Here is a 72,089-nt window from a genome sequence, read left to right on the forward strand (position 1 = left end):
CACCTTATCATAGTCAGCCTTCAGCTTACCAATCAATACCTCAACAGTCATTTTAGCCTCTGTGGCATTCTGGTACTTTTCTTGCAGGTCTTTCAATGTTTGTTTTTCTTGAACTACCTTATAGTCAAATCTGTACTTCATATTAAAATGTACTTGCCAATGACATTTACCTGGACACTCAGTACAGTATCCATTTGTTATTGCCACACAGCCTGCTTTATCTGCATCGTTTGGTATCCCACAGGGAAAGTGGCAGGTGACACTGCACTGCTGACAGTTGGTGATGAAGTTTCCACTTCCAGAAATATCTATTGTAAAGGCCTTTTTGATGGGGACATAAAACTCAAACTTCTCATTTCTGCTGATTTCTCCCTCATGCTCTTTTAGTTTTGCAGTTGTCTCTTTTATCTCCTCCAGCTTGGCTAACCCAAGTTTAACCTGCTTCTGCACATTTTCAACTGAATTCTCGAGCTGCTTTCTTTCTCTGAGGACCTCTTTCGTCATTTTTAAGCTTTTGGTTTCTATGATATTTAAAGCAGCAAAGAACTTTTTCATGCTTTTAATTCCCATGTTCCAAAACATCTTATCAAAGCCTCCTTCATCATCATCATCCCCACTCATACTGTCTGCTGCGGATGATTTGTTGTCTGCAAACAAAGCTGAATTATTGAATTTGAAGTGAACTGGCAGCCCACCTTTTGTTTTAGGACACGGGACACCTGAAGCATTGATTGCCTCTAGAACTGGTGGTTGCTGGCCGTCTGCGAACGTCACCAGAACTAGGATGTTTTCTGCCACATCTTTGCCAAAGATTGAGAGCACAGAATCAAACACATATCTCTGTGTTGGTGTGAGTCGTGCTAAAGCAGCCTGAGCTACAAAACACACAGCGTCAATTTCACTGACACCACAATCAGCAGAGAAGAGTTTACGTAGCTGTTCTGTGATCATCTGGTCTCTTTTTATGCCTCTTGTATCTCCAAAGCCTGGAGTGTCAACAATGGTCAGTGAGCAATCTATTTCAAAGCCTTCCTGGTGGTTGAGTTTGTACACAGTGACTTCAGAAGTCTGACTTTCAGCTTGTGATTTCAACTGACCCTCATCAACTAACTTAAACCGATATGAATCCTCCCATTTGACACCTAGAATGTAATTGATCATCCCATTGATGAGAGTTGACTTCCCAGCCCCAGTTGCTCCGAGAACCATTACGGTGCGATTAGTTTTAGGTTTTGACTCTTTACCTAAACTGAGTAAACTGAATCGCTTGCACCCATCAAAATTGATTTGTTCTTCTTTCAGGGGAACTATATAAACAGGGAGAGCCCCTGTATTGGATTTTAGCAATGTGCTTTTTTCTTTATAAGCATCAGCAAACCGTTTTGGGCTTCTGAAAAAACTCATTTTGAAGTCCTAAATTTACAATCAAGATGACCAAGACCAACCCTCTGAGGAGGTAGTAACTAGTTCTAATCAGAAAACAGTAAGACTCCAAGTCTGTGCAGTACAAGTGTAGGTCTATGTCTTCTGCTCTGGAAGTGCACTCAGGTCCAAATCTGCAAAAGATGAAATGTACAAAAATAAAAATGCACAGAATTCAACCCTCAGTTGTAGCACCACTGTGTGTTCCCTATTGCTACTAGGGCAACCTTAAAACTAACACAGGCCAGATCTCCCACTAATAGTGAATTACCTAAGGCACAGATACAGTGTACTACTGTCAAGAAGTAATATTAATGTAAAACTATTGTTAAAATCTTTGTGTGGAATATTTTCCATTATAGCACGTTATGGGACCATATCTCTTGGGTCAACTGACAAATTCAAATCAGCAGTTAGCAAACAGAGCTACATATCAAGATTACGATTAACTTAATTAAAGGGAGTGGTTTGAGGTGGATAATTTTTCTCAACTACATGACAAATATTAAGTACTGTACTGCATTTGTAGGATATCTCTTCATAAAAAAGTCATTGTTTTTAAACACATGGGGAGGTAAATATTGTTAACATCTACGGTTATAAGGGGAAGTAAACTGAAGAAAACCTGTTAGACCGTTAGTACGTTGCCATAGGAACAGACTCAGAGTTGTGGCTGAACTGTCTTTGTGAAACCCAAAACCCAGAGAGTCAACCAACACTGAGTTTTCACTAAACCTGCTTTCTGAAATGGAGTTCACAGTTTCACCTAGAAACATCATAAAAATAGCAGAAGGTATTGTCAGGACTCCTGAAATAACATACATTTTTAAAGTTTTAAGAAAATGTTGCTGCATGTTTGTTGGGAATGGATACCATTATCTTTATTATGTTTCTTTCTTTCTCTTCTTTTAATCCTTATGTAAAACAAATCAAGTGGGTATTAAAAATGTGCTACATAAATACTGCTTGCTCTACTGCCTTGGATTTGTTTTGTTTTTTGTTTTGTGATGTGTACGGAATATATGGAATATATTTAATTTTAATATACAAGAAAATGAGCATCAACTCAGACCTTTTTCCTAACAGAAATTTTGACTTAAAGCAAGCACAGGTGTAAAAACTAACATTAATAATGACTCTGTTGCTCAGTTGTTACGGGGCATTTAGATCAAAAGAGCGATCTAGTGATTTGCAGCAGGGTTGTGCGGTGTTTAGTTGTTTTGGTAGCGATAAAGGCAGTGATATTTCCTGTTTACTGTACAGGACTCTCACGCCATAGCCAGGGTTTCCGTGGGGTCTTAAAAAGTCTAAAATTTCAACATTTTACATTTTTTACATTTTTTTAAAAGTTCAGTCAGTCTCAAATTTTCACCACAGGCCTGCTGCCTTCTTTTGAGTGTTCCCCCTAGGGCTGTTGGAATAAATACCGAAAGTTGAATATAATTCGAATAGTAAAATAAATCAATACTATTCGAATGCTGAAATTACTATTCGAGTGTGACTTTTTTTTATAAATATGTTGGCTAACGTTAGCTAATCTCCCTCTACTCGCCTTGGCCTACCCGAATGTGTCACTCATGTCACGTCTTATGAACAATAACTTAGCGGGAGTGAGAAACACAAGACATTGTGAGGTCTAAGCTAACGTTACGTACTGAGTAACGTTAGTATAGAGGGGAGTGACAGGATGCGGCTGGAAATCGTAAGGACAGGAAATAGTTTTAACATGACTTTAAAATCGACATCCACCGAGCCAAAATGCTTATGTTAACATTAGGTAGCTCGTTCTTGTTTTCTAACTGCGTCGCGAGATATAGTAACGTTAGCTTAGCTGGGAGCTTCATGGAGACAGCTAAAGTTAATGTTAGCTGCCCTTCAGATGTCAAAGTTGTCCCTACGCCGTGGTACAACGAGCACACTCGGGCCCTTAAGAGAGCAGCCAGAAAAATGGAGCGCAACTGGAAGAAAACAAAACTAGAGGTATTTCGCATTTCATGGAAGGAGAGCTCGATTGCTTACAGGGAGGCTTTAAAAGCTGCTAGATCTGCTTATTTTACAACCCTATTAGAAGAAAATAAACATAATCCTAGGTATTTATTTGAAACGGTGGCTAAACTAACGAAAAATAAAGCTTCAAGCACCGAAGTTTCCAAGCAACACAGCAGTAATGACTTTATGAACTTCTTCACTTATAAGATTGATAATATCAGGGACAAAATTATAACTATGCAACCGTCTACTACAGTATCGCATCAGGCAGTGCATTGTAGTCTCCCTGAGGAAAAATTTGATTCATTCGTTGCTATAGGAGAGGAAGAATTTACTAAACTCGTTAAATCATCTAAATCTACAACATGTATGTTAGACCCTATACCGACTAAGCTACTGAAAGAGATGCTTCCAGAGGTCATAGATCCTCTTCTTAATATCATTAATTCATCTTTGTCTCTAGGATACGTACCAAAAAACTTTAAGCTGGCTATGATTAAACCGCTTGTTAAAAAAACGCAACTTGATCCTACAGAATTAGTCAATTACAGGCCGATCTCGAATCTACCTTTTCTGTCAAAGATATTAGAAAAGGCAGTATCCTCACAACTGTGTTCCTTTCTTGAAAGAAATGATATCTGCGAGAATTTCCAGTCCGGATTCAGACCGTACCATAGTACCGAGACAGCTCTCGTTAGAGTCACAAATTATTTGCTCTTATCATCCGATCGTGGTTGTATCTCGCTATTAGTGTTACTCGATCTTAGTGCTGCATTTGACACCATTGACCACAACGTTCTTTTAAATAGATTAGAACATTATGTTGGCATTACGGGAAATGCACTAGCATGGTTTAAATCATACTTATCTGACCGTTATCAGTTTGTAGCAGTAAATGATGAGATGTCTCATCGATCACAAGTTCAGTATGGCGTACCACAAGGCTCAGTACTAGGACCGCTGCTGTTCACTCTGTACATGTTACCATTAGGAGATATCATTAGGAAACATGAAATTAGCTTTCACTGTTATGCTGACGATACTCAGCTGTATATTTCTTCAAAACCTAACGAAACTTATCAATTCACAAAATTAACGTAATGCATAGCGGATATAAAAAATTGGATGACTCGTAATTTCCTACTTCTTAACTCTGAAAAAACAGAGTTTCTAATTATTGGACAAAAAACGTCCTCACGTAATAACCTAGAATACTGTCTAACACTCGATGGCTGCTCTGTTAAGTCTTCGTTGTCGGTTAGGAACCTGGGTGTGCTCTTTGATACCAATCTTTCATTTGAAAGTCACGTGTCTAGTATCTGTAAAACTGCATTTTTCCATCTTAAAAATATATCTAAATTACGCCATATGCTCTCATTGACAAATGCGGAACAATTAGTTCATGTGTTCATGACCTCAAGGCTAGATTATTGTAATGCTCTACTGGGTGGTTGCCCTGCACGCTTAATAAACAAACTACAGCTGGTTCAAAACGCAGCAGCTCGAGTTCTTACCAGAACCAGGAAGTATGACCATATTAGCCCAGTTCTGTCAAAACTGCATTGGCTCCCTATTAAACATCGCATCAATTTTAAAATATTGCTGATTACTTACAAAGCACTAAATGGTTTAGCTCCGCAGTACTTGAGTGAGCTCTTAACGCATTATAGTCCTTCACGTCTATTGCGATCTCAAAATTCCGGCCAGTTACTAATACCTAGAATATCAAAATCGACTGCTGGCGGTAGATCCTTTTCCTATTTAGCACCAAAACTCTGGAACAGTCTTCCTACCATTGTCCGGGAAGCAGACACACTCTGTCAGTTCAAAGCTAGACTAAAAACACATCTCTTTGACCTAGCATTCACATAATACATTATAGACTTCTATAATTCAATGTTAGGCTGCATAGATTAGGTCAGCCGGAACCGGGAACACTTCCCATAAATCCTGATGTACTCGTTACATCATGAGAAGAATGGCATCTACGCTAATTTTAGTGTCTGTGTTTATCCCAAGGTTTTCCTGCAGCCTGCCGGATCCAGGCCGTATCCAGATCTGACGAAGGACCTTCGCCTGGACCGATGACAACGCAGTGCTGAAGTGCCAACTAGTCTCTCCCTATGGAGGATCCCTCTACCACTATACAGATAAGGCGTTGTCGGGAAAATTTGTTTCGCGTTCCTACCCCAAAGCAACAAAATAAAATAAAATTCTTTATCAAAATTTATAAGGAAAGACAAGTACTTTGTTTAGGCTTGGCTTGTAGGGAATTCCAAACCTGCACACATATATTCAAACGCACATAACTATAGAACCCATTCTAAATGCGCATGTGAACGCCATCAGCGTTTCTCACAGGTTCGCGTTTAAAGTCTGTGTAGAGGGAATGGTGTCGTCTTAGCGGCCCCTAATTTAATAACAAATGATCGTTGCGACGGAAGCAAATCAATCAAAACTAACTTTAGATGGAAAATAACTTAACTCTGCTATAAAGCCAAAACAATCTCTGTTACCTTAAATTATACGCTTATCTCTGTGAAGCTGCTTTGAAACAATCTACGTTGTTAAAAGCGCTATATAAATGAAGATGACTTGACTTGACTTGACAAAGTTAGCTTCAACTTCATATATTACCTTCTAACAGCTGTATACTCAGTAATGTGACAATCAGCAAGAAACAGGTTGCTTATAAATCACTGAAATAGTACTGACAACACCGTTTGGCTTAGTTATTAATGTTGTTAGCATCGTTGCTAACACTATTGTTAGTGTTACTTACCTAGACAAATCGTTTCGGCTGTGCTTTCTAACATGATGTCCTTGTGCTAACCGAGCAACGTTAGCCTTTACAACAATGCCGCTTCCCTACAATTGTAAGATGTTTCATTACAGAGTTCTCTGTTGATTTGTTTGTCGCTGTGTGCTCGTGGTGGAAAATTAATGCAAACAAAGTTGCGTGCAGGTCCCCTCAAGGCCAGGCTAATGTTAGAAGTCCCTCTAGTGGACAGAACGTGTAACAACAACCACATGCTTGTAGTAGCATTGACGATGCATAAGCCTGAGCAGTGTAGTACATATTATTTAACAGGCTGCAATTGAGCATTAAATATTTGAATATTATTCGAATATTTAAAAAAAATATCAAATGGAATTCGAATGATATTACAGAGGAAGACTGACAGCTCTAGTTCCCCCTGTGCCCCCCCGCAGCAGCCTAATTGCATTACCCCCATTCGAAATATAGAACCACAGGTAATTATTTTATCAGTTTTTTTAACTGAAGCTATGCGTCAGATTTTTCCCATCCTCACCGACCTTGTCATAAAACTCGTTTAAATGATCATACTACGCCTCCTTGCTGCTTTTTGTTTTGATGTGTAACGTAAGTGATGAGTCGTTCATGAACGATCCATTCATTGCGTCTGTCACGTGACAAATGAACGAAAGACTTTTATGAATTATTTATGTTCCCTCTAAATGATTTTTGACTGCATTATAATGATTTCTTAATTCAGAATATGATCAAGATTGCGTAGGTGGATGTGTTCTGGGAATTTGCCAGTTAATAGAATAACATTTAAAGCCACTTAAATGAACGAAATGACTCGAAAAAAAGATTTGTTCATTTTGATGAACGAGATCGAACAAGAGAGTCAGTAGACACCGGTGGCTGGTGTTGCCAGATTGGGTGTTTTTTCCGCTACATATTAAGGCCGGTTTACGGTGTGTTTTAGCCGGGTTTTCGCCTGGAAGGCTCTATAGAAATCTGGCACTCTATTGAACGAAGTTAAACAGAGAGCGTGCCGTTCACAGACACCAGAATGAACGAGTTCACAGTAACGTTCATCAGGCAGTAATACAGTAGGCTACGTTCAGTTCACGTTCACCCAAAATATGAACGAGTTCAGGCACAACACTGCTTATCAATCAAAAGGAGTCGATCTCCGAGTGCGAATGAACGGACTCGATAGGAGGAACTGTCATTCTTACATGAGGCTCCTTTTCAACTACAAGGTCAATGTTGTTTTTCACTAACGACAAAACAACAAATTATCTGTGCATTTATATGGAACTAAGCTTTAGGAGCTTTCCATCTTTACTCTCCATCCTCAAATACTTTTGACTTGCTAGATGGAAGGCGAGCGGAAAAACCAATAGCTACAGTGAGTTGTTAAAACCTTTCTTTTTAGTAAACTCTGTGTACACAAACAATGTTCTCAATGCTTGCGTTCATGTGTAGAGCCCCTGGTGATGCTTTGAGGAGAGTTTCATGTTGTGACGAGCCTTCTTAGTGTTTTACAAATAGAGATTTTGATGCTATCATAGTAGTGCACTCCCATTCAAAAGGCCATTTGACCGAAAACGAGAATACGGTAAATCTTAAAGTGGCTCTTCCGTCCTAATTATGCTTTTAAACTAACGTTTGCCCCGGGTACATTCACAAAAAGACCCTAGGTTGCATTTTGGCGAGAGTTACGCTTTAAGACTTTTTAAGCCACTAGGGATTATATAGGGATCCTGTACCTATTCTTAACACCTGCACATTTCCTTTAACATGACAGCATATATTTAGTGTAATGGCTGTGGCTGCCTACCTGCCTGGGGAAACCAAGTTAGCTCCAGTATGACCTGCCCGAGCCAGTCAGAAGAGTCGAGGGAGAAAAGCCTGCAGGAGTAGAGGAATTAATGTTAATACATGCCATTATTATTAGTATATCGAAAGGCGAGACACAGAATGAAAGGAGTCTAATTGTTACGTGAACATCTGGCATCAGTGACTGCTACCCAAACATGATATTGAAAATCCATATTTCCCTTCCTTAAATTATGATTGTCTATATTTCATCAATATGATGGTTACCATGCTTTTACCCAGTCATCATGGTCCGAAACCTCTTTTTTTACGTCATGCAAAATAACGATTTCTGCAAAACTCAAACTGGGAGCAAAATTGACCAGTGCATTTGTTATACTTGTTCAAGATGGACTACAAAAACAAATAATTCTAATATTAAAATTAATTAACCCTTTGATGCGCAAGCTATGGAAACCCCATCTAATGCACAACATGGGTCTAAAAAGACCCGTATTCATTTCCTATGTTATTTCATGCATGGCTGGACTTTTTTATTTTTATCTTTTGAGATCAATTTATTTAAGCATTTAATATTCCATGAACTATAAATTCCATGATTTATAAATATAAAAAAAATCTTGTTTTCAATTACCAAAAATTATTATTTAAATTTTTTCTAGGTTTTGTGTTACTTTATCAAATTTACTTATCATGATAAAACAAAAGAATAAAGACAACATTTTGTCAAATTAATCATTTTAGCAGTCATTTAGACAACACATTTAACACTTGAAATGTTTATTTGCCACTTTGTCTCACATAGCATTCACATATCACAGATAACTGATAACACTGAAATTGAACTGTGTAACTATTGAATTGTGGTGAATGTGATAAAAAAAAAAAAAATACAACAAACAAAATAAAATCACACTGGTACAGCGGCATCTCAAATTGCCATCTTAGTGCTTACATAGGTTTCGCTCAGACAGCTAAGATATATATTAATATTAGTTTCTTTACAGTTTCAGTGTGTCTCTTCTATTTGTGTATGTAAAAATAAATTACGCTTTTAAAGGCCAAAATTAGCATAAATGGACAGTATGTGAGAGTATATTACAGTATATTACAATGTTAAAAGAAAAAAGGGATATAAAGACATGGGAATTTAATGGGGTTTTGTGTGTGTGTGTGTGTGTGTGTGTGTGTGTGTGGGTGTGTGTGTGTGTGTGTGTGTGTGTGTGTGTGTGACATACATTATATTTCTCTGTTAGCCTACTTAGTGGAGTAGAGAAAAGTGTCCTTAACTGAAGAGAGCTGCTCACACTTAAATGTAAACAAAAAAAAAGGTAATGACTAGCAGGAACCCACTAACAACTTGAAAGTTTAAAAAAGATTTACAAAGATTAAAAAGATATTAAGAAATAAATAATTTACCTGTTGAGGGTGTCTTGACAATCTGTGTAATTGGATGACAGTTACAGTTCGGAAATCAAAAAGGCGGGAAAAAAGAACCCTAAACTCTTAAAACATTGAATTATTTCAGCATATGAAGGATTATGAACTGTTAGGCCTTCTACCTGTAAATAAGCTTTAAAATACAATCTTTTTTTTAGTGTAACTAACATTAGCTAGCTAGAATATGTCACCAGCTAGCTAGCTAATAGTATTGGACATGTTTCTCCTTCTCACAAGTAATTTCTCACTAGGATTACAAGGTCAAGGTAACCATAGCCTAATGTTCAAATATTATGTCCATCTTTTACAAAATATAAAATATTTTCTGTGGTTAAAATAAAATAAGACTTGCATCAAATATACAAAAGCAGCCGTGTTTAGTTGTGAAATATGTGGCAGGTGAATAGTATTCTGCAGTAAATGTTCCTACTTGCAAAAATGTGCAAATATCAAAGGTTTCTATATGGGTCATTTTTGACCCTGTATGTAAAATTGATGTAGAAATAAAAAAAACCTGTGTTTGTTTATAAAGTAAGAAAGGAAACATTAACATAATGATGTGTGGAAATCAAAAACAAAATATTTAATGAATACCTGGAATAAGAAAAAAAAAAACATATCTTTTAAAGATTCAGCAAAGAAACACTCAGCCATCACTGAAATAACATAGGAAATGAATACGGGTCATTTTAGACCCATGTATGTAAAACATTTTTTAGAAATACAAAAACTGTGTTTGTTTATATAGTAAGAAAGGGTTGGGATACAAAAACGATTTTTATGCGAAAAGTAAGAAATGAAAAATTTCAATTAGGATTTTTAATGATCTAAAACAAGTTAATTGAGGAATACCTGGAATACTGAATGATGAAATTAAGTTCTTGCAAAGATATAGAAAATGAAAACTCAGTCGGGTCTTTTTAGACCCATGTTGTGCATCAAAGGGTTAATGCAACTAATATATTCACTATTACAAACACTAAAAGATAAAAAGTGTGGACTTACAAATCAGTGTGTTCAGCAAGTTACCACTCAGTTTGTCTCAGGAACGGAGCACGAGTTCTGTTTTAGTTTACTCTGCTGCTTCTTTTTATATATGTAGCCTACAGTACAGTCCACACACACACACACACACACACACACACACACACACACACACACACACACACACACACACACACACACACACACACACACACACACACACACACACACAGCAAATGAGACCATTTCCCAGAAACCTCTCTCCATTATATTGAAAGCAAAAGTAGCTTTTGCATCTTTGCACTCAGTGATAATAGATTGATAACACATGCATATAATTAAGCAAATATCTAAAACAGAAGAGTAATTAATTTCCAAAACCTAATACTGAAAACCATCTCATGTAAAAATACTCAAAACTTAAAAAAAAGTAGTAAATTAGCATAAAGTTATCATATGCAATCATTGAATTCAGCATCACCAAGTAAAACCAAGTATTTCTGTATTTAGCAAAGTTGAGTTGGAAGCAAAGTTCATAGTGAATGCAACTTATAAAAAAATGAAAATTGCTGCAATGTTTTATTAATCATTAGCAAGTTGACTATCGGAGCACAAATGTAACCCCCTGCAGGAGAACTTTGGCCAACACAACCACAATGTTTCTGATGGTTCTTATCACAGCCCAAAAGCTCCTCCCTCTACACCCAAATCAGGCGGATTCTCCTCTGTGCCACCCCCTATTAATGAATAAAGATCTAGGGGAGTTTCTCTCTCAGAGACGATATAATGTCTGAAACTACAGCTGTGCCTCAGATGATCACACACATCTTCACTGTAAGTACATTCATTCTCTTTTGTTAATGTGCTGTTGCTGTGGAGTAAGAGTCCTGCAGCTTCTCCTTGCTTAACCAGTGACTGTGGATATGTTTTATATGATGTACAGTATAAGCAATGCAGTAATAGATACTGTGTTCATAATAATTTCCCAGAGGGGATCAATTAAATTATTCTGATTCTGAAGTAGATGGATAAAAAAGAGGCTCCATAGAAAAGGAGAAATTGTTCAAGGTAGGTTTATGCAAATACATCTGCAAGAGGGAAAATGGTGTAATAATTTATGATAGCTATTAAAACAGATGAGAGAGGCATTGTTCAGAGTTTTTATAGAATGTAATGTAACAGATTTACAACAAGTTTAGAAGTCCACCTTTTACTTGTGCTTTTTTTTTTTATAAAACATTTGACTATTAGATAGATAGAATATAGAAGTTTGCAAAAGTGTATTGGGAGTAAAATAAGCCTGTACCCATATATGCAGACATTGCCATCACTTTGGTACAGACTGATATATCAATACAAATATATTGTATGGATTGCTGAGAAATCATACCCTTGTGTTTAAAGAAAAAAGCAGTACCATAAGTAAACTTTTCAATGTCTATTTAGGTAATTTGTGGTTTGGAGTCTGTCATTGAAGTTTATTTACAATCAGTGTTGGGAGTAACGCGTTACAAAAGTAACGCAACTACAGTAATGTATTCCTTTTTGCTGTAACACAGTAATATAACGCATTACTAATACATTTTTGTTAATATACCCGTTACAATCTCAGTAATGAGCATTACAACACATTTTCAATATAGCCAAGCTTACATTTTTTGTGAAGTTGGACTGAAATGACTGAGCTGTATTTTCACATGAGGTCTTATAGGCCCAAGCACTTTGACTTTATTTTTGGTATCCTTGAAAAATATGGCAAGCCCCACAGAGCCATTTGCTACATGTCTAGCTATAAGTGATTTCAATTTTACCACCCTTTATTTGGTAGCCTGTGTTTTAGCCAATGTTTGGCAAATAGCAGGATTCCTCTGTTCTGCCTGTGTTTTATTTTTTAGAATAATTTATAGGCTTTGTTTAGCCTACATGTTGTTTTTTGTGAAGTTGGACTGAAATTACTGAGTCGTATTTCCAGGAAGCCTAATTCTCCAAGAGCACTTTTTGAATCTTTATAAAGCATAAGCTATGTCATCCAATGTGTGCTAGCTTTGTGCTATGAACTTGAATTAAAAGAGAATAAAAGAATAAAAAATGAAAAGAATAAGAGATTGTGCATCTTATCATCATTAGACCATAGGTTACACAATAGTGGGCTCTATTGTGATTGATATGCATAGGCCTAGGCTTTAAATAACAGCAAATCAATCAGAATCTACCAGATTTTGATTCTTTGCCTGCTTTTGTAATTTTGATAGTGATTGTTACTTTTTGTATTGTGCCATGAGCCTTCACTGTGTCTATTATATTAAGTTGTTAGTAGCCTTACGGGCCTATTATGCTATACCATATTGTCCTCGACTGGTTATAAAATGAGCTGCAGTAAACTCAATTTTAGCATATTAGAATGCCAAGTCATACTTCCGTGGATATTTTGGTAAAAATAACTCAAAAGTAATGCAAAAGTAGTGTAACACATTACAATTCAGAGACAGTAATATTGTAATATATAACAAATTACTCTCAGATGACAGTAACTGTTAATCCATAACGTATTACATTTTTGAAGTAACTTGCCCAACATTGTTTACAATAGCCTTGCACCTACGTGTTATTTGCGTATACTCCAACTAATTCAGACATTCTGGTTCATCTCAGAATGAATTGTATTAACTTTGGTTATCCTTTAAAGGGATACTCCACTTTTTTTGGAAATAGGCTAATTTTACAACTCCCCCAGAGTTAAATAGTTGAGTTTTACCGTTTTCGAATCCATTCAGCCGAACTCCGGGTCTGGCGGTACCACTTTTAGCATAGCTTAGCATAGATCATTGAATCGGACAGACAGGAGCATTAGCATCTTTCTCAAAAAAATGACCAAAGAGTTTCGATATTTTTCCTATTTAAAACTTGACTCTTCTGTAGTTACATCGTGTACTAAGACCGACGGAAAATGAAAAGTTGCGATTTTCTAGGCTGATATGGCTAGGAACTATACTCTCATTCCTGCGTAATAATCAAGAAACTTTGCTGCCGTACCATGAGTCCAGCAGGCGTAATGATATGATCAGCGCCTGAAAATAGGTCTAATAGGTTAGATAAACTTAGTCCCGGTCACGTTGGAAGTTACTGAGCTGGGGACTATTTTCAAGCGCTGCGTCATATAATTACGCCTGCTGCAGGCGCCTGCATTACATATTTGACCTCAGTAATACAACTAAATAAAATTACATTAATTTTGTAATTTCATTACACGTAACTAGTCAGTGTTGGGGGTAACTCCTTACGAATGCCATAATATAATCAATTTTGGCTGTAACTGAATAATGTAACACATGTAATGTTACTGTTACTGTTATATTGTGAATTGAAGGTGTGCCCTTTATGAGCTTTATGCCAGGCTTTTGCTCTTTTGCGCCACAGTAATGTAATGAGTAGGGTAATGAGTTACTATCCATAGAGAATAACAAGTAAGGTCATGCATTATGTTTTTTTTTAAAGTGAATAATGTGTATTACACATTCTTGAGTAGTGACCCCAACACTGATGATATCAAATATCAGTAGCATAATACCATCAAGAGATGGTTTTCAAAATAAAAGACTGTCTGTCTGGGAACTTACTTGTAGATGCCTTTTGAAATTTCAAGTAGCCTTGATAGAGCCACAGACTGGAGTACTGCAGAGCTTGCATATGGCTCTGTGGTTTCCAGGGGTTCTTGTTGGAATTGGTTCTTCAAAATGAACTAGTACAGATGACATTTTAGGCCTGCTATTATTTTCCATGTCGCTGTTATTACAGGTGTCAAATCTATAAACGTTTGTAATCTGAAGTTGTAAGGGACTTCTGAAACTTAAAAAGTCCAGTGTTGACCATCAAATTGTGTGGAAAAGAAGCTTTCAAACAAATGTCCACCTCAAATTGTTTGGCAACCATTTTAAATACTTTGTTAAAGTGAAGCATTCTGGGAAATGGAGTCATGTTCCATCATGTTCCACAAAATTACAATAAATCAAACTTATTTGTTCTGTGACTAGAGCTTTTAACATTCATTGCTGTGGGAAAACATTTCCGGTTAATGTGATCTGTACAAGTAGTTCAAACTCATATAATTTATAGAATATGTAATGCAATCATATCTGACATATATTTAATGAAAGATGAAAAACAATTCTAAACTAGATACTAAATACTAAAAATAATATTTTGGTTTTAAAAAAATTGGTTTTGCAAGATTTTTATTAGCTAAAAAGGTTAGATGTTTATTAACCCTCTGGGGTCTGAGCTGTTTTCTGGGCCCTGGAGGTGTTCTGACATGCTCTGACATTTGTGCTTATTTCTGTTACTTGTGACATTTTTATGGCTAAAGTCTGATTACACTGTATTCAGCACAAACTCTGCTACAATAATATATCAGCAGCATGTGTGTAAAAGTTTGTAGTTTTGAGATAATGACATTTATGCGTGGTTTGTGAAAATACAAAAAAAAAATTCTCACTGAAATAAGGTCATGAAACCCATACTGATAATTTCTTCACAAGACTTTTGTATGACGTAGCCTAGAATATTTGCTCTAAAACTATGTGAAAATCACCCTGACTGCTCATTCAGAGAAGACAATATATTGATTTAAAATTTTTACGACGTGTTTTGTGTGATAAAGCTTTATGCGGGAGGGGCGGATCACCTCATTAATATGTAAGCTTTCCACACCTGAGAAAGACAAAGACACTCCCTAATGGCCCTATTAGGAGCTTATCAGGGCCCATCATTCTGAGCAACCTTGCACAAAGAATGAGGAGATTTAAAAAAGAATGGCTTTTAGATTGTTTGGATTTATTTACAACACAACATAATCCAAAGATACACAACAAAAAAGCACTTATTGATAACAATGATCCAAAGAAAGAGACCTTTGTGCCATTCCTAAAAACATTGTACATACCTTTCATTTCCAAGGTGTTTGATTTTCACTTTACCATGTTCATGTACAGAGACATGTACTGTGAATGTTGAAGTGAGCAGGACTCAGTGGCATCTGGGCCCTGAAAAAAAAAAAAGTGAACATACTGATATCAAGAGAAAGGCCTGCACGATTTTGGGAATACATTTTAGATTTTTCTGGTTAAAATTGCTTTTTAAAATTCACAGAATACACACACACTCACACAAATGTTTCCAACAATAATATAATGAACACCAGGTTTGTTGTGCCTTGTAGGCATAAGCTATGCACAGTGCTGCATAAAATAATAACAATATAGCAGCCTATATAAATCTTCCAAATATTTCAGTAACAACTAAGCTAGAGAAAAATATATTGATTATCATGTTACTTCAAATGTTTCCATTCGTTATGATGATATGAAATGAGATAATAGTAAAAACATGAAGCCGTTTGGAGCGTTTTGCTTTTCCAAAATATGATACATTCAAACGCAATCGCGCTCAAATATAAAACATTATGGTTACCATATACATATCTACGTTTGAGCAGATATCCACAAACACAGTAACAGTAAACACGGGTCTAAATATTATAATATTCACCATATATCTAGCAACAGTTCAACTGCAATGTGAAATTTATGCAACAATAAAAAAACGAATACTTAAGAATTTCTTACCTTATCTTTCTTGTCTTCAAATCGCGTTCTTCTTCTGGGGTAAAGCCAATGTAAGCTCACAGCATGTCTTTCAAACTCGACGAAAAGCAGAGACTGATGAAGTGTTTTGTTTCTGAGGTAATGAGCGCGTTCGCGTTCCATGTGGAGATTTGCATGTGAATATCTTTTGCGCGAGTAGGTGTGGTCAAATTAAAAGTAATTAGGAAGCGTTTGAGAAGCTGGACATCTTGTTGGTTTTATACAAATTACTTAAACAGAGAATATTTGTTTTCAGTTTGAATCCGATCATTTAAAAGTACACACTTAAATGTTTATAAAGGTATATGGCTCATAAATGTGTGACAAGTATTCGCTGAGTTTTGTTTCAGTTTATAGACGTGCTCAAGAAAAAAAAGTTCACCGCGACGGAGAGGCAGAACGCACACCCTGTTTATTTTCTTTATTTTTCAAAAGCACAATGTTTTGATTTGATTGTAAGTGGACACATACAAAAGTAGAAATATCACAGATTCTTTTTTTATATTTCTTTTTTCTGTATGACCATAAATGACGGAGTAATTTAAGTTTAAAGTGCTACAATGTAAAGAAAATCCAGCAAAACGCGCCCGCGCGTTTTTCGACCTCAGAGGGTTAACCTTCAGACGATCATATAGTTTTTAAACTTGACATCATACAAACTTCTCCGAAGGAACAGTTCTGATTTTTTAAAGTGTGGATGTATGAGCTTTAGAGTTGTGAATCTCACTATGCATCACAATGCGTCAAAAAAAAAATTCTATTAAAGCCATATAGGATATTTGACTTGACAAACTTGCCTTGTCAAGTGCAATACCTAAGCTGCAATAAGTAACTTTAGACTGGAATGATGAGGTGTTTGGGTTTGTTTCTTTAAGGTAGCTACCATGAAGGTTTACCTATTTTGGATTAGTCATATCCCCCCCCCTACTTTTAACCTGCAAATCTATTGTGCTGTATTGAAATAACTGACCCCAGACAACTCTTTAACAAAAAAGGTATTGTTTACTGAACGATAACTTAAATGTACAAATAATATTTAGCCGTTAGATTGAATAACAAAAAAAACGTAACACAAACCACACTCTTCAAATATGCTAACTGCAATATTTCTTCAAATGATATTACACACAACTACCCCTTTATCCGTTTCTCTATCAGTTTCCACTTAAAACACTCCAGCTACACAAAATGATTCCTCCTTACAGCAGTTTCAATGTAAAACGTACACAAACCCTATTAAACCACTGTGTTACCACACACACACACACACACACACACACACACACGGCAAGAAGGGAAAAAAATAAGTTGCGGGCCTGATGGTAGCTCGTGTGGATGTGCAGGACGTTATCTTCAGTGAGGCAAACACACAGAAATCCAACTTACAGTTAGTTGTTAGTCAAGTCAAGTCATCTTCATTTATATAGCGCTTTTAACAATGTAGATTGTTTCAAAGCAGCTTTACAGAGATGAACGTATAATTTAAGGTAAGATTGTTTTGGCTTTATAGCGGTTCTTAAATAAAGTTATTTTCCAGCTAAAGTTAGTTTTGATTGATTCGCTTCCGTCGCAACGATCATTTGTTATTAAATTAGGGGCCGCCAAGACGACACCATTCTCTCTACTGTGGCATCGTGAGAGGGTATGTTATAGAGGCAAGGTATGTGCCATCTAGGTGGTTGCAGCATGGGGACTACAAACCAAGATGGCCACCTGTTCCCGGACTACAGTTACCAGGTTTCTCAACTGTGGGGACACAGCTGTTGCAAGTAAAGGAGAAAAGCTGTTAATGAGCTGAGAACAGAGAGACTGCCTGTTTTGTTTGATAGTGCACACAAAGAGAAGCTGGAAGAGTTTTGGTTAAAATCTTTTTGGAGTTTAAGTTGGTTATTAAAAAGAACCCAGTGACTTGATCTCTGCCTGGACTCGATTTGTGAAGCAACCCACACTTTGGTGATACCCTACCTCTCACGATGCCACATATGGTGGAGAAAGCAGTTCCAATGCTGTGAGTGCTGATGTCCAACAGAGACTGGGAAGATCTGACTGTGAAATTCGCAAAGCTAAGTACAAGAGACCACAATATTACAATGGAGGAGTTATTGAAAGCAATTCTAGAAACTAACAAAATCCAACAACAAACTAATGCTGCATTAGTAGAAGAACAAAAACGTGCAAATGAGTTGAAAGCAATGGAGCTTCAATTAAGAAAGAGCCAAGAAAGCAACAAAGTCAGAGCTAGTGACTTCATTCCAAAAATGGGGGTCAACGATGATGTGGAGGCATACTTGTATGCTTTTGAGACTACAGCGCATAGAGAAAAGTGGCCAAAAGAACAGTGGGCCAGGATTTTGGCACCATTTTTATCAGGTGAATCACAAAAAGCTTTTTTGGATTTGGACTCTATGACTGCAAATGATTATGATAGCTTAAAAAAAGAAATCCTCAGCAGAAATGGCCTCACAACATTTGGAATGGCCCAGCAAGTACATGAATGGGGTTTTCAGAAAGACCAACCTCCCCGTGCACAGTTTCATGAACTGATGCGCCTGACAAAGAAATGGCTACAACCTGAAAAGAGCACGGCAGCAGCTGTGGTCGAGAAAGTGGTGGTAGATAAGTATTTAAGAGCCCTTCCATATGAAGCAAAACAAGTAGTCATCCAGAGCAACCCAATAACGGCAGAGGAGTTAATAGAGTCAGTTGAAAGATATCAAGCTAATGTAAATATGTTAAGTTACCGGACACAAGCTAACTCTCCTCCACAGACAAGGAAAACACCCAAAGGTCGGTCGACACAGTGGTTTAGCCAGAGGAAGGGAAACAGTAGTCCCTACGAACAACAAAAAGCATTTGCAGATTACAGTCCTCGAACATGTTACAAATGTGGGGAACTTGGTCATATTTCTTGGCAGTGTGACAAACCAGATGAACACATGCCAACAGCAGATTCTTCAGGGAGCAAACAGACTAACCTCTTTGCTGCATTGATGGGATCCACAAACTTCCCGGCCATCGCCTGCCCTGTGACGATAAATAGCCAGGATGTGGAGGCCTTATTAGACTCAGGGAGCATGATCACCTTGGTCCACAAGTCACTAGTCAACCCCGCAGAGATCTCTCAGGAAGATACCGTGCCAGTGTCTTGTGTGCATGGAGACACTCAGAAATACCCAACAGCTGCACTAACCCTCATCACCACCAAAGGGAAATGTGATATAAAAGCAGGAGTAGTGGACAAGTTGCCAGTAAGTGTGCTCATTGGCAGGGATTGCCCAGTGTTCCATGCTTTGTGGCAAGACATATCGGGGAAAAAGATGAGGGATACCCAAAGGCCTAGAGGTAAAACCAAATATAAGGGAGACCCTTCCCAAGGGAATCAGAATGTAAAATATATGACCAAATGTTGTTTTCCAGTTCAGACTCGTGCAGAACCAAGAGATATTCCAGATGAGACTGAGACAGCTTGTGAGAAGGAGTCATCACAGGAGAGTATGGGTGAAACCAGAGACAAAGCAGAGGCTGTGCCGTTAAGAGGACAATATGGTACGTCACAGTTAAATGACCAAACATTAACTAACGCGCTGAGAAATGTCAGAGTGGTGGAAGGGGTAGATAAGGAACAGGGACACCTTACATATCCTTACTTTGCAGTAAAAAACGGTCTGCTTTATTAAGTAAACAAAAGTGGAGAGGACATCCAGGAACAGCTTCTAGTACCTAAGTCTCATAGGTCAACAGTGTTGCATCTATCTCACACCCACCAACTTGGAGCCCACTTAGGGGTCAATAAAACTAAGGAGAGGATTCTTCAGCGTTTTTTTGGCCCGGAATTCACAAAGAGGTAGAAAACTACTGCCGCAGCTGTCCAGAATGTCAACAAGTAGCACCAAAAAACACAGAGAGGAACCCCCTAATTCCCCTGCCAATAATTGAGACCCCGTTTGAAAGAATTGGAATGGATATTGTGGGACCCCTTCCCAAGAGTTCTAGGGGACATCAATACATTTTAGTGATGCTGGATTATGCTACCCGATATCCTGAAGCTGTTCCCCTGCGTAAAGCCACAGCCAAACAGGTGGCCAAAGAGGTCTTTCTCCTCAGTAGTAGGGTAGGGATCCCAAAAGAGATCCTAACAGATCAGGGGACCCCCTTTATGTCAAGGGTTGTTAGGGAGATGAGTAACCTGTTGAAAATCAAACAGCTCAGAACCTCAGTTTACCATCCCCAAACAGATGGACTTGTAGAGCGCTTCAATAGAACGCTCAAGCAGATGCTGCGCAAAGTAATTGATAAAGATGGACGAAACTGGGACCAGCTTCTACCCTACCTTCTGTTTTCAATGAGAGAGGTACCCCAGGCCTCTACGGGATTCTCCCCCTTTGAATTGCTCTATCCACACAAGCCAAGAGGTCTTTTAGACATTGCCAAAGAATCTTGGGAAGAACAGCCCTGTCCACACAGGACTCTAATTGAACATGTGGAAACTATGAGAGAGAGGATGGCAGCAGTGTTCCCCATTGTCAGAGAGCACATGGAAAAGGCCCATAGGGAACAACAAGCCACCTACAACCGGACAGCACAGCCTAGGGAGTTCCAAACAGGAGATAAGGTGTTAGTGCTCATACCACAGTAAATTATAGAGTGAATCAGCCAGGTAAGAGGAAGTTACAACAAATTTACCATGTTAACCTTCTGAAAAAGTGGCATGCAAGAGATGCATTGTTTGGTGGTGGCCTAACTACAGAGAAGGTTAATGGTCCAAGAGAAGAAGTCCAAGTCAGTCCAGACCTGACACCACAGCAGCTGCAGGAGACTTTGGAGTTGGTAGAGCGGAATAGAGATGTTTTTTCTTCTGAACCTGGTCACACCCACGTGATCCAACATGAAATCCGCACGATACCTGGCAAAATCATACACCAACGTCCATACAGAGTCCATGAAGCCCGGCGAGAAGCTATCAAAGGGGAGGTAAGAAAAATGCTAAAACTAGGGGTCATTGAAGAATCTCAGAGTGCCTGGTCAAGCCCTATTGTGCTGGTTCCCAAGCCAGATGGAACAATAAGATTCTGTAATGACTTCAGGAAACTAAATGAAGTGTCACAGTTTGATTCTTATCCAATGCCACATGTAGATGAGTTGATCGATCGCCTGGGCAAGGCCAGATTTATTACCACCCTTGATTTAACCAAAGGAAACTGGCAGGTTCCTCTTTCTCCAGAATCTAAAGAAAAGACAGCCTTCGCTACCCCAGAAGGGGCTATACCATTATGTTTGTCTACCTTTCGGCCTGCATGGGGCACCAGCGACTTTTCAGAGGCTGATGGACCGCGTCCTCCGACCTCATCAAAGGTATGCTGCAGCATATTTAGATGATGTGGTGGTGTATAGCCGGGACTGGGAAACCCACTTAATGCAAGTACAGAAAGTGTTGGATTCAGTAAGAGAGGCGGGCCTCACTGCTAACCCTAAAAAGTGCAAACTCACTTAACTTCAAATAAGTGATCATTTTAATGCTTTTGGCACCAATAATGCAGATCCACAAGGTTGGTGGTTATGAATGCCAGATATAAACACAAAACTTTAAACACAATATTAGATGCCCATTTTGTGATGATTATGTCATCATCAACATTGAGCTGATAACACCTCAAACTTTTTCTAGGCTTTCTCTGCCACAACAATTGTATTACACAAACACACTGTTACAGCAGCCAAATAAAAGTTAAAGTATAAACAAAGGGGACCAAGAGCCCAACTAAAGCAAACACTGATCACCACAATGGTGACACTTCAAATTAAACAAATATCAACATCTAAACCTCTGTTAATTCTCACTAAGATCATCTGACAGCAATAGTCAAAGTAATTATGTCTAAATGAGACCATAAATGATGTTGAAATATGTCCACAATGGCCACATCTGAACTAGTTTTAACCTTGTATGAAGGTTCGATGAACGTCTATATCGGACGTCCAGAACACGTCAAAAAAAGACGTCATAAAAACTTTCATTCTGGCTCCTCAGTGGATGTCTTTTCAACGTCCGATTTTTGTAACAAAGACATTGAAAAGACGTCTTTCGGACATCATTTTGCTTAGTGGGCAATGACTTGATCTCTGCCTGGACTCGATTCGTGAAGCAACCCACACTTTGGTGATACCCTACCTCTCACGATGCCACACTACACAAACTTTAAACGCGATCCTGTGAGAAACGCTGATGGCGTTCACATGAGCATTAAGAATTGGTTCTATAGTTATGTGCGTTTGAATATATGTGCGCAGGTTTGTAATTCCCTACAAACCAAGCCTAAACAAATTACTGGTGTTTCCTTATAGTTTTGATTCAGAATTTTATATTTTGATATTCTAGGTATTATCAACTGGCCGGAATTTTGAGATCGCAATAGACGTGAAGGACTATAATGCGTTAAGAGCTCGCTCAAATACTGCGGAGCTAAACCATTTAGTGCTTTGTAAGTAATCAGCAATATTTTAAAATTGATGCGATGTTTAATAGGGAGCCAGTGCAGTTTTGACAGAACTGGGCTAATATGGTCATACTTCTTGGTTCTGATAAGAACTTGAGCTGCTGCGTTTTGAACTAGCTGTAGTTTGTTTATTAAGCGTGCAGGGCAACCACCCAGTAGAGCATTACAATAATCTAGCCTTGATGTCATGAAAGCATGAACTAATTGTTCCGCATTTGTCAATGAGAGCATATGACGTAATTTAGATATATTTTACAGATACTAGACACGTGACAATATCACACTCGTAGCCTTGTGATATTGCTCCATGCTTGTGCATATTCGACGACGAAGACTTAACAGAGCAGCCATCAAGTGTTAGACAGTATTCTAGGTTATTACGCGAGGAAGTTTTTTGTCCAATAATTAGAATCTCTGTTTTTTCAGAATTTAGAAGTAGGAAATTACGAGTCATCCAATTTTTTATATCAGCTATGCATTCTGTTAATTTAGTGAATTGGTAAGTTTCGTTAGGTTTTGAAGAAATATAGAGCTGAGTATCGTCGGCATAACAGTGGAAGCTAATTCCATGTTTCCTAATGATATCTCCTAATGGTAGCATGTACAGAGTGAACAGCAGCGGTCCTAGTACTGAGCCTTGTGGTACGCCATACTGAACTTGTGATCGATGAGACATCTCTTCATTTAGTCCAAGAAACAGCTCCAACACGAAAACGAAAACCAGCTACGGCAAAGTCCTCTTCAGCAGGGAAACAGGCTGTCGTCCTCTCCTGTCCAAAATCAGCGTCCTCCATCAGCAACTCTCCAACTTTAGCCAGGCACACTAGCACAACGTTTGTTCTAAACCACTGCTGTTAGTGCCGTAGTGTACACCTCTTCTGCTTAAGTTTCTCAATGTTTATCAGTTTCCTTTCCTCTTCTCGATTTGCAATTCTCTCCACTCTCCCGTGTCGCCGCTCCGTTTTGTGCGTCTGTGTGTGTCTGCGTTTGTGTCTGTGTTTCTTTGTTTATGTATCTGTCTGTCTGTGTGCATGTCTGCCTGTGTGTGTGTGTGTGTGTGTGTGTGTGTGTGTGAAATGGGTTAGGCTACGGAGAATGTTATTTTTCATTTGAATGTTTATGCCACGGCCGGAAAATTAACGAGCGATGTCATTGCATTATAATCGATTATGGTCGGCCACTGCATTGATGCAGCATCGTCAAATCACCTCATCCCGATGCATCGATTATTTTATTAATTTCAACACCTCTAATGAGCTACTCCTCCATAGTCAGTGTATTAGCTTCAGTAGATGGCGGTCGGCGCGCCCCCCCAGTTTGGAGAAGCAGGCAGGAGAACCCACTTGGAAGCTAAGCAATATACTGCTGTGGACTGGGGCAGCAGCTAAACGTATTTTAGAAGACATCTCTATAAGTTGCGGTAGACAATATATTTTGAATGTTTTCACCGCTTTACCTTGCCGTTAGACAGCACTTTCCTACTGCACATTTTAAACCGTAGAATATCCGTATTCCTATCCCCATTCAGTCTCTCTCTGCAAAGGTTCTTCTTCATACACTGGCTCATAAAGATATCCTCTTGTCTCCACTGGGAACAGCATTTTGTCATTGCTGTCACAATCGCTCAATTTTATTTTCTTGTAGTTGTTTAGGTTATTCCATAAACAACCTGAATCAAACGCTGATCTGCGGAGTAATACAGTCACACGTATGCGTACAGTAGGAATGAAGAAGTTCTACAGTTTAGAAAAAGTAGTGCCAAATGAAAGGGCTCTGTGGCAAAGCAGTGAAAATATTCGAAATACAGTGTACACTTAACTGATATTTGATTTTTTTCTATGTGGTCCTTTATTTTAGGTGTCTAAAATATATCTTTAGCAGCTGCCCCCATCTACAGCAGTGCATTGCTTAGCTTCTGTGTCGGAACACTTGCCTGCTTCTCCAAACTGGGTCCAAACTACTGTAGCTACACTGACTATGGAGAAGTACCTCATACAATTACACTTCAAAAGATCCAAACTATCCCTTAAATTGAAATCCTAAAGTGTTCACCAAAAAGCAACATGTTTTATTTACTTATTGACTTCAGAGGAGCTTGTCTTTGTTAAAGCACCTATACAAGATGTCAGAAAAAATGATGAGCAGTAAACTAACATACTTTCTGTTTTTCCTAGTCTAGACTAAGGGATGGATGAGGCCATCAGAACGATAGAGGTGGCCGCGCTCGGCCGACCATTCAGCCTCGGGATGCTGTATGACTGCCGCCAAGATTCACTCGTCCCTGGTAAGATCCACATGTAAAGTTTTTAAATGGAACTGAACGACACAATTCCAAACCAAGCTTATATCATGCAGTAAAAGGCAGTCTAACTTCCTATAATTCTTCTCTGGCAGGCATGACACTGTGGGACTGTGATGACTTGGAAAAAAATACAAGAGAAAGACCACAACATAACAGTGACTTTGAGATAGTTGCTTCTGAATCAATTGAGGATAAATCCTCAGCGCTAACAGTTGAAGCCTCTCTGAAAGCAAGTTTTTTAGGTGGACTGGTCGAGGTTGAAGGATCGGCCAAATACCTGAATGATCATAAGGCATCCAAAAATCAGGCCAGAGTAACTCTGAAGTACAAAGCTACCACAAAGTTCCGGGAACTGTCGATGAATCACCTTGGAAGAGGCAATGTTAAGCATCCGTATGTCTTTGATAAAGGATTAGCAACACATGTAGTCACAGGTGTCCTTCATGGGGCACAAGCATTTTTTGTCTTTGACCGCGAAGTGTCCAAAAAGGAAAATCATCAAGACATTCAAGGCAACTTGAAGGTGATGATCAAGAAGATTCCCTCCTTTGCAATAGAGGGTCAAGGTTCGCTGAAAATGGAAGACAAGGACAGAGAAAATGTTGACAAATTTTCCTGCAGATTCTTTGGAGACTTTTCAATTCAGAAATCTCCTACATCCTTTCAGGATGCAATAGAAGTCTACCAAAGCCTGCCAAAATTGTTGGGAGCCAACGGAGAAAACGCCGTACCAATGAAGGTCTGGCTGTTGCCACTGACAAGTTTAGATTCTTCTGCTGCCAAACTTGTCCGTCAGATAAGTATAAGATTAGTTCAAGAATCTCAGACTGTCCTGGAGGACTTCAGTGAGCTGGAAATGAGGTGCAATGATGCACTGGGGACCACCACTGCACAGCAGTTCCCACAAATTGGCAAAAAGATTAAAAGTTTTAAAGAAATGTCCTCTGAGTTCAAACTGGAATTCCAACGAACCTTGGCAAAGAAACTTCCATCAATCCGAGGAGGAGGAGAAGAGGAGGCTGGGCTCGCAGACATCCTGAAGAAGAGACATTCTTCTCCTTTCAACAGCAAACACCTGACCGAGTGGATGGACTGTAAAGAGAGAGAAATCTGCATGTTAAAGTCTTTCACCAGCATGATGAAAAACACAAAGATTGTCCCTTCTCAAAATGGTCTTCATGAGGAAATTCTCAGTGCAGACCATGCTGTGTGTTTTGTTTTCACCTCACTTGGAAGTGCTGAACCGTACCTCTCAGCTTTATCAAACTACTTAAAACAAACACCAGAAGGCCCTCAATGGGCACATACCCAAGATGTAGAGAAGGAACAATGGTACCTTTCACACAAAGTAGCAGATTCATTGCGGAACAAAGCAAAGCTCTTCAGTGACTTTGCAGAGGCTAACAAGGAGAACAAGAACATTAAGTTCCTGACAGTAGGTTCAACAAATGAAACACAGAAAGGTTCAAGCATCTACCTTTATAAAGAAGGCATTTCTGTCAGTGAGAACTTTGAGCCGCCTTCAAAGCCGGAAACAGTGACAGTAAGTGATATAAACCATAACAGTGTGACGCTGATGGTTTCTCCACCCAGATTTGGAGCAGAGGACATCACCTCCTACTGTGTTGAGTACTGTGTCAGTGGAGAGGATGGATGGAAACAGAAGACAGCATCAAAAGCTGAAGAAGTCACAGTGAGCGATCTGAGTCCTAACACAGAGTATATGTTCAGATGCAGAGCAGTGACCTCAGCAGGTTTTGGGCCAGCCAATGAAGTCCCCGGTTCCACTAAAACCTTACCTTGCAGCCCTCCTGGAAAACCTGAAGTCGAACCAAATTCAAGTGAGATATCGGTTAGCTGGGAGAAACCTGCTGAGCTTGGACAAGATATCCACATTTTGAGCTACATTGTGGAGTTCGCCAAAACAGACAACGAGGTTAAAGAGGAAGATCTCCAATGGGATGAAATGATGGCAGGAGCTGAAAAGGCAATAATATCAGAGCTTCAGTCAGGAACAGAATATGTTGTCAGGGTCAGATGTGATTGTGGTGTAGCTGGCAGAAGCAAAGAAAGCATCCCTGTTAATGTCTGCACAACAAAACGTGAATTTGCATGTCTTACCGAGTTCCTCAAACATATTAGCAAGAGATTACATTCTGAATCTCCATCAGTTTACAAACTGCCTCTGAAAGAAGAAGATATGGATGTTGATGGATGCCGGTGGTATAACCTTGGCAAAGAAAGCATGAGGCAAAATCGCACAATAATGCTTCTTGGAGCAACTGGATCAGGAAAGTCCACTCTGATCAATGGAATGATCAACTACATTGTTGGTGTAGAGTGGAAGGACAATTTCAGATTTCAATTAATTATGGAGGATCAGACGAGATCACAATCTGAAAGTCAGACATCTGAAGCCACGGTGTACAAAATCAACTACCAAGAGGGGTTTAAAGTCCCCTTCTCTCTGACCATTGTGGACACACCAGGGTTTGGGGACACAAGAGGAATAGGAAGAGACAGGGAGATCACAGAGCAAATCAGAAGGCTTTTTACCTCTGCTAATGGGGTAAGTGAGATTGATGCAGTGTGCTTTGTTACCCAGGCCTCTCTTGCACGACTAACAGCAACGCAGCGATATGTGTTTGACTCGGTACTCTCCATTTTTGGCAAAGATGTGGCAGAGAACATTCAGATGCTGGTGACTTTTGCAGATGGCAAGCAGCCACCGGTTCTGGAGGCAATAATCGCCTCTGGGGTTCCATGTCCACAAAATGATATAGGGCTTCCAGTTCACTTCAAGTTCAACAACTCTGCATTGTTTGCAGATAACAGAAGCAGCAGTGACAGGGCCTGTGATGAGGGATCTGATGAGGATGATGACAACTTTGACGAAATGTTTTGGAACATGGGTGCCAAAAGTATGGTGAAGTTCTTCACTGCTTTGAAAAAAATGACAACCAAAAGCTTGCTCATGACCCAAGAGGTTTTAAAAGAACGAAAGCTTCTTGAAACAGCAGTTGAAGGTTTGCAGCCGCAAGTTAAAGCTGGATTAGCAAAACTTGAAGAAATAAGGACAACCAAAGAAAAGATTAAAGAGCATGAAACAGCCATGACTTCAAATGAAAACTTTGAGATTGAGGTTGACGTTATTAGGCCAGTCCAAAAACAGCTCACAAAGAAAGGAGAGTACATTACCAACTGCCAGACATGTTCAATAACATGCCACTACCCGTGTGCGATAGCAGATGATGCTCAAAAACATGGCTGTGCATCGATGGATAGGACAGGGAGGTGCACTGTCTGCCCTGGAAAATGCATTTGGAATGTGCATTTCAACCAAACATACAGTTGGGAGTATGTTCAAGTAAAAGAGAAGCAGACACTGCTGGAGCTAAAAGACAAGTACAAAAAAGCTACAAGAGAAAAGATGACCGTTCAGGAATTGATTGAGAGGCAAGAGGAAGAGATTGTTCAGCTTCAAGACATGATCGTGTCCCTCATCGATCAGTCGGCTCAATCTATAACTCGTCTGCAAGAGATTGCGCTGAGGCCCAACCCTCTGACCACTCCAGAGTACATCGACATGCTGATTGAGGGCGAAAAGTCAGAGGCAAAAGAGGGTTACACGGCTCGAATTCAGTCTTTGGAGGCAATGAAGGAAAAAGCAAAAATCATCTCCAAAGTTGCTAAACAAGATAAACTCATAAAAACAGAAGAAGAATTGTCTGAAGAAAAACAGGAGAGAAAAGAAAAGAAAGGTGTTCTTAAGAAAGTTAAAAATTTCTTTGGATATTAGTGAAAAACATGCCATGGCTGCAGCCATGTGTTAGTATAAACCAGAATAAAAGTGAGTTAATGCATGAAAAATAAGTCAAAAAGACAGCTGAGCAATTGTTAGACTATTGGTATGTTGAGATGATTAACATTAATGTGTACATTTTGTATTGTTATGATGGTAACATGCTATCATTTTGTAAGTTATCATGCTAAAGTTATCATGATCTATGACGTTAGCATGTTCCGCATTGGCTACAATGAACGTGTAACGTATTCGGACCGTTAGCGGAGCGTATGTGCCACGGAATGCATCCTTTAACCGGCTAAATCTTCTGCCCACACATGGTGTGGGTCACAGGCGAGACGGAGAGTTTTTGCTTTGGAATTGTTTCTTCAGTTTTTGGAGCCGGCTGTAAAACATCCATCTACTGTCAGCTGTTATCCAACATGACATCATGACTTTGCGTAAACATACACACCACTTTCCTAAAGCCAAGTGGCATGTTATCTGTACGCATTTTGAGCTATCCGCGTGTATGTCTAGTACGCTGTATAGAGCGGACGGCAGTCTGCAATGTCACAGCGTAAACATACACACCACTTTCTAAAGCCACGTGGTGTGTTAGCGCGAGGCTACGTGTTACATTTACATTTACATTTATTCATTTAGCTGACGCTTTTATCCAAAGCGACTTACAATTGCTATATATGTCAGAGGTCGCATGCCTCTGGAGCAACTAGGGGTTAAGTGTCTTGCTCAGGGACACATTGGTGTCTCACAGTGGATTCGAACCCGGGTCTCTCACACCAAAGGCATGTGTCTTATCCAGTGTGCCACCACCACCCTCGTTATTGCGAGGCTCCAGTTGGTTTTAGGAAATGTCAAACACGGGTTGGGTTTAGGAAAAGAACAAACGTGGAAAAGAAACATCACACGCGGGACACGATCCCCTGTCTCCTGGGTGAAAGTCCTGTGTTTTACCCATCCTCCACCCCGACCAATCTCCCTATGCGGGTTTTCGCCCTTTTATACTACGCGCTACGGTGTCAATTCACACGCAATCACAAGGTAATGTAAGTCAATGGAGGCCAAACGGCGTTGATATACACGCTAAAAAGTGAGTATGCGACTTGATAACATGCCAATAATGGCATACGAATTGGCCATTTCATGAGATCAGTCTGTGTTATCAGAGGAAGCAGGTGAGGGAAACAAGAAACAAAAACAGAAACTCTCAAAATGAAACTGCCAATACGCTCATTCATTCATTAAGTTGTTTCCTGTATATCGGTAGTTTAATTTAAAATAAATATTGACACTTTATGATCCTTTTCTGTGTAAAAGGGCCGCACACACCTTGCGTAAAAAATAGAAAACTGTCCTATATTTACGCTTGCAGAGCAGGGGTCTCATTTATAAAAGTGTGCGTAGGATCCTTACTAAAAGTGTACTTGCGCCTAAAAGCCCAAAATGGCGCACAACAAAAAAAAGTCAGATTTATAAAACCGTGTGTACACACACCTGTAAGCAATATAAATCACAGATTATCTACGAGTGTGCGTACGTAGATCAGCCTCTTATCCCGCCCTGTACACGAACATTTTAAACCATAAATAGTCAATGCAAAGCACCTCGTGAATGCTGATAAGTATGTTAATGACCCTGACAGTTGTTCTTTCGTGACGCCGAATCTTGACAACTGGTGGAAAAAAAGCAAAAAAAACTCTCAGACGCTCGGGAATTGCTGCCAATTGAATTATAATTTCGGCCTGTTGTCGCACAGTGTAGGGAATCCGGATCTATAGACTACCTTTATGGATAATATCTTCCAAACCGGCAGGCATTACGGCACTCAGGGAACAGCTTCGATATACCAGACCTATATGATAAGATTTAACAGAACTATAAATTATATCCAAACAAGCCTTAGTGATAAAGGTGAAGATTATATATGTGTATATATATATATATATATATATATATATATATATATAATATATAATTTAACACTTAGCTGTCTGACTTTTCCCTCTGGAAACAGCCGGTTGCCCCCCAGAATGGCGAGTACCTGTATTTGGACCGGGATGGCACGGTTCCGGCACGTTGCCCTCTCTACTGGACCCAATTCAGTACATAGATCCTAGAGCGCAGCTTTAGGGAATTTAAATCGGCTTATTAGTCAGTCATCGTCATGGTCCCTGAAGGTTCTCTTCTGTTTCTTCCATTGGGGTAGTCCTCCTGCAGTGCCAGCAGTGCCATCAGACAGCATTACGCACGGGGGTCACCGCAGTATAAATATGTTTACAACAATTAGAGTGATTGTAGACACCTTGCCAAAATCACAGCATCAGCTAGTGGTATCCCCTATCCAGAGATACAATTTGAAGACGGAAGTCTAATAGACAAACACACTTTTCATCATGCAGGTTTTGTTATGAACACTATTAAATTTTGGACTGATAATGAGGACATTAAGTGTAATGATTGCGCGAGAACTTAATGGCTGTATTTCCAGACATTTGATATTTGATGATATATGCACAGTATTAAAGACAGATATTTAGTTATTTACACTGTGTTCTGCCATTGTCTAATGGTAGGGTATTTGATTCTATCCTGCATTCCTGGAATCGGGCCATCTCATCCTCTTGCGCTCCGTAGCGGACTCTGTGATGGTGAGACAGCGCTGATTAAATATTAAAAACTAGTTTTGATTTAAGATTTGAGATGGAGGTGTTTATGGAACAATTATCACTCAGTACAAGCGCAAATAACACTGCTGGATTTAATCTTCATGATATGGTGTGAAGAAATGTGCGTGAGGCATCAATACTTAAACATATTAAGAGTAATCGTTATTCCCACATGTACTTTCTGCAGTCTGACTTCAGTTCACCACCTCACCATCTGCGTTGCCAATTCCTATTTTGTTTCCAAAATGTGCGTACGCAAGGGTCAGAGTTTGTGTGGAGGACCGCACATTCTCCCGTCAAGTTTGCTTTTTATAAATCACAACCTTTGTGTGGGAAGCCGCGTACGCTCATTTTCAGCCCCATTTTGTGCGTACGCCAAGTTTATAAATGAGACCCCAGATCTCCGCGGAGCATACGCACCACTACGCGCTGCACTTTGTACGGTGCCGGCAGTGTCATTAATTATAGTGGAAGCATAGTTTTGGAACGTCCGCTCCGCGTACGTTACTCATGCAATGTAGCCAACCCATTACACTTTAGGTAAGCATGCTGATTTGAATTGTCTCTTAACTTTTTGTTATTAACAAGCTTTTTTTGCCAGCTGGTGGCACTTGATTAAATACATTTTTTGTTCGGTTGAAAAGAATAAATTCATTGAATGCTCCAAATTTCATGGCAAAATGTTTTTTTTTAATGGCTAAGAACTTAATAGACCTGGATGTCATAAGTCATGTCTACATAACCTAAATGTTGTTGAAAATGTGAACAATTATGCTTCTTTTCTGACACACATAATTTAATAACCCCTTTCAGCTGGAGTTTGTTCTCTTTTTTATTGATGAAACGATTTAGTACTTTGAATATACTCTGAATAAGTATGATTAATTACTTGGTTTTGGGGTTTGGCGGTTACTGTACGTTTTTTGTCTTATAAGAGGTTCGTAACAAAGACGATAACACAATTGATGTTTATTTTACATAACCAAATTGAAGATTTGATGTATCTTTTAGTAGGTTAAAGCTGCTATTTGTGAAATTCATCCTGTTCAAAATTCAGCAGATGACAACTCTTCAATGTGTGCAGTTTGATGAGTTCAAACTTTTGTTCTTAGATGGCATTGGTAATGATAAATATAGAAATAATTGATTGATTGATTGATTTGAACATTAAACGTTGTTTTACATATTTCAGCTTTAACATTTGTCCTATATTTTAAGCCATTATGCATTCTGTGTATTTTTCTTTAACAGTTTTTTCTTGCCCAGTTGTACCTTAAATACTAGAAAAGACATGCAAAAATCCATAAAGTTATGTGATTGAGATGTGAAAATAAATTGATTTTGTCGAAATGTTTTGTTCTCTTTGTATTTCATCAATTATATTTGTCTCTTTTTAGCTCCTTTCTACCCTAAATCATCCATTTTTAATCGGCTCACACCCTTTATTGCAGGTAATGTTGGTATTTCCAGGTCAGTTATAAGTTTCCTATAAGTTTAAGTTTCACTTAGCAAAAAATCTTCTTCCCAGTTTTAATTTCTCCATTGGTGAGCAAACAATCTGTTTTTATTTATGTATGAAATAATATTGCCATATGTGTTCTTGAAATGATTTAGCCCAAGTATTTAGGCTATGGACTATAATCTTTGTTCAGTTTAACGCCTGATTGATTCAGCAGAAACTCCTGAATTAGGTATGCCAGTGTCAGTTTCAAGACTTGTTTTGGGTCAAAAAGTAATTCCACAAATATTTCAGCACTTCACTACTGATAGCGTATTGTTAAACTGGGACAGCCATTCAAGTCATTCTAATAAAGGAATTGAGTTCCATTGAGTTGTATCTGTTGCTCATACATTAAGCTAACTAAGTAGATATTTTAACAAAGATTTACTTTTAATAAGTGAAGATTGGATCATGTGCTTGTGTTTGAGAGTTTTGGTTCCATGAGATGTGGCGAGGAGAACAACCTCATTGAAGACAGGGAACCATTCGCTTGCATTGGCTGTATTTAAATGTAGACTGACATAGCCTACTGTACACAAAGCACAAAGGAAATTAAGCTACTGTGAAATAAATAACCCTATAATAAATGTTCATTATCTTATTTGTAAGATTTTTTGGGGGGCATTTTAGGCCTTTATTCTGACAGGACAGATGAAGGTACGGAAGGGGAGAGAGAGGGGGAATGGCACCCGGTCCCGCTGCGTCGAGGAGTAACCCTCTATATATGGACGCCCGCTCTACCAACTGAGCTATCTGGGCGCCTGGGTTTCTCTTTTTTAAATTAAAATGTATATGAAGTAAATTAAACCCAATAGAAAATATTGTGGACAGGTGAGGAAGGGGCTGGAAAGGGCATATCTGCTGTACCTGCACCTAAAAAAACCCAAACATGAATAACACTTGAATAGGTTTTCTAAGTGTCCCAGTCTGCCATTAGTAAATGTATTTTTTTAAGGAAGAGTCATCCATCGTGTGTTTTATTCATTTCTTCACAGAGCTGTTGGCATGGCTGCAGACTTTGTCCTGCACATTTAAAACGTCAGTCCGCAGGTCACGCCGTTTCTGAGAAATCAGCCTGCTTCTTTTTTTGCACCTCCTTCTTGCAATAAATAAATATAAGGTGGAGTTTTAAGGTGGAGTTTTCTCCCTCAGAGACAAATATAAAGACAGAAACCACAGACCAGCCTCAGAGGATCACACACACCTTTCTACTGTAAGTACACTAATGCTATTGTTTTATTATTCCAGATAAGTAGGCTACAGGTTAACTCATTCTGGCCAACATGACCTTAAATTATCCGGTATTGTCATCCAGCTTAAGTTCTTTGAACACTTTGAATTTGTTTCTTTTTGTTGAATTATCTTGAATCACAGTGTGCTTAATTTGAATGGATGTGTGTGTATTTCATGTTTACTAGTTCCATTTGGGCGTATTCACATTAAGCGCCTCTTCATTAGTGGGTTTTATTATGTGGTGTTGTGCGAGGAATTTGCTGCGATGTCCAGGGTTAGCAGAGTGGAGCCGGCATATGTCAAAAGTTCAATTTTGTTTAACTAGAAGCTAAGCTCACATTTGTGGGCAAAGCCAATTGCTGTTGACCACAGCTTGAACTGTTAGATGGAAGAAAGAATAACTACTTGTGTTTCTGAATTTCCATTCCATGCAGAATATAGAGTTACAGTAATACAGCAGGATGATATGAAGGCATGAACAACTTTCTCCAGACAAACAAATTATTTGATTTTGTAGATTCTTCTCATCTTAAAAAAGGGAGACGAAGTAAACCCTTGTACTTGTTTTTTTAAAAGGCAGACAGTTTGGTATCAGTTGCCATGAATCCACATTTTCTATTAGTATTGAATGTCAGGTTGCGACAGTTAATATAACTCAATCTTATACTTGACATTTTTGCAAGATTGCTGCAGTCGACAGAAAACAAGCTACAATGTAAGTTAATAGGGCAATTTTCCAGCTTGTATTTACCTTCACTAAAGTGCTCGTTTTGCTGCTGACAGACTCAGATTATTATTCTAAGTGTCTGACAACAACAGGATTTTTAAGGAGGTCCACCTTTCTGTTCAAGAGTAAAATACTCTCTAAAATAGTGTTTGCTAAACCTACCAGACTTCATGTAAATAGTAATTTTAGCATCGTAAAACACACTTCATTCAAAATCGACAGAAAGAAAATAAAACTATTAAAAGCCGTTTTGGGTCGTCTTTCCACTTTTCCAACCATCACAACTGTAGTTTTGGTTGAAATACACACATAGTTTACTGTGAAAATATGTTGGCTCTATACATGCTAAAAGTATTCAAGGCAAGGCAAGGCAAGGCAAGGCAAGGCTTTTTCTGGTTAAACAGAAAGGTCTCAAAGAGGTTTTTTAAAGGTCTATCTCTGTAGGGATCATTTCCATAATGGTGTCACTTAGAACTAGAAAAAAAAAAAGTTTGTTGAGACAAACTTTAAGTTGGCTTGAGAAAGCCGGACCAGAGAGTTTGAAGAAGTTAAAAGTAGTTAGAAGTTTTAAGTAGTTTGAAGTTTAAAGTAGTTTAACTTTTGATTAATAAATTAGTTAGAAAGAAAGAATAGTTAGAAAAAAAAAAAAAATAGTTAGAAAGAAAAAGAAAGAAAGATTAGTTCCCATATGGAAAAGAAACAGAAAAAACTTGTAAGAATTTCCTATTGCCTACAATAGTAAATGTTTATGTTTTATATGCATTATATGTCTTATGAGAGTTATATGTCTCATATTATGATTTACTCATGAAAGTGGCCACTTTCGCATTTTTCTCATACAACGTAATTATATGAATTAAGTATGAATCAAACAAACAATATATATGCTGTTTATAAGGATAGTACATGGCAAAGTGTGTTTTTCGTATATGTTCCATATCATTTTTGCATTTTTAATTACTATGTAAAACGTCTTAGTTATAAAGACATATAAAATTTATATATTAATATTTACAATTACATACATCTTTCTTGTGCGTAAAGTATATCTAATTTAAACGTAAACTATGCTTTCATTATATGTTTTTTTATAAGATTGTTATATGTCAGCCAAGTAACATGTCCATGTATGTATAAAAGCATATACTTTTTATATATGAATATATACCATTCTATATAGTTTTTTTGTATGTAATGTCTATTAATATTTTCATGTAAACTATGCTGTCTTTATGTTTTTTAAATAAAATTCTTATGTCAGCCAATGAACATAGCAGCATTAAAAACATACTTTTTATGTATGAAATTATATAATTTCATATGAGTTTCTACAGTCAAAAACATTTGATGAAGCAGAGTTAAAACTGTCAAGGGTTTGGTCAACACCCAGATCAACTACTTTCTACCACACAATGACATAAATGCAGTCCGAATACATCTGTAATATTAAAAACAAAGCTGCTAGGATATCTTTTCAATAGTCTTTATTAACAGTTAAACTCTTCTGTGATTACAGTACTGACAGCAGTAAACCCTAATCCTAAGAACAATGTTTTCAAATATTAGATTTAAATGAACTTGTGACTACATAGGAATATCTTTCACAATTTGATATTTTCACACACTACAAGCCTGCATACAAACCTGAGGAGCACATGCTTATCCTATTCCTATTCTAACATGGGAACAGTGTCACCAACAACTAAACATTGTCAATACAAACAGGTGTATTCACATTCAAGGAACGAGGCATGGGGCTTAAGTGCAATCAATCGCTCTGAGCATACTGCTAATGCTGCCTATACTGTTTACTTAGATATTTTGAAAGTACAAAGAAATTGCAAAGTACACAAACAAAAACATTTTAGAATGTAAACTTAAAATGCCTTAATGGCTTACATATATGCCAGTTTTGTTCTTCTGCACACTGGATACCTCAGAATAAACAGGCACTATAAGCAGTAAATACTTTCAGTAGACAGTAGTCAGAACCTGTTTTGCCCCAGGGCCAAGGACTATGTGACACACCTGTGTGAAACTCAGAGCAAACAAAACAGTTTAATGTGGAGCTGTGTACACACCAGCATTTTTACTTTTTGACCGGAGTTCTGTAATCTTGGCATTGATCGTACTTCCAATGCTGAAAAGCTGGGTCCCTGGCCACTTCTCAAGAGTTGCACCTAAACATGAACAAAAAAACAATGCAAAAATTATTACAGTAGGCTGGAATCAGGAAACACACAAAAGCAGAGACTATTGGTCAAACACCCATTAAAAAGAAGAAAACATACTGTAAATGGCATCCAATTTATTTTTGTCTAATGGTTGACGAGCCTCTCCTCCGCCTCGTTTGTTCCCCCGAAGATTGCTCACCAGCAGTATTTCCACTGGAAAGACTGCGGTGAGCAGATGCCTCACAAAGACTGTTGCCGAATTGGCATTGATGGCATAGGCCCACGCCAGTTTCTCAACCATGACTCCGGTCCCAGGATGGATCTCAACCTGGACACAAGGTGAGCATTAAAGTTTAAAATACCAGTATGTCTGACTTCTTCAGCCCAACAGACTTTAGACATATAAGCACATTAGATCTGCCATACTCATTACTTTACACTGTAATTACTTGTTTAATGAAATGTATGGGGTTGATTGTTTTTATGTGGTTTGTGGGACGCTTTGGCAATATTGTTGTTACATTCATGCCAATAAAGCAAATTTGAATTGAATTGAATTAAAAGCAAGTCTGGCAAGCAGTAGATCTATTTTATATGCTGTATTTATTTATTCTTTAAAAAACAATTACCTTAGAAGACTGGGAGGCAGTCAGGGATGGAGACACAGATGTGGAACTGGACAGCGTAGATCTGGGGAGGGACAGCGAAGTGGTACATGGAGAACTGGACCTGGACTGCGGAGACCCTGAAAGGGCCGGTAATGCTTTGGTAGGCTCCACCCTGGATCTCTTAGGAGGTGCAGCCGAATCTATTATATTCCTCAAGCTCAGTAGGAGTCCTGGCACATCTAGACACAGTACATCAAAAACAAATAATTTATTATTATCACTCCTTTAGGACAATACAGCCAATTCAGCCTACAGTCATTTAGAGAAAGGTTTATTACTTGTCTGATGGTTCAATATTTGATATGAATCAATGATACCTTGAAGAACAATCTCCTTCAACTTCGCGTTCTCTTCTTTCAGGTCCTTGATCTCCTGCTGAGTCTGAGTCGGACTGTTGGGATTATCTGAAGAAGGCTGTGATTGACCGTATAGCTTAAGAAACTCTTCTGCAGGGTCTGTCCTCCTGGGAGCCTTTGACTTCTGGGTGTCAAGAGATAGGAAAAAACAAAACCAAAATAAAAAGACAGCTATTGCGGTAACCCTTTCTTTTACAGTCCCCTAATTACTAGGTATTTACCTGGTAAATATATGGTAAGTTATAATTGGTTATTGGTAATTACCACAGGTAACAAGTATGTAAATGCAGAGAAACTACAAACTAACTACTAAGTATTTACCTGGTAAGCATATGGTAAATTATAGTATTTTAGTGTGTAATTACTTAAGGTGATTAGTATGCAATTACAGAGAAACTACCAGGGAAAAAAACACCACTGTTAAATATCAACTCAACAAAGTACTGTGTACTTGTTACCTGTTTAGGTTGGTAATAACTGTGATTTAATTGTGTACTTCCTCAGAATGTAGGCAGCCAATTTTTAGAAACACCTCCAGTATTACCCATCAGTTCAAGTTAGGTGTGTACTAGTTATCCTAGGGTTATGTTGGTAACAGTCCATGTTTATTTATTACTATCTTGAAATTAAGACGTAGTTTCCAATAAATTACCTTGTCTTACATAGTTGTTGTTCATTGCTACACCCATTTATAGAGGGTTTATCAAATAATTTACCTTACACTTACCTGGTAACTACCCCGCAGGAACAGTTTTCCCTAATGTCATGGCACATCTTAAATACTGGGTATGTTCTTGCAAATGTTTTTACAATTTACTCATTAAGTAAAGTGCAACTGTACTGTAAAATGAAGCCTTGTTTATTTCCATGGTATTACCAGAATGAATAACATCCCAGGTGTAAACTACTCCTTCACGCCCCCCTCGCATATTGGCTTTCCAAGCAAAACCTGTTTTACACCATTTAAATCAATGTATTTTTTTTTGTGAACGATAAAGCAAGACTATTTTCACATAATTTTGAAGCTAGAACTCAAAGGTACAACATCAATTAGACAAAATTTTTTATTTTTTCCAATAACCACGCATAAACATTATTCTCTTAAAAATACAAACATCTACATACACGTTGCCCGCATATTTTGGTAGCCCTGTTTGTGCTATATAGAGTGAATTTACACCTTTGCCATTAACATGTTTATAAATAACTGAAAAAAGCACAAATTTCAAGGCATGTCAGAACATCTCAAGGGCTCCAAAAACACCTTGGTCCCCAGAGGGTTAAACCTGTATTAATAAAATTGATGTTAATTCTGACACCTGTGTCACCTGTGTGTGTGTGTACAGGGGTTACACATGAGATACCTGTCCTAACTGAGTTACATGTTCATCAGATACCTGTGTGTGTGTGTACAGGGGTTACACATGAGATACCTGTCCTAACTGAGTTACATGTGCATCAGATACCTGTGTGTGTGTTTACAGGGGTTACACATGAGATACCTGTCCTAACTGAGTTACATGTTCATCAGATACCTGTGTGTGTGTTTACAGGGGTTTCACATGAGATACCTGTCCTAACTGAGATACATGTTCATCAGACACCTGTGTGTGTTTACAGGCGTTACACATGAGATACCTGTCCTAACTGAGTTACATGTTCATCAGACACCTGTGTGTGTGTACAGGGGTTACACATGAGATACCTGTCCTAACTGAGTTACATGTTCATCAGATACCTGTGTGTGTTTACAGGGGTTACACATGAGATACCTGTCCTAACTGAGTTACATGTTCATCAGACACCTGTGTGTGTGTTTACAGGCGTTACACATGAGATACCTGTCCTAACTGAGATACATGTTCATCAGATACCTGTGTGTGTTTACAGGGGTTACACATGAGATACCTGTCCTAACTGAGATACATGTTCATCAGATACCTGTGTGTGTTTACAGGGGTTACACATGAGATACCTGTCCTAACTGAGTCACATGTTCATCAGATACCAGTGTGTGTTTACAGGGGTTACACATGAGATACCTGTCCTAACTGAGTCACATGTTCATCAGATACCAGTGTGTGTTTACAGGGGTTACACATGATATACCTGTCCTAACTGAGTTACATGTTCATCAGATACCTGTGTGTGTGTACAGGGGTTACACATGAGATACCTGTCCTAACTGAGATACATGTTCATCAGATACCTGTGTGTGTTTACAGGGGTTACACATGAGATACCTGTCCTAACTGAGTTACATGTTCATCAGACACCTGTGTGTGTGTGTTTACAGGGGTTACACATGAGATACCTGTCCTAACTGAGTTACATGTTCATCAGATACCTGTGTGTGTGTACAGGGGTTACACATGAGATACCTGTCCTAACTGAGTTACATGTGCATCAGACACCTGTGTGTGTGTTTACAGGGGTTTCACATGAGATACCTGTCCTAACTGAGTTACATGTGCATCAGATACCTGTGTGTGTGTTTACAGGGGTTTCACATGAGATACCTGTCCTAACTGAGTTACATGTTCATCAGACACCTGTGTGTGTGTTTACAGGGGTTACACATGAGATACCTGTCCTAACTGAGTTACATGTTCATCAGATACCTGTGTGTGTTTACAGGGGTTACACATGAGATACCTGTCCTAACTGAGTTACATGTGCATCAGATACCAGTGTGTGTGTTTACAGGGGTTACACATGAGATACCTGTCCTAACTGAGTTACATGTGCATCAGATACCAGTGTGTGTGTTTACAGGGGTTACACATGAGATACCTGTCCTAACTGAGTTACATGTGCATCAGATACCAGTGTGTGTGTTTACAGGGGTTACACATGAGATACCTGTCCTAACTGAGTTACATGTTCATCAGATACCTGTGTGTGTGTGTTTACATGGGTTTCACATGAGATACCTGTCATAACTGAGTTACATGTTCATCAGACACCTGTGTGTGTGTACAGGGGTTACACATGAGATACCTGTCCTAACTGAGTTACATGTTCATCAGATACCTGTGTGTGTGTACAGGGGTTACACATGAGATACCTGTCCTAACTGAGTTACATGTTCATCAGACACCTGTGTGTGTGTACAGGGGTTTCACATGAGATACCTGTCCTAACTGAGTTACATGTGCATCAGATACCAGTGTGTGTGTTTACAGGGGTTTCAAATGAGATACCTGTCCTAACTGAGTTACATGTTCATCAGATACCAGTGTGTGTGTGTTTACAGGGGTTACACATGAGATACCTGTCCTAACTGAGTTACATGTGCATCAGATACCTGTGTGTGTGTTTACAGGGGTTTCACATGAGATACCTGTCCTAACTGAGTTACATGTTCATCAGATACCAGTGTGTGTGTTTACAGGGGTTACACATGAGATACCTGTCCTAACTGAGTTACATGTTCATCAGATACCAGTGTGTGTGTTTACAGGGGTTTCACATGAGATACCTGTCATAACTGAGTTACATGTGCATCAGATACCAGTGTGTGTGTGTTTACAGGGGTTTCACATGAGATACCTGTCCTAACTGAGTTACATGTTCATCAGATACCAGTGTGTGTGTGTTTACAGGGGTTTCACATGAGATACCTGTCCTAACTGAGTTACATGTTCATCAGATACCAGTGTGTGTGTGTTTACAGGGGTTTCACATGAGATACCTGTCCTAACTGAGTTACATGTGCATCAGATACCAGTGTGTGTGTGTTTACAGGGGTTTCACATGAGATACCTGTCCTAACTGAGTTACATGTTCATCAGACACCTGTGTGTGTGTTTACAGGGGTTACACATGAGATACCTGTCCTAACTGAGTTACATGTTCATCAGATACCTGTGTGTGTTTACAGGGGTTACACATGAGATACCTGTCCTAACTGAGTTACATGTGCATCAGATACCAGTGTGTGTGTTTACAGGGGTTACACATGAGATACCTGTCCTAACTGAGTTACATGTGCATCAGATACCAGTGTGTGTGTTTACAGGGGTTACACATGAGATACCTGTCCTAACTGAGTTACATGTGCATCAGATACCAGTGTGTGTGTTTACAGGGGTTACACATGAGATACCTGTCCTAACTGAGTTACATGTTCATCAGATACCTGTGTGTGTGTGTTTACATGGGTTTCACATGAGATACCTGTCATAACTGAGTTACATGTTCATCAGACACCTGTGTGTGTGTACAGGGGTTACACATGAGATACCTGTCCTAACTGAGTTACATGTTCATCAGATACCTGTGTGTGTGTACAGGGGTTACACATGAGATACCTGTCCTAACTGAGTTACATGTTCATCAGACACCTGTGTGTGTGTACAGGGGTTTCACATGAGATACCTGTCCTAACTGAGTTACATGTGCATCAGATACCAGTGTGTGTGTTTACAGGGGTTTCAAATGAGATACCTGTCCTAACTGAGTTACATGTTCATCAGATACCAGTGTGTGTGTGTTTACAGGGGTTACACATGAGATACCTGTCCTAACTGAGTTACATGTGCATCAGATACCTGTGTGTGTGTTTACAGGGGTTTCACATGAGATACCTGTCCTAACTGAGTTACATGTTCATCAGATACCAGTGTGTGTGTTTACAGGGGTTACACATGAGATACCTGTCCTAACTGAGTTACATGTTCATCAGATACCTGTGTGTGTGTTTACAGGGGTTTCACATGAGATACCTGTCATAACTGAGTTACATGTGCATCAGATACCAGTGTGTGTGTGTTTACAGGGGTTTCACATGAGATACCTGTCCTAACTGAGTTACATGTTCATCAGATACCAGTGTGTGTGTTTACAGGGGTTACACATGAGATACCTGTCCTAACTGAGTTACATGTGCATCAGATACCAGTGTGTGTGTTTACAGGGGTTACACATGAGATACCTGTCCTAACTGAGTTACATGTTCATCAGATACCAGTGTGTGTGTGTTTACAGGGGTTACACATGAGATACCTGTCCTAACTGAGTTACATGTGCATCAGATACCTGTGTGTGTTTACAGGGGTTACACATGAGATACCTGTCCTAACTGAGTTACATGTGCATCAGATACCAGTGTGTGTGTTTACAGGGGTTTCACATGAGATACCTGTCCTAACTGAGTTACATGTTCATCAGATACCTGTGTGTGTTTACAGGGGTTACACATGAGATACCTGTCCTAACTGAGTTACATGTGCATCAGATACCAGTGTGTGTGTTTACAGGGGTTTCACATGAGATACCTGTCCTAACTGAGTTACATGTTCATCAGACACCTGTGTGTGTTTACAGGGGTTTCACATGAGATACCTGTCCTAACTGAGTTACATGTTCATCAGATACCTGTGTGTGTTTACAGGGGTTACACATGAGATACCTGTCCTAACTGAGTTACATGTGCATCAGATACCAGTGTGTGTGTTTACAGGGGTTTCACATGAGATACCTGTCATAACTGAGTTACATGTGCATCAGATACCAGTGTGTGTGTGTTTACAGGGGTTACACATGAGATACCTGTCCTAACTGAGTTACATGTTCATCAGATACCAGTGTGTGTGTGTTTACAGGGGTTACACATGAGATACCTGTCCTAACTGAGTTACATGTTCATCAGACACCTGTGTGTGTTTACAGGGGTTACACATGAGATACCTGTCCTAACTGAGTTACATGTGCATCAGATACCAGTGTGTGTGTTTACAGGGGTTTCACATGAGATACCTGTCCTAACTGAGTTACATGTTCATCAGACACCTGTGTGTGTGTTTACAGGGGTTACACATGAGATACCTGTCCTAACTGAGTTACATGTGCATCAGATACCAGTGTGTGTGTTTACAGGGGTTTCACATGAGATACCTGTCCTAACTGAGTTACATGTTCATCAGATACCTGTGTGTGTTTACAGGGGTTACACATGAGATACCTGTCCTAACTGAGTTACATGTGCATCAGATACCAGTGTGTGTGTTTACAGGGGTTTCACATGAGATACCTGTCCTAACTGAGTTACATGTTCATCAGACACCTGTGTGTGTGTTTACAGGGGTTACACATGAGATACCTGTCCTAACTGAGTTACATGTGCATCAGATACCTGTGTGTGTGTGTTTACATGGGTTTCACATGAGATACCTGTCCTAACTGAGTTACATGTTCATCAGATACCTGTGTGTGTGTGTTTACATGGGTTTCACATGAGATACCTGTCCTAACTGAGTTACATGTTCATCAGATACCTGTGTGTGTGTTTACAGGGGTTTCACATGAGATACCTGTCCTAACAGTGTGTGTGTTTACAGGGGTTTCACATGAGATACCTGTCCTAACTGAGTTACATGTTCATCAGATACCAGTGTGTGTGTGTTTACAGGGGTTACACATGAGATACCTGTCCTAACTGAGTTACATGTTCATCAGACACCTGTGTGTGTGTTTACAGGGGTTACACATGAGATACCTGTCCTAACTGAGTTACATGTTCATCAGATACCTGTGTGTGTTTACAGGGGTTACACATGAGATACCTGTCCTAACTGAGTTACATGTTCATCAGATACCTGTGTGTGTGTTTACAGGGGTTACACATGAGATACCTGTCCTAACTGAGTCACATGTTCATCAGATACCTGTGTGTGTGTTTACAGGGGTTACACATGAGATACCTGTCCTAACTGAGTCACATGTTCATCAGATACCTGTGTGTGTGTTTACAGGGGTTACACATGAGATACCTGTCCTAACTGAGTTACATGTTCATCAGACACCTGTGTGTGTGTTTACAGGGGTTACACATGAGATACCTGTCCTAACTGAGTTACATGTTCATCAGACACCTGTGTGTGTGTTTACAGGGGTTACACATGAGATACCTGTCCTAACTGAGTTACATGTTCATCAGATACCTGTGTGTGTTTACAGGCGTTACACATGAGATACCTGTCCTAACTGAGTTACATGTTCATCAGATACCTGTGTGTGTGTTTACAGGGGTTACACATGAGATACCTGTCCTAACTGAGTTACATGTTCATCAGATACCTGTGTGTGTGTACAGGGGTTACACATGAGATACCTGTCCTAACTGAGTTACATGTTCATCAGATACCTGTGTGTGTTTACAGGCGTTACACATGAGATACCTGTCCTAACTGAGTTACATGTGCATCAGACACCTGTGTGTGTGTATACAGGGGTTACACATGAGATACCTGTCCTAACTGAGTTACATGTGCATCAGACACCTGTGTGTGTGTATACAGGGGTTACACATGAGATACCTGTCCTAACTGAGTTACATGTGCATCAGACACCTGTGTGTGTGTTTACAGGGGTTACACATGAGATACCTGTCCTAACTGAGTTACATGTGCATCAGACACCTGTGTGTGTGTATACAGGGGTTACACATGAGATACCTGTCCTAACTGAGTTACATGTGCATCAGACACCTGTGTGTGTTTACAGGGGTTTCACATGAGATACCTGTCCTAACTGAGTTACATGTTCATCAGACACCTGTGTGTGTTTACAGGGGTTTCACATGAGATACCTGTCCTAACTGAGTTACATGTTCATCAGACACCTGTGTGTGTTTACAGGGGTTTCACATGAGATACCTGTCCTAACTGAGTTACATGTTCATCAGACACCTGTGTGTGTTTACAGGGGTTTCACATGAGATACCTGTCCTAACTGAGTTACATGTTCATCAGACACCTGTGTGTGTTTACAGGGGTTTCACATGAGATACCTGTCCTAACTGAGTTACATGTTCATCAGACACCTGTGTGTGTTTACAGGGGTTTCACATGAGATACCTGTCCTAACTGAGTTACATGTTCATCAGACACCTGTGTGTGTTTACAGGGGTTTCACATGAGATACCTGTCCTAACTGAGTTACATGTTCATCAGACACCTGTGTGTGTGTTTACAGGGGTTTCACATGAGATACCTGTCCTAACTGAGTTACATGTGCATCAGACACCTGTGTGTGTTTACAGGGGTTTCACATGAGATACCTGTCCTAACTGAGTTACATGTTCATCAGATACCTGTGTGTGTGTTTACAGGGGTTACACATGAGATACCTGTCCTAACTGAGTTACATGTTCATCAGACACCTGTGTGTGTTTACAGGGGTTTCACATGAGATACCTGTCCTAACTGAGTTACATGTTCATCAGATACCTGTGTGTGTTTACAGGGGTTTCACATGAGATACCTGTCCTAACTGAGTTACATGTTCATCAGACACCTGTGTGTGTTTACAGGGGTTTCACATGAGATACCTGTCCTAACTGAGTTACATGTTCATCAGACACCTGTGTGTGTTTACAGGGGTTTCACATGAGATACCTGTCCTAACTGAGTTACATGTTCATCAGACACCTGTGTGTGTGTTTACAGGGGTTTCACATGAGATACCTGTCCTAACTGAGTTACATGTGCATCAGACACCTGTGTGTGTTTACAGGGGTTTCACATGAGATACCTGTCCTAACTGAGTTACATGTTCATCAGATACCTGTGTGTGTTTACAGGGGTTTCACATGAGATACCTGTCCTAACTGAGTTACATGTTCATCAGACACCTGTGTGTGTGTTTACAGGGGTTTCACATGAGATACCTGTCCTAACTGAGTTACATGTGCATCAGACACCTGTGTGTGTTTACAGGGGTTTCACATGAGATACCTGTCCTAACTGAGTTACATGTGCATCAGATACCTGTGTGTGTTTTACAGGCGTTACACATGAGATACCTGTCCTAACTGAGTTACATGTTCATCAGATACCTGTGTGTGTTTACAGGGGTTACACATGAGATACCTGTCCTAACTGAGTTACATGTTCATCAGACACCTGTGTGTGTTTACAGGGGTTTCACATGAGATACCTGTCCTAACTGAGTTACATGTTCATCAGACACCAGTGTGTGTTTACAGGGGTTTCACATGAGATACCTGTCCTAACTGAGTTACATGTTCATCAGATACCTGTGTGTGTTTACAGGGGTTTCACATGAGATACCTGTCCTAACTGAGTTACAAGTTCATCAGATACCTGTGTGTGTTTACAGGGGTTTCACATGAGATACCTGTCCTAACTGAGTTACATGTTCATCAGACACCAGTGTGTGTTTACAGGGGTTTCACATGAGATACCTGTCCTAACTGAGTTACATGTTCATCAGACACCAGTGTGTGTTTACAGGGGTTTCACATGAGATACCTGTCCTAACTGAGTTACATGTTCATCAGACACCTGTGTGTGTGTTTACAGGGGTTTCACATGAGATACCTGTCCTAACTGAGTTACATGTTCATCAGATACCTGTGTGTGTTTACAGGGGTTTCACATGAGATACCTGTCCTAACTGAGTTACATGTTCATCAGACACCTGTGTGTGTGTTTACAGGGGTTTCACATGAGATACCTGTCCTAACTGAGTTACATGTGCATCAGACACCTGTGTGTGTTTACAGGGGTTTCACATGAGATACCTGTCCTAACTGAGTTACATGTGCATCAGATACCTGTGTGTGTTTTACAGGCGTTACACATGAGATACCTGTCCTAACTGAGTTACATGTTCATCAGATACCTGTGTGTGTTTACAGGGGTTACACATGAGATACCTGTCCTAACTGAGTTACATGTTCATCAGACACCTGTGTGTGTTTACAGGGGTTTCACATGAGATACCTGTCCTAACTGAGTTACATGTTCATCAGACACCAGTGTGTGTTTACAGGGGTTTCACATGAGATACCTGTCCTAACTGAGTTACATGTTCATCAGATACCTGTGTGTGTTTACAGGGGTTTCACATGAGATACCTGTCCTAACTGAGTTACAAGTTCATCAGATACCTGTGTGTGTTTACAGGGGTTTCACATGAGATACCTGTCCTAACTGAGTTACATGTTCATCAGACACCAGTGTGTGTTTACAGGGGTTTCACATGAGATACCTGTCCTAACTGAGTTACATGTTCATCAGACACCAGTGTGTGTTTACAGGGGTTTCACATGAGATACCTGTCCTAACTGAGTTACATGTTCATCAGACACCTGTGTGTGTGTTTACAGGGGTTTCACATGAGATACCTGTCCTAACTGAGTTACATGTGCATCAGACACCTGTGTGTGTGTTTATATGGGATTCAAAAAATATTCTATATATTCAGCTGTAAAATATGTCTCACTGTTACAATCGGATACTATTGGTCTTCCTGGAGGGATTAGGAAGCCTGGATAAAGCTGGAGTCCAGTCTGAGGCTCTAGTGAAGGGAATTTTTTGTTTTTGATTCTTTTTACCCTCAAAGAAATTCTCCAATTTAATTCTGTGGTGATATGCTTGCATATCTTTTAATAACGGTATTTCTTGAGTTCTAACTTCCTTAGGTGTGGGAATAAAATATAGGCCTTTGAGTAAAACCGAGAGGATTTTTACATCTACTTGTTGAATAAAAGTTCCACTTCATTTACTTTAAAAATACATCAAAGTAAAATATTATGTAACTGACCCCTGAATAATGAGCAGCAGCTATTGCATCAGTGCATTCCCTGTGTGTTTAGATGTGTTGCTTTCACACCTCTAATGAATAGATCATCTCTGCATTCAGCACAGGTGTTAACAGCACCCTCAGGTGCACATTTACTCAACAGCAAACCATGATGGCTATAATTGGTCTTCACAGTTTACTGTAGCTGTAATGAATAACCTCAGATGACTTATTATCAGGAGTAAATGAGAAACTTGCCATTGCATGTTTGACAAATCAACAGCTTCAAAGAAACAGACAAGTGACCAATCCTAAGTCACAACTTCACTTCATGCATTCTACCAGCACTGCTTCCTACTGTTTCCTTCCTTTTTCTGCTGTGTGACAACAAAAGGGATATGCGCCACCCAATGGTCAAAAACGGCAGGTCACATCAATGGCCAAAAATATAGCACTCTGGAACTCTTTTTGGAGAAACATTGGATAGGCAAAGATTTGTCTTCTATACATATTCAGACCTTTTGGAAAATAGAAATAAGTAGAGAGCACATTGCACACTGAAGGCTTCAGATCATCATCATCTACAAATATTTTTAACTGCAATTTATCAAGACCAATGCCAACCTTTGAGGAGCCATCAATGCCTGCACGCAGCAATTTCTACACCTTATTCATCCAACTTGTTGGCCTGCTTTGATTTCCCACACAATGCTTTTCCTGCTGTCTACCAAAGTAAATTGTTTCAACAAGTCAGTAGTTCATTCAAGGACATTAAATAGCAGGGCTGTACGCTCAAACACACCAACAATTACAGTCAAGATTTTGTCTTTGATTGCCTGATCCTTCTTCCATCTGTAACTACCTGAATTTGAATCTAGCTGTATTTTTTTTCATCCAGCTCTACAACTTTACTCAGTTACAACAATTCTAATAATAGTATTTATCAGTCCCTCCAGAAAAACGCGATTATGCGATCGCATGATTCCATGCATAATCAGCCAAAGTCCGCATATTTATGCGGGGGACGCATTTTTTTAAATACGCCGCACTTTCGCCGCATAAATTGCAGATTTCCGCGTGCAAAATATGCGGGCTTGCATGATTTCATAATCCCCGCATTTTCGTTGCAAAAAGTCACATATATCTTAGCAGAAAGTTGACAAATGTTGCGTTTACTTCACACAAGCGCAGCCATTTCCCCTGTTGCCATGGGAACGTTATGAAGTGACGTATTTACGCGACATCATTGAAAAGCTGCAAAGTTGTGCAAACCCCGCGATAGGCCTATTTCACAAAAATCCGGTCGTATATATCTTACGCCGCAGGCCGTGCTTTGCAGGTTTTCATGGAACAACTGGGGAGAAGTTAAATCACGTCAGACACAGAAGGCAAAAAGATGTGTCTGTGGTGTGAATGAGTAAGCAGCAAGGTTATAATCGTTAAACTATAATAACCCTGGTAAGCAGATGTTGAAAATGGAGTGTTGATGCTGGTTCGGGAGTGATGCCCTGACAAAACATGTTTATATTGCACTTGATTGTTATCTGATTTGCACGTCATGCACTTTTATTAATTATTATTAACTGTTGGCAAATTAAAATTGTTTGTAGAAGTTGTTTTCTGTAACTTTCTTAAAAATGAGTGAACACGGAGCAGTTTTTCCGTGAGCGGGACTGGAAAACCCGGAGTGGATCAGGAGCGGAGTGATAACAGAACGCTTAGAGTGGAGAGAGGAACATGCTTTTGCTCCACTCCAGGCTTTGATCACATCCCCCTAAGCAGGGTGAATAGCTTACACCTCTTCTTTCCCATTCAAACTAAAATGAAGACATTTATTACACTATTAATGTAATTGGTGTTGGGGGAATCACTTTTTTTTCTCTTTTTCATCAAACCGCAGTTTTTGCAAGTTTCCGCAATTTTTGCAAGTTCCCGCAATTTCATCGCATAAAATTGCATTTTATCCCGCATATTCCATCGCATTTTTTAAGAAAACGTGCCGCATAATCAAGGATTTTTGCCCGCAACAATCACAAAAAAACTCTGCGTTTTTCTGGGGGGACTGATTTATATGACACTTTTTTAAAACAAGGTTACAAAGTATAACATATATATTATGTTCAACAGCTACAGTATCAACAGCACAGGCGTCGATTTCGGTGGGGACGGTGGGGACGCGTACCCACCAGATTTCGTCACGAGTCATACCCACCACTTTTAACTTTACGTCCATAATAATTGGACTTTGGGTTAGATTTTTTTTTACAGTTTTCAGTAGTTATGAGGAGCAATATGAAAGAGAAATTTGGTGATCGTTGTTTAGGTACATTAAACCATAAAGCTTCATAATTATGACGCATAGTGATAATTTCAACTTTTTAAGTCATAATTTACCATTTTAATGTAATACTTAAAACGGTTTTAAGTCATAATTTGGTTGTTGCACCTGCATGTCCACTAACTCGCTTGTGAGAGTCAGAGTGTGTAAAGTAAACTCTCATTAGTGTTAGTAGAGTATTAGTGGACTGGTAGGGTTAGAATAAGTAATATTAGAATAAAATATCTGTTGGGGGGCATCACAATAAAGAGTTAGCAGATATTAAGCACAGTCTATTTTTTCAGATGTTTAAATGACAACATACCATTTTTCAACCGAGCGAATCTGCACATGAGAGGCCTTCAGAAGTCATAACTTCAGGGGTAGGTCAGTTGTCGAAAACACTGCATGTGTAAAAATCAAATACTGTATTACACTTTTCAAAGTTAGAATAAAAAGTTAAGTGTCACGAAGTCTGACACAAGGCCATTAATTTGTTCTTTTTGCTTATTTCTACAAATATCAACCTGATCAATATGGACTGAATACACGATTAAACAAGATCATTTTTAAGAAAAAAGAAAAAACAGTGATTTGAAATACAACTAAACCATGATAATGTTTAGTTTAGATGTTGATGGCTAAGTTTCAGGCATAGTGCAACCACGCAATGTTAGATTTCTCTAACATCTCACTCACAACGCACAACTTTGTAAATTTGTAAATAAACATTTTCAAACTGTAATTATACCATATTTTATTAATATTATGTTGATTTAAAGTTTTTGTTTGTTATTAACTAATACCTTACCTTTATCCAAATAAAACAGATAATGCAATGTTCACAATCTACAGTTAGATATTCTCCTACTTAGTATCTTTGGGTGTATCTGTGGGTGTATTTTGTCACACCATAGTGATGCAAAGTTCCACACCCTATGGACTAACTTTAAAACATCATCTTTATACAGGAATGTCCATGTAAGATTCAAAAGACCAAATCGCTAAGAAAAGTTTCCAAATGATGTTTTTTTTACTCCGCTAGATTTAGTCATCTTGTTCAGATAGCAGGCGACACTGTTTCACATGTTGTATGTGTTTTAGGTGAAGACTTTTCTTTGAGAGCCGTTTATAGAAATAAATGGCCATTAATAATTTAAGCGATAGTCTTTCTGTTTGACTAAATTGATATCAATCACACAAATACGAATCACACAAAGTATTAACACGAAAAGTAAGTTCTAGAGGTCAACTGGGTTAAAAGTAAATGCATCATCATGAGCCATTTAAAACAAATACAGAAAAGCCACTATAGTGATCAGTTTTAGCTTTTGAATTGATCTTGTTTTTGTACAGTTTGCAAAAAGTACATAGTCTCAGAGCGTGGTCAAACATGTTCATATAGGAATGTATCCTATACATTATAGGTCCTTCTACACGAGAGTGTTTAAGACTAAATCATATTTATTTTAGAACATCTTTCTGCTATGTTTACGAAACATCGACGTCAAAGATGAGTATTGCTGTTTTTCTGTTACCTATTACACTTCAAACTCGTCTAACTATTACACTTATTTTGTTATTACACAGTTATTTTGTGTGTGTGTGTGTGTGTCGCTAAACAACGGTTAAGCTAATGAATCACGGTTGATACGTGGTATTTTTACGTGAAAGGTGGGGGTGATTCATTTTTTATTCTGGCCCCACCAATACTTTTAGGCATCTGTCTTTTAGGCCCGATCCAGAAAACAGATGTTGTGTCTTAATAATTGTTCTTCTTTTTATGATCTTCTTTTTATTCTGCATAATGCCAACATGTTTTAACATATCGTAAATTTCAATGGTTAGATAAATCATCTAACTATTATATCTAACAATCAACATTAGAGTTGGATTCTTGTTTATACTGAACCGCATGTTTAACAGCGCTATTGTTCTCGGCCTCATCAAAGTTCACATAGTTTTCACCGGAGCATACCGACTCTGAAACAAGAGCAAATATTAGCACGTAACATTTTGGACACCTTGGTTGTTTTTTATCCATCTTTGCATTTCTTCTGAAACACCCTGTTTTGAAATTGTTTAACATCGCTAGCGTAACACTTATCGTATTGTCGGGTGTGATTGTAATGTTTTGTATGGCGTTTTCTTTACACTTTCCCCCGGATATCTGTTTCCTACTGTTAGCTGTAATGTTGGTGAACTCTAGGTCTTCTCTTTGTTCATATACGACAGTATTCACATGAATTGATAAAATTATGGTTTAAACCATCATCTTCACGCGAGACATTTACATTATATTATTATACCGTCCTAGTTTTTAAATAGCGCTAAAATTTATATTTTAACCCTTTATGCCGATATAGATGCCGCACAAGGTTCTCTGTTCTCTGGTTCTATGTTTTAAAAATGCCGCGAAACAAAGACAAGGACGCCTCTTTCTATAAGCGACCCTCAAAATCTGTGCATACAACAAAACACATGTATGATGATTTATCAGAAAATTACTTTTGTTTGAAGAAACTTAAATCAGCTGGTGCTTGATAACTATTGAAGTTATTAAACACCCCTGAATTCGGTAATGATGCGATATGGATATCACGTTTTAATTTTAACTCAATACATTGGAATGCTCTAAAGGTCTATGAACTTTAACATCTTGTTGGTAAAATTAACTTAAAAATGAAATACATCCTAACTACTTTCTAAATGTTTGTTACAGAACTTATGGTGAACAATTCACCCGCGCATATGTTTAATCAGATTTTGTCACTGGATCAAGTGAAAATAATAAACTTCTCCTTTGTTTTTATGCATCAAGTTAAATGTAAAAACTGTTTGTTACTTGGATGATGAATATCTTCACTTTATGATAGGAAAGTACGGACAGCGCCTTTGACCGCTCCTCTACATATGGGGCACTTGCACAGAGAAGGCACACATTCTTTGCACACAACTAGGTGACCACAGGGGATGAAGACAATGTTCACTTCCTTATCCATGCAAACTTTGCATGTGCGCTCCTCTTGAAGTCTTCTTAACTGTTCCTCCATAGGCAAGTCTGAAAGATCTTGACTCGGTGATGCAGCTTCATTGGTCTGGGCCATCAGTTCTCTCAGCAGGCAGACATCATTCTTCTTGATCCAGTTGCGGAAGACCTCTGCTGCTGCATTTCCTTTCGACAGGACTAACTCAATGAGCTGCCCTGTCTGCTGCTTGACTGTAGTGCAGTTACGAATAATGGCATACTCTTTCTGTGAGATGACGTTCTCCTCTAGAAGATGGTCCATTAAGCTCTGCACACTTTTTAGCTGCTGTGACATGGCAAGATGATGTTTCTTAAGAAAAGTAAGAAACTTACTTTCTCGCTCCTCCTCTCTCTTCTCATCTTCTGCACTTAGTAAATCAGACATCAACTCTTGAACGGTTTTGTAATTTTCTCCACTTGCGATAATTTTGCTCTGAACGGTTTGCTTCACCAGGCCACGCTCAAATCCCATCTCTAAAGCAGACTTCACCACAGGATTGTTCATCATCACTGCATCTTCTGAACGGTCTTCTCCAGGACCCAGGTGTACAACAGGTGGATCAACAAATTCTCTCGAGTCGCTGTCTCCATTAGTCAATAGCTGTTCAAATAGTCTTGGAAATCTTGCTTGAATCTGATGAACAAACTCTTGGCCCTTTTCTTGCAACAGGTATTCACATCTTGGAAACCACTTAGCATGTTCTTCCCATGGATCATCACCAGACTCCCAACATCTGAGTCCACCATCACAACAAAAGCACTTCACGTCATCATTACGACCAACATAGTAAAAACCAGCCTTAGCCAATTGGTCTGGTCGAACAGTTATTCTTGAGGGCCAGTAGACAAATGTGAGTGACCTTTCCTCACACTGTTTCATTGCCGATCCATTGGAAAGGCCGCCACCAGATAAAGGTACATTATCTGCACGGTCACCTCGAACGAAGCGGCAGTTGGGGTAATGCCTCTGGTGCTCTGATACTGCACGATCTCCCGGTTCCCAGTTGCTAAGCTGGCCTCCACAACTGAAGCAAGCCACTCTGTCGCCCTGGCCAAGGTAGTAGAAACCACTTTTGGCAAGCTCGGCTGGAGTTACTGTAGCAAGAGTCCAATTCTGAAAGGTGTCAAGGCGTTTCTGTTCCCGACGCATGACAGGATTGTGGCAAGCCGGAGGTCGCTGGTGAGACATATTCAGGTTTAACCCTCTGAGGTCAACAAACGCGCGGGCGTGTTTTGCTGGATTTTCTCCACATTGTAGCACTATAAACTTAAATTACTCCGTCATTTATGGTCATACAGAAAAAAGAAATATAAAAAAAGAATCTGTGATATTTCTACTTTTGTATGTGTCCACTTACAATCAAATCAAAACATTGTGCTTTTGTAAAATAAAGAAAATAAACAGGGTGTGCGTTCTGCCTCTCCGTCGCGGTGAACTTTTTTTTCTTGAGCACTTCTATAAACTGAAACAAAACTCAGCGAATACTTGTCACACATTTATGAGCCATATACCTTTATAAACATTTAAGTGTGTACTTTTAAATGATCGGATTCAAACTGAAAACAAATATTCTCTGTTTAAGTAATTTGTATAAAACCAACAAGATGTCCAGCTTCTCAAACGCTTGCTCATTATTTTTTTAATTTACCACGCCCACTCGCGCAAAAGATATTCACATGCAAATCTCCACATGGAACGCGATCGCGCTCATTAGGCCTACCTCAAAAACAAAACACCAAAACACTTTACAAGTCTCTGCTTTTAGACGCGCCTGAGCTTACATTGGATTTACATCAGAGGAAGAAGAAGAACGCGATTTGAAGACAAGAAAGATGTAAGGTAAGAAATTCTTATATATTAGTTTACTATTGTTGCATAAATTTCACATTGCAGTTGAACTGTTGCTAGATATATGGTGAATATTATAATATTTAGACCCGTGTTTACTGTTACTGTGTTTGTGGATATCTGCTCAAACGTAGATATGTATATGGTAACCATAATGTTTTATATTTAAGCGCGATCGCGCTTGAATGTATCATATTTTGCAGCACGATCGCGTTTGAATGTATCATATTTTGCAGCGCGATCGCGTTTGAATGTATCATATTTTGCAGCGCGTTTCACCATATATTCTGCAGCGCGTTTCACCAAACAGCTTCATGTTTTTACTATTATCTCATTTCATATCATCATAACGAATGGAAACATTTGAAGTAACATGATAATCAATATATTTTTCTCTAGCTTAGTTGTTACTGAAATCTTTTGGAAGATTTATACTGCTACAGGTTATTGTTATTTTATCCAGCACTGCGCATAGCTTATGCCTACAAGGCACAACAAACCTGGTGTTCATTATATTATATATTGTTGGAAACATTTGTGTGTGTGTGTGTGTGTATTCTGTGAATTTTAAAAAGCAATTTTAACCAGAAAAATCTAAAATTTATTCCCAAAATCGTGCAGGCCTTTCTCTTGATGTCAGTATGTTCACTTTTTTTTTTCAGGGCCCAGATGCCACTGAGGACTTCAGTGAACATGAACATGGTAAAGTGAAAATCAAACACCTTGGAAATGAAAGGTATGTACAATGTTTTTAGGAATGGCACAAAGGTCTCTGTCTTTGGATCATTGTTTTCAATAAGTGCTTTTTTGGCATTTGTTGTGTGTATCTTTGGACTATGTTGTGTTGTAAATAAATCCAAACAATTTAAAAGCCATTCTTTTTTAAATCTCCTCATTTACAGTATTGTGCAAGGTTGCTCAGAATGATAGGGCCTGATAGCTCCTAATAGGGCCGTTAGGGGAGGGACTTTGTCTTTCTCAGGTGTGAAAAGCTTACATATTAATGACCTCCGCATAAAGCTTTTTCACACAAAACACGTCGTAAAATTTTTAAATCAATATATTGTCTTATCTGAATGAGCAGTCGGTGATTTTCACATAGTTTTAGAGCAAATATTCTAGGCTACGTGATACAATTTTCAAAAGTCTTGTGAAGAAATAATCAGTATGGGTTTCATGGCCTTATTTCAGTGAGAATTTTTTTTTTTGTATTTTCACAAACCACGCATAAATGTCATTATCTCAAAACTACAAACTTTTACATACATGCTGCTGATATATTATCGTAGCAGAGTTTGTGCTGAATACAGTGTAATTAGACTTTAGCCATGAAAATGTCACAAGTAACAGAAATAACCAGAAATGTCAGAGCATGTCAGAACACCTCCAGGGCCCAGAAAACAGCTCAGACCTCAGAGGGTTAAAGGCACAGTATGGCATTTTTTGCCACTAGGGGTCGCTAACCTATTTACAATAACAAAGGCGTAGATTGATGACGCAACATTTGCTAAGAATTATAGATCTTGTCGTCAACGTCAAGCCGACCAATCTAATAATGTTTATGGATGACTGAATACATCAATGTTTTTATCATGACTGTGATATGAAGCAGTTCGGGATTGCTAAGAGACAGCTATCAGCTCCAAACGCGACGCGAGTCCCGCGGATATAAAAGGAATATGGACATTTCATTCTACCGAACTACACGCAGAATTACTACTCACAGGTCAGTTTATTAGACAAATTAAACTTGTAAGGTAACGCAGCGCTGTTTCACTTGGTCTAACATTACACTATCACACTAAACTGCATTTGAATGTGTTGAAATGTATGTGTCAGTCTGTCTGTATGAGACTAACATTAGCAGTAAGCTAGATCAACATTAGAATAACATACAGATCATATTCTGACATTTTATCATTGTTGAACTATAAAACATTGATTAGTTTTATGTAAATGTGCTCACCTGTTTAATAAAGTACATGTAGGAGCGGTCGAAGTCTCGGACGTGGAGCTCTCGTTTATATACTGTCTATGGGAGCTCTCGGCATCTCGAAAACACCGCGCTGATATTGATTCTCGTTTTAGTTCTCCTTTTTTTATCCAAAGTCTGCTTGCCATGGTCCATAATGTTTGAACGAAACAACAACAGCGTGCAAATAGACACTGCGAACTACAAAGTTGTCCGCGTCAATCGCTTTGGTTGCTATCAGACGGCTCTGGTTCATAGCTCTGGTTGCCATGGCTGCACGAGCGGAAACCAGGGACAACGCGGATATGACGGCATTGGCGGCGACAAAACGGAAATAAAGAAACGGGACGTTTCTCGAATTAAATTACAAATTTCTCCAGGTTTGAAAGTTGTTGGAAACAGTCGGGATAATGTAAATACACAACTAAAAAAAATATATAACATAGATATAGTGATTTTTGCTATATTTAAAGCAAAAAAGTTACATATTGTGCCTTTAAGTAACCCACCCGCTCCTCCATTTGGCATGAAACGGATGCCGTGGTGGTCGATGTTACGGCTGTCGCAGGGGCGGAAAGCTGTAGGATGGCTACGTTGCTACGTCGCTCTCCTTTAGGTTTTGCGTCGCCATTTTTTCAACTTTTCGAATACTATTCGATGATGAAAGATGCTTTTCGTTCCTGGAATGTTCCTGGAATCTCCTGAGTGAGTCTTTGCGGCACAGTCGTCCAGGATCAAAAGCTTGGTTGGCGTCAGGCAAACTGTTGAACCGGGCTTTGATCAATGAGATGATGCAGTGGCGCAGCAGTCCGCGGCTAGTAGAGCTAGAGTAGAGCTAGAGCGTGCGATGTCCTGAAATATTTATCAGGACAACAGTTCAGCCCACCCTGTTGTGTAGAATGTAGGGGGGTTGGCCTCAGGAAAGCTTCACATCTCTGCGCTGCTGTTTTGGCGCGCATTATGGAAGTTTGAATCGTTCGAGTCATACACACAAGTGCAGCGATGGAGTGCGTGAACACGAGCAGTGTGAGAGGATTCCTGAGATCTTGCGACGATCTGACTGAGAAGATTCGCTGTTTAATACAGAAGAAACTCATCAAGAAGTACTTGAGCAGGTGATATTATGCGCTTACAATTTATGTGTGGATTAAAGAATAGACATTAGTAGAATAGACAAAATAGGCATTTAATGAAGACATATTTTATATCATTGTAGAATGTATTTCGCTCTCACTAGCATATGGACACACAATCCCATACATGCCAAACTATCATTTGGCATAACTAATCATTATCAACATATTTTTTGATAAAAGAGTTCCAAATGACAGTTATTTTTGAGCCCCCACACTTTTAAGCGCTCCAAAGTTCTAACTAGACCAGGGGGCAGAGTTAAAAAGGAACTTTGTCTAGCCTTAATTTACTGAAGGCTATGAATGTTAGGTAAATATGTTTATTAAATTAATTCACAATATGTACACATTCATTATTAATCTTATGCCTAATATGATGAAAATGGCTGTTATTTGTTTCTTCTCCTCTCACATTAAATCACATGTATTATATAGGCCTATTTTAAGTTCAAAATGGTGAAATTAGAAAAAAGTTGATTAGTTTGTCTGATTATTTTTGTCGTTGTTTAACATTTCTCAAAACATTTCTGTCAAATATGAAATGTTTAGTTTAGCTACTTGCACATTATCTCGCACTTTATGACCGTTATCAGCTGGAACTCGCTCTCAGCGGCTCCTGTGAACATAGTCCTAACATAGACTATTATTGTTATTGTCCTAACATAGACTATTGTTTTAACTCTGGTTTAACCTGCTGTGCGTCTGTTCACCGTCCATCATGTGCTCTAACACCTGCAGCATCAGCCGGTTCATTGACTTTGAACTTGTGTATGAATGTGTCTACAGGTGTATCTAACCCTATCAACTAATGACCAACTTTATTTTTGCTATTGTACATACATTTTATTCTTCTAACTGTTTGTCTTTGGTTAACACAGTTGGAGAAGAACAACAGGGAGGTTGGAAGACACAGTAGAGGAACTACAGAATAAATATGGAGAGAAAACAGCATTAAAAAGGATCAAGTCCATAGTGAAAAAAAATCAGAAAAAAGAATATCAAACGTAGGAAAATATTTATAATTTACTTTGTTAGTAGTCAATATGTTTCTCAATCTTCAATAAGCTTTACTATAACGTTTACATGGTTTTGGTTGTGTATTTAATTGTTAATTTTTTTTAACAGATGGCGACGTTCAAACGCATTCTGGAAACATGACAAATCAACAGCCTAACAACCATCTACAACGACAGCATAATAATACTAATAATAATAATTCTACATCATTCGGACAGCCATTAATTCAGAACCCTAATCAGCTTAACTTCACAATTGACCAGAAGAATGGTGGGACAATAGTTGCTCCAATCATGGTAGAAAAGACAATATATGGTGATGTTAACATCAGTGTGGTGAGTGTCTGATAATTTAAGAAACAGTTGCTTAGTTAAGAAATGATTTGTGTATGTTATATATATATATTTATGTATAAGTATATATATATATATATATATATATATATATATTTTTAAAGTTAGTCCATAGGGTGTGGAACTTTGCATCACTATGGTGTGACAAAATACACCCACAGATACACCCAAAGATACTAAGTAGGAGAATATCTAACTGTAGATTGTGAACATTGCATTATCTGTTTTATTTGGGGTCAGATGTTGGGGTCAGATTGTGTCGGATGTTAGTTAAAAGATAAAGGTATTAGTTAATAACAAACAAAAACTTTAAATCAACATAATATTAATAAAATATGGTATAATTACAGTTTGAAAATGTTTATTTACAAATTTACAAAGTTGTGCGTTGTGAGTGAGATGTTAGAGAAATCTAACATTGCGTGGTTGCACTATGCCTGAAACTTAGCCATCAACATCTAAACTAAACATTATCATGGTTTAGTTGTATTTCAAATCACTGTTTTTTCTTTTTTCTTAAAAATGATCTTGTTTAATCGTGTATTCAGTCCATATTGATCAGGTTGATATTTGTAGAAATAAGCAAAAAGAACAAATTAATGGCCTTGTGTCAGACTTCGTGACACTTAACTTTTTATTCTAACTTTGAAAAGTGTAATACAGTATTTGATTTTTACACATGCAGTGTTTTCGACAACTGACCTACCCCTGAAGTTATGACTTCTGAAGGCCTCTCATGTGCAGATTCGCTCGGTTGAAAAATGGTATGTTGTCATTTAAACATCTGAAAAAATAGACTGTGCTTAATATCTGCTAACTCTTTATTGTGATGCCCCCCAACAGATATTTTATTCTAATATTACTTATTCTAACCCTACCAGTCCACTAATACTCTACTAACACTAATGAGAGTTTACTTTACACACTCTGACTCTCACAAGCGAGTTAGTGGACATGCAGGTGCAACAACCAAATTATGACTTAAAGGTGCCGTAGAATGGATTATTTTATTATTTTATAATGTTTTCTGGGGTGCCCTTATAATGTTAGTATGTTTTTTAGATCAAAATTTGTTATAATTTAGAAATAAAAGGCATATTTCCTAGCCTGATTTCATCCCCTGATTTGAACACTGCTGTGATTGGCTGACATGCTTGCATATGAAATATCTGGCATTACATGTAGAGCTATCTGGAAAACTTTTACTATTACAGCTTTTATACGTTTTTACTATTACAGCTATCTGGATTAACGAATCATGAGAAGTTTAAGTATTTAGATCTATTCCCATCACATAAAAGGTTGCAGTGATGAGCATTGAGCAGATGACAGCCTGTTGATCGCGTGAATGAAGATCTTATCACTGCAACGCGATTTACTGATGCATAAACAGTGTTGAACGACTTTGAGAGAAAGATTATCTGTCTGAACTTGAACAATTACACATCAGAAATTCACATAACCCACTGGTTCTCCCGAGGCTCGGATGAAGGAGCTAAAAAAATATTTTTGTGTTCATTTGTACATCCAAACACTGAGCAACTGCCATGCTTCGTTCGCTCGTTTGCAAGCCACGATGTCTCTCGAGGAAAAAACAATATATCGCGCTGGATCTATATAACACAGTGTAAATTATCGTTAATAAAATCACTACTTACCGCTTGCGGGAATATAACGTTAGTTGAAATTGCCCCCTTCGTCAGTATGAGACGCCGAGAGAAGCCTGGCTGCTTGATATTGTTCCAGGTTAGAAAAACAGTCCATGGTGAAATGGGCAGAGCAACTAATACTTCGAATTAAACTGTAGCGGTATCCGATTATAGATAGATTATAGATAGATCTGCCATTTTCCCTATGATCCTCGCTTGTTTCTTCACCTGCAGAACTTCTGATGATTCGGCTGCGCAGTTTCGCCTGGCACTGAGCATGGGCTGGCATATGCAAATTTTTAGAGGCGTACATATTAATGATCCCAACTGTTGCGTCACAGTCGGTGTTATGTGGAGATTCGCCTGTTTTTCAGGGGTGTTTTTCAAAAACGAGATTTAACCCTTTAGGCGCCAGAGGTTTTTTCTAAACCGTTCGATTTTGACATCTTAATTTCAAAAGGCTATATCTTAAAAGTGATAAAAGATAGAGACTTTCTGTAAATTAGAGAAACATTAAGGATGATCCAAAGTTTATGTAGGGATAACATTGTCCCATCTAATTAGCATATTATGACGTCATATGGTGGCGGCCATCATGGATTATAGAATTTTCATGAAAAGTTATCATGTTTAAATGATAAAATGCAGCACTTCGTTCCCCCCAAAATGCCCCTCACCTTCTGTGTGATATATTGCACAATACTGAATGCTCAGGTAAATAGTAAGTAGTAAACAAACTGTGTAAATCATTACTAATAAATGATAGAAACAAACCGAATGCATGTAGCGGTTGGCCTTTTGCTGTAGAGATTTTCCATTTACTACATACAGTAGGCACTCTCATTCCATGTATGGGGCACATATATATTATTCATATGACACACAAAGCCGGCATTCCCATCAGCTTGCGATAGACTATGCATAATAGTCCCTCTGCCCCGTGTCAGGTGTCACACACGAGCGGCGCGGGCGCGGCCAGATCTGCCTCGCGCACGCGCCGAGTGTGCACAACTCGGACTACTGTCAATGTCATTGCGACTCCCCACCCTGCCTCCACGTTACCCCCTAACTGTCCTATGAATACTTCGACCTCGTCTAACATACCCAGTGGCATTAGACAAAGTCTCCACCACTACTGTCGCCGCGATTGCGGAGAGGCACGCGGTCGGAAGACAAAGCTGGCTAGCGCGGTAAAAATATCCCGCCTCGTTCCCCACAACACTAACACACCTGCTAACTTCGTGATGAACACTCCGACCCTGGGAAACATTGTTCCCTACACTGACATTGGGCAAAGGTTTCACCGTTTGTGCTTGGTGTAGGGCTACTTTCACTTTCAGAATCACCGTCATCTTCAGAGTCCGCGAATAGAAGACCCAACACTTCATCAGCTTTATTGATGCCATTAAATAATATAATATTTATATTTATATAACATAAATAATAATAATAATAATAATCTAATGCAAATACTCGCTGCACGTAGACAACATTGCTCTGATAAAATGGCTCACTCGCACACTAGCTCCGCTTTTGTTTACACTGATTCAATGCGCTCTAGCTCGAAGATTTTGTATAGAAGCATGACTTTTTTTTTAGTCTGGGATGAAGTATGACTTGTCTGCAATCTAGTGGAAGGGAGGTCGAACGAAATTTGACACCCTATTTGACAAAATCGGCCGTTTTATTCAGTGCCGCATCTTGTCGAGTAAACTCGACCGTGGCGCCTAGAGGGCTAAATAAGAAAGAGAAAACTATGGTGTTTGAGACTCACTGTATGTCATGTCCATGTACTGAACTCTTGTTATTTAACTATGCCAAGATAAATTCAATTTCACATTCTAGGGCACCTTTAAAACCGTTTTAAGTATTACATTAAAATGGTACATTATGACTTAAAAAGTTGAAATTATGACTATGCGTCATAATTATGAGATTAAAAGTTTAAATGATGACATACTAAATTGAAATTCTGATAAAGTAAATATTCCATAGTGAAATTTTCTGAATTCAATATAATTGTATTTGTGAAAATGATTCAGTACTGAAACAGCATTTATGAGTTCTCTTACGAGAGGTTCTCTCGTATTGCGTAAGCTTGCTTACGCTGCGGGAAAGTCTTCTTTTCTCGAGATACTGAAGCCAAAAATTATCCTAATTTCATATTTTGTCAACGCAGTGCAGCTGCAGGCAGCTGAGCTAGAGCGGCATACTGCGCGCTCATTGGCTGCCGCGCGGCAACTGCTTAAGCCTACCAGTGAGCCTGGCGTGACGTCACGCCCAATGAGGGCGATTTCTGTCTTTCTCTGATTTCTGTCTTTTCAGCGAAGCACTCGCATCGCTGAACTCTGAGAGGAAGCCGTCGCCGTTGTCCTGCAAGGAACAGCTAACGAGCCAGCTTAGGACAGCCTGAGGAAGCCGGACGAATCTTCGCCGCCTTCAGCCTGCCGTGCCAGCTCAGCTATCCGGCGATATCCTTTTCAAAAGCTCTTTCTGTGTGTTTTGCTTCCGCAGCACTATCTAAAAGAGCCGAGGCATTGTTGCAAATGCCTCGCACCACGTGCGGCTCATGCCGCTCTACACTCAGCGACAGAGACCGCCATCTTATCTGCGCTCTCTGCCTGGGCCGGGACCACACAGCCGTCGCGCTTTCCACGGGCGGCTGCACCTTCTGTGAAGAGCTGCCGATGTCGACCCTGCGGACTCGACTCGCCCTCTTCACAGAGCCTGCTCCAACCGTCGTTGGGCCGCGAAAGAAGAAACGCCGCTCTCAACGACCACCGGAGCCCGAGACTCGAGCCAGGGCCTCGCCGGAGCCTCTCCCGCGAGCCTCGCTCTCTCCTTCTCCGCCCCCGCTTCCCGACGCGCAGCCGACGGCTCTCGCCCTCGATGCCGTCGCCTCAGGGGATGATGCGGATGACAACGCGCTACTGGACACGTGCTCGTTAATGGCGTCGGACAGCGAGGGATGGTCCGGTTCTGTCCGCTCCGCCTCTTCCACCAGAGCGTCCAGCAGGACTCACGCCAGTGTGGACGCCGAGCTTCTCCGCCTCCTCACTTTGGCAGTCGAGCACCTGGGCCTCGAATGGTCTCCGCCAGCGGTGTCCCCGCCCAACAGGCTCGACGGATGCTTCCTGCCCGCCAGTCGACAAGCTCCAGCGTCCAGACCAGCGCCTTTTCTACCGGAGCTTCACGAGGAGCTTGCTAAATCGTGGAATGCTCCAGTTTCGGCCAGACTCCGCTCTCCGGCTTCATCAGCTCTTTCCCGCGTGGATGGAGCCACGGAGAAGGGGTATGACCGGATCCCACCGGTCGAACAGGCGGTTGCAGCGCATCTTTGCCCCCCATCCGCTAGATGGCGTTCAAAGACTGCCCTCCCGTCTAAGGCCTGCAGGACTACTTCGGCGTTTGTCAGCCGCGCTTTCTCCGCCGCTGGGCAAGCCGCCTCAGCCCTGCACACAATGGCGGTCCTTCAAGTTCTCCAAACGAGGGAGAACTGAATAAGTCTGCCCTGACCGACCTGCGCAGTGCAACGGATCTCAGGTCCTGCTCCACCAGCCAGCACAGGCCGCTACCCCCGCGGGGTCCCCGGCCTAGAGTTTCGCTGAAACCCGAGCCTGCGAAGTCCTCCTAGCACTCGTCGAGAGGAAAAGACGGTTGAGTCCCGCCGCGGCCGGACCGCCGTCAAAGCTAACTTGTATACCTCTGCCAGTCCCCTTGATAAAGGCTACTGCAGTAGTGTCCACCGCAGCCAACGAGCCAGTTTCTCAACTCTCTCGCCTGCACACAAACCCAGATAAATCAAATAAAGAGTGTAAAATCTGGTCATTCGGCTCACGCCGTCAGTGTTATGAGTGTAGTAAACATGCCCACGTCCCAGTGTTCATTGCTACACACAAGCACAATCTCCTCTGTGTACCCCACAGAGCGCACTCACATAAAGCGCGCTACGGCCGCTCGAGTGTTAGTTGTAGGTCACGTGCCCACGCCCCAGTGCTCACACCTACACAGTGCTCGCTCTGTCTCACACATTCGGGGTCCAGAGCAATCCGTCACCGGCTGTGTGTTAATAAAGAGCCCTGTGCCCGCTACACAGCACGCACACTCTCATGTAAACACTCACGAGCCCGCCCCGCTTCCGCGCCGCGAGCCGTCACACACAACGCTCTCTTACAGCGTCACTCAGCCGGCTGCTGCTATCAGCGAGCCCCCGTCTCCCCTCACTGCCACTGCGCGACTCGCGCACATACCGCCACAGGCTCCTTGTCCCGCACTGTGCGGCGGGCGGGAACCGGAGGCGATTCGACCCCTAGCTATGAGTGCGAATGCATGGAAAGCTATCCCGGGAGTGTCGAAGTGGGTACTAAACACAGTGATAAAGGGCTATTCGCTTCAATTCGCTCGCCGCCCCCCGCGCTTTCGCGCCCGGGTCGAGACTCAGGTGAAGGCGGATGCAGCTCATCTGCTTCACGCAGAAATAGCGAATTTGCTGCACAAAGGGGCGATAGAACGAGTTCACCCGCCGGTTACCGAGGCAGGCTTATACAGCCGTTATTTCCTCGTACCCAAGAAAGGCGGAGCGCTCAGACCTATATTAGATCTGAGACATTTGAACAAAGCGCTCATGAAACGACCGTTCAAAATGCTCACGACCAGTCAAATGCTCGCGCAGATTCGCCCGGGGGACTGGTTCATCTCTCTCGATCTGAAAGACGCGTATTTTTAGATTCAGATTATACCCCGTCACAGGCCATTCTTGAGATTCGCCTTCGACGGTCAGGTATATCAGTACACCGTCCTGCCGTTCGGCCTGTCCCTGGCACCCCGTACATTTACGAAGTGCATGGATGCGGCTCTCGCACCCCTGAGATCGAAGGGAATGCGAATTCTGAACTATCTGGACGATTGGCTCATTATAGCGCACTCAACAGAGGAACTAGTTTCTCACAAGACAGCGCTTCTCGGTCATTTGGAAAGCCTGGGTCTTTCCGTGAACTGGGTCAAGAGCTCTCTAACCCCCAGCCAGTCTATCACTTTTCTGGGTATAGATCTGGATTCGGCGGCGATGACGGCCAGATTGTCAACACAGCGCGCACGTTGTGTTCGACACCTCGCCGCTTCCATTCAAGTGGGGAAAGTTTTTCCCCTGAAAACCTCTCAGAGGCTTTTGGGCCATATGGCGTCAGCCGCAGCGGTCCTGCAGCTGGGTTTACTTCGAATGCGCCCGCTTCAATGCTGGCTAAAGTCGGAAGTGCCCCGCAATGCATGGTTTTCGGGCCGCGCACCAGTCAGAGTGACTCAGCGCTGTGTCTCAGCCCTGCAGCCCTGGCTGGCGGCCGAATGGTATCAGCGGGGAGTGACGATGGGGGTCATCGCACACCGCAAAGTGGTCTCGACAGACGCGTCCAACATGGGTTGGGGAGCGACTCACGAGGGCAGTCCAATTTGCGACCCATGGTCGAATACAGAGAAAAGCCTTCACATAAACTGTCTAGAGATGCTGGCGGTCGAGAAAGCGCTGAAGCATTTTCTACCGCTTCTACGGGGACACCATGTGCTAGTTCGCTCGGACAACATGTCAGTAGTGTCTTACGTGAACCACCAGGGCGGAATCAGATCCAGAACCCTGTGCGCGCTCACAGAGCGCCTCCTATCCTGGGCTCAGGGACCGCTGCGCTCCCTAAGGGCAGCTCATGTACCCGGTCGTCTGAACGACGGCCCGGACAGACTGTCCAGGGACAACGTTCCCCCAGGGGAATGGTCTCTACACCGCCAGACGGTCCAATCGCTTTGGCGTCGTTTCGGCGAAGCGGAGATCGACCTCTTCGCCGCGAGCGAGAACGCTCAGTGCCAGAGGTTTTTCTCAAAACACGAGGACGCGCTGGCCCAGACATGGCCCAGCGTTCCGCTGTATGCGTTCCCACCGATCTCGATGCTGCCTCAAGTGCTAGCGAGGATCAGGGAGGCGGACTGCGCAGTGCTCCTCATAGCTCCGCGCTGGGAAAACCAACCGTGGTTTCCCGAGCTAATGAGGCTGGCAGACACAGCCCCATGGCCGATTCCGGTGAGGAGAGATCTTCTCTCTCAAGCCCGAGGATCGATTCTGCATCCCCATCCAGAGCACTGGTCTCTGCATGCGTGGGAAATCAATGGATATTCGTTGATCTGCCAGAAGGGGTAATTAACACGATCACGCAGTCCAGAGCCCCCTCGACGAGGCGGCTCTATGCGTCTAAATGGTCGGTGTTTAGCAAATGGTGTGTGGAAAAGGGTTCTAATGCTCAGTCCTGTGGAGTTCCACAGGTATTAAACTTTCTCCAAGAGATGTTGGACGCGGGCAGGTCCCCCTCCACGCTCAAAGTGTACGTCGCGGCCATAGCAGCGTTCGCCGATTCGGCGCGCGGCCGCTCGCTGGGCAGGAACGAACTCATTACCCGCTTTCTGCGCGGGGCCAGGAGGATGAACCCTCCTCGGCCCCCGTCAGTCCCTATTTGGGACCTGTCTCTGGTCCTAGAGTCCCTAAAAGTGCATCCCTTCGAGCCTTTGGACTCTGTGGAGTTGAAATACTTGACGCTTAAAACCGTTTTTCTGCTAGCTCTGGCTTCAGTCAAACGAGTGGGTGATTTGCATGCGCTGTCCGTCAGCGCGTCGTGCCTCGAGTTTGGACCTAACGACTCGTTAGCCATTCTCAAACCGAAGCACGGTTATGTCCCCAAAGTGTTAGGTACTCCCTTTAGGGCTCAAGTCATTACCCTATCGGCCCTGCCGTCATCCGGCAGCGAGGAGGGTGTTAACCGCCTTTGCCCGGTCAGGGCGTTAAGGTGTTATGTCATGCGCTCTGCAGCCTCCAGGCTCTCAGAGCAGCTTTTCGTCTCGTTTGGAGGGCGCGCTAAGGGTCGCGCCGCCTCGAAACAGACGCTATCTAGATGGATAGTGGATGCTATTGCAGCTGCATATGCGTCAAAAGACCTGCAATGCCCGTTGGGCATACGGGCTCATTCCACCAGAGGCATGGCCTCATCGTGGGCATGGTCCAGCGGGATTTCCATTCATGACATTTGTATGGCGGTGGGCTGGGCGTCCCCCTCTACATTTGTTAGGTTTTATAACCTGGAAGTTCCCGCCCTGCAGGCTAAACTTCTGTCAGTCTAGCCGTGTTCATGTCCTGCTCATGTGCGCAGGCTGTATTATCGATTAGCTTGTCTGTTGAGCTGCACGCTCAGGGTAACAGTATGCATAGACCGGCCGTACCGTTCTTGTGTTCCCTGGGTGTGCTTATGAACATGTGTTGGCCCGCACCGCTGGCCACCTGTCATTTCACCTCTATGCTTTTCATAAAGAGTCATATGTGATCGTTAGGCGCGCACGGCGTGGACAAGGGGTTCCCGCAGCGTAAGCAAGCTTACGCAATACGAGAGAACCTCTCGTAAGAGAACGATACTTGGTTACTCACGTAACCTCGGTTCTCTCTAGAGAGGGAACGAGTATTGCGTTCCCTGCCGTGCTTAAAGCCTATAGCTCGTGTCGCTTCATTCGACAGAAAACAGAGAATATAGCCTACGAGCCTTCCTTATATACGCTCTGACGCCGCCCATTCTGGCGGGCTGTGACGCGCGAGGGCGCGCGCGCCCTCATTGGGCGTGACGTCACGCCAGGCTCACTGGTAGTCTTACGCAGTTGCCGCGCGGCAGCCAATGAGCGTGCAGTATGCCGCTCTAGCTCAGCTGCCCGCAGCTGCACTGCGTTGACAAAATATGAAATTAGGATAATTTTTGGCTTCAGTATCTCGAGAAAAGAAGACTTTCCCGCAGCGTAAGCAAGCTTACGCAATACTCGTTCCCTCTCTAGAGAGAACCGAGGTTACGTGAGTAACCAAGTATCGTTTTTACATATCTTCTGCTTGTTTCTGCAGTTTGTGTAGGCCTCTAAGACTAAAAATGATTATTGATGAACTTGAATAACTTGAATTTTATTGGCAATATAAAAAAAAAATGTCTTCCCATACCGGGAGTTGAACCCGGGCCGCCTGGGTGAAAACCAGGAATCCTAACCGCTAGACCGAGCCACAAGAGAAGGAATCCTCGTGGTCAAAAAGCAAAAAAATGTATTTATCGGGATGTAAATAAATATCGGGATAGCTTTTCCCAGGTGGAAAGAGCTAATGAAGGAGAAAGACTTTGAAAGGGAAGTTGCCTGCTTTCTTCTCGACAGGTAAGTCAAAGTTACGGTCTAAATGACAAGCTTTTTTCATATTGCTTGGTTGTGTAAATCATTATATAGGCAGCATAACGGTAGAACATGTATAGTTAAACTCGATGATGTGCTATTGGAAGACATGTTGTCATAGATTCTTGACACATAACGGCTACCGCATTTGCAACACGCATTTGAAAAAGCGAGGCGCTAGAGAGCACTATTCGTTTAAATGCAAAATAGAATTTCACCGCTAGATGGGAGAAATTTTTTTGGGAGGACTAACTTGTAGGGTCTTTAACAAAAAGCCTCCAAAATCGAGGAGGTCAAAGGGCATGCTTCCTGCTATAGCTCTCCCCAAAGTCTGTTCATGCGACCACCATCAACAAATGCTAACATTTGAAACTTCTACATATATTTTGAGTAGATAACCGATAGTATATTCTCACCCCTGTGTGTTTCCACACTGATTAAGGATAGTTCGGGAGATACAAGTAAAAATGATCTTATACGATCTTATACTTAAGCTTTGAATTAAGACGAGTAAAATTAAATATTCGCTCAAGACCAACTTTACTTATCACACATTGCGTCTCTGAAAAAATGTGTGGTGATTTTCCAAATGATACAACTTAGTCTAAATAAGAGCAATGTGGAGTCCTCGGATTTCTTAAAAACAATACAACAACAAAACATTGTGACAAACATGTTGTATGGACAAAAGATCTAAGACGTCTAAGTACAGTTTTTCAACCATCTAACGTTTTTGAACAGACGCTGTTTAGTAACAATAATACCTAAGTCTTCTAAGAAGATAAATAGAAGATATGGTTTTAATAAAACTTTAAAGATTTGATTTAAACTTTTAAGGTTATGCTTTTAAATGAATTTAGTATAAACTCTGGATGTAGTATGCTCTGAAATGCAGACTAGATTTACTGTGACATTGTCCCCCCGAGACTCATCTGGTATGTCGCCTTATATCCTGAAGCTTCAGTTCACACTGTAGTTTATCACCGGGAGGATCTGGGGCTGTTATAGAACAACTTAAACTATTTGCTTTTTTGGATTGTTATTATCATTGCATAAAGAACTACTTCGCCTCTCTGGAAATGTAAGGTGTTTTTATTTAGCTAAAACTTTGTTTACATTTTATTAAATTATTTATTTCATTTTAAAAAAATGTAGTTTTCTGTGATGGTGTACATGATCGAAGTATCATGTGTGTACATGTTTAGGGTGCATGATCGAATATGCAGTTACGGTACAAAAATCATTATGTTAGAGAGAACCACTCTGTGATTTTATATTATAAACAATTAATTTATATACTTTTAAAGAATAGAATGTTTTTCAACTTCAGTTAGTCTGATAATAGGAAACCCCTTTCTCACCTCAGGAATGTAAGGTGTTTTTATTTATATACTTATTTATTTAGCTAAAACTTTGTTTACATTTTAGTAGTATATGTTATTATTTATTGGTTATATGTATATATATATATATATATTATTAATAATTTAATTTAAAATAGAAATTAGTTTATTTTTTAGAACCGTGTGTGTGCGCGCAAAATGATATTAAATGATTTACTTATTTATTTCATTTTTTGAAAATGTACAAATGTAGTTCCCTTTCGAGGGAACTCGAACTGCGTCGAATGACACTTTGGGGGGGGGAACGCCCCTCAGCGTAGCGCCTCTGAAGTATGAATGAAACTAAACCGATCCTGATTGGTGTTGCGTCATGACGTAATGTGTGACGGCATATGCGGAAGCTACAAAAGGACGCCGGCACACAACAGAGATAGCTTTCTGTTCTTCAGCAAGCGCTCTCTGTCTCTTGTATGTCTTATTTGGTGTTGTTTGTCTATCAGTCACAAAGCACACATATATATATAAGCGAAATGGCGAGTAAAAGCAGTTACAGGAGGTGTGTGCATCCCTGCCCTCGTTATATCACGGGTGGGGACACACACCAACTGTGTGTACACTGTTTGGGAGCGCAGCACGCGCGGGCAGCTCTCG

General features: G+C 40.2%; 3 protein-coding genes across 3 annotated transcripts in view; 1 reads left to right on the forward strand and 2 right to left on the reverse strand.

The window, feature by feature from the left end:
- Window positions 1-8,080, reverse strand: part of LOC311073322 (uncharacterized protein) — a 9,174-nt gene extending 1,094 nt beyond the window's left edge. The window contains exons 1-2 of the mRNA XM_084098962.1: window positions 8,010-8,080; window positions 1-1,556 (exon numbers count right to left, since the gene is read on the reverse strand). The exon at window positions 1-1,556 is cut by the window's left edge and continues 1,094 nt beyond it. Of these exons, the coding sequence (XP_083955088.1) occupies window positions 1-1,404 (1,404 nt within the window). The 5' untranslated portion in view covers window positions 1,405-1,556; window positions 8,010-8,080. The remainder of the gene's footprint in view (window positions 1,557-8,009) is intronic.
- A 3,163-nt stretch (window positions 8,081-11,243) lies between these two features.
- LOC311073323 (uncharacterized protein) lies at window positions 11,244-29,851 on the forward strand. Its single transcript, XM_084098963.1, has 3 exons — window positions 11,244-11,266; window positions 24,740-24,849; window positions 24,960-29,851. The coding sequence occupies exons 2-3, from the start codon at window positions 24,753-24,755 to the stop codon at window positions 28,664-28,666; spliced, it is 3,804 nt and encodes a 1,267-aa protein (XP_083955089.1). The 5' UTR covers window positions 11,244-11,266; window positions 24,740-24,752; the 3' UTR covers window positions 28,667-29,851.
- A 23,884-nt stretch (window positions 29,852-53,735) lies between these two features.
- LOC311073836 (baculoviral IAP repeat-containing protein 2-like) lies at window positions 53,736-55,085 on the reverse strand (the record flags this gene model as incomplete). The annotated part of the gene is made up of 1 exon (XM_084099850.1): window positions 53,736-55,085. The coding sequence occupies one exon, from the start codon at window positions 55,083-55,085 to the stop codon at window positions 53,736-53,738; it is 1,350 nt and encodes a 449-aa protein (XP_083955976.1).
- Between the last annotated feature and the right edge of the window lie 17,004 nt (window positions 55,086-72,089).

Source organism: Abramis brama, assembly GCF_963993115.1.
Source record: "Abramis brama genome assembly, chromosome: 22".
Classification (NCBI taxonomy): domain Eukaryota; kingdom Metazoa; phylum Chordata; class Actinopteri; order Cypriniformes; family Leuciscidae; genus Abramis; species Abramis brama.

Excerpts from the sequence above, each read along its gene's own strand:
- LOC311073323 (XM_084098963.1), top strand. The coding sequence starts at position 24,753 with ATGGATGAGGCCATCAGAACGATAGAGGTGGCCGCGCTCGGCCGACCA. Across the intron at positions 24,850-24,959 it reads CCAAGATTCACTCGTCCCTG|GCATGACACTGTGGGACTGT; the intron begins GTAAGATCCACA and ends CTTCTCTGGCAG.